Source organism: Panthera leo, chromosome B4, assembly GCF_018350215.1.
Source record: "Panthera leo isolate Ple1 chromosome B4, P.leo_Ple1_pat1.1, whole genome shotgun sequence".
NCBI lineage: Eukaryota > Metazoa > Chordata > Mammalia > Carnivora > Felidae > Panthera > Panthera leo.
The window spans coordinates 133763408-133824355 of record NC_056685.1 but is presented as its reverse complement, the minus strand read 5'-3'; the positions used below and the strand labels follow the sequence as shown (position 1 = coordinate 133824355).

Genomic DNA, 60948 nt, shown 5'->3' with positions numbered 1-60948 from the left:
TAAACATTAAGAAAAAAAAAAAGGTGGAGGTGAGAATCCTCCGCCTAAGCAGGGAGGAATATTTTAGCATTGGCGTTGTTTAGAATCGTCAGCCAGCACGTGATGACAATAAAAAGCAAACCAGTGGGTCTCCTGCATTGAAGTTCCCTACGGACAGCACACCCCCTTATTGCCTGCATCTGGGGCAGATGGCTCTCCTACCTCTGCCCCCATGCCACTGCTGTGGACTATTTATGGAATGGAGTGCTGAAATGGTATATAAAGATGAAAATAAACACATTCTTAAAATATGCATCACAGATGAAGCCCACAGACATAATGTCGAATGGAAAAAAAAACACCTAGAGGAGTTCACACTCAGTGATGCCACTGGCATGAGATCTGCTGAGTGAAATAAAGCACATGCAGAAGTCTGTGTGGTGTGGCGCCATTTCTGGTTCAAAACCAAACCAAACCCAAGCAAACTGAATAATGACAGAAGCAAATGCACCAGAAACATGGATCTGAACAATCCCAGGATATGTAGAAGTTTGCTATGATTTAGATGAACTTTGCAAGTGTGTCCAGGAAGGTAAGCATTTGGACATTGTTTTTGCAGTATCGCTTGTAACAAAGTTGGAGGCGACCAAAATCTCCAAGATTAACGGATAAGCGGAGTTGCCACCTGTATACAATGGAATATTAGACAACAGTTAAAACACGACTAAGAAAAATCAACCAGGATCACTCCTGATAATTTGATGTTAGGTGAAAAAAAATTGCAGAATATTGTCCGTACGGTGTTAAACAATGTATGTAAATGTGTGAAACAGAAAGGACTGAGGTGACCATTCTTGAGCACCTACTATGTGCCAGGTACCTTCCTGGACCCCCACGGCAACCCTGTGAGCTACTTACTAATATTGTTTTTCACAGAGCAGGGAACTGAGGCTAGTGAGGGGCAGCCCGACGGGACAGCCCACAGCTGGGAGGGAGCCCAGGGCCGGGACCCACAGGCTGGCCGCTAGAAGCTCCCTGCCAGCCAGCCCGGGACCAGCTTGCCCAGGCTGGGCTCTCAGGCCCGGGCCACCATCCGGAGCCCTGAGCCAGCGCCGGGCAGGAGGCCCTGTAACTCCAGCCGCCGCTCCCGCCCCTGCCCGCCCCTCCTTCACCTCAGCCTCTGGCTGGACTGCCCACAATGCCTCCCATTCAGCCCTGTCCCTGCTGCCAGGCCTGCGGGCCAGAGAGGGGGGCTCCCGCGGCATCCAGGCCGACTGGCAGTGTGAGCCGGACGGCATGGAGGGGTGAGTGTTTGGGCCCTGGGGGCAGAAGGGGGTGTTTAGAGAAGCTGAGGGGCTGCGGGCAAGCTCCTGGCCCTCTCTGGGCCTCTGAGGGCTTGGGGGACAGGGGCTCTGGGATCTGCTCGGGGGAGAGATCCCCCGAGGGTGTCCCCGTGGGCTAGTCCTCCAGGGCTTGTCTGAGAGCTCAGCAGGCCTCTGAGCCCTGGACACTTGTCCCTGAGGGATCTGCCCCCACGGGCCCCGTCCCCTGTCCACCCGGAGCCTCGGCCTCACCCCGGGCTCTGGAGGATGTCACCGGCCCCGGCCTTCTAGAAGACTGAACAACAGATGGTGACCATCGGTGAGCAGAGCTGGGGAGGCTGAGGGTGGAGGCCCGGCCCAGAGGCTGTGATGTGAGCTGAGAACAGAAGGAAGAGCTGGGCGAGTTAGGTGTCGGGTGGCGAGGAGAGGAGGAAGGTCTGTCGTGTGTTTATGGTCAGGGAGCCGAGGGTGACACCGGACAATTTGAGCACATTCCAGGTGGGATCAGGAGTCAGGGCTTTCCACCAAAGGCCGTGCAGAGATGCTGGAAGGTTCTCAGCTGGTGGCGTCAGGGCCCATCTGCATTTTGGAAAGTTCCCTCTGGTTGGTGGTGGGCAAAGCACGGGGTGGGGGAGCCAGGAGAGCCCTGGGGCACAGTCATCCCTAAGAAGTGACAAGCGGTGGGTGTAGTTGTGAGGCCAAGGGGCCCACTTGGGTAATGGGTGGAGAAGCTGGGGGACGATGGACAGGTAAGGGGACAGAGCTGCCCAAAGCACAGCCCAAGCCCGTCTGTCTGCTCAGCTCCCCCACCCCAGTCTGAACTGGAGCGGTGGCAAAGATGAAGGGACAACAGGGGCATAAACAGAGGCCCAAGCCTCCTGCTCACCTGCCAATTAAGGCTCCCTGAGGCTCTCAGACCCAATACCTGGTCCCCCAAATCTTGCCTTACAAACTGGGGCCTGGCCTGGTTCCCCCCTGGCTGCCAGGCTGTCTTCTCACTGTGGGTGCCTGTATGCTCCCTGCCACCGTGGAGCTGGCACCACATCTGTCTGAGGCCTGGCTGCCTCTCTCTCTGCCACCCTGACACTGGGAGGCCCCAGCCTTCCCCTGGACCCCGGAGCCTCACCACAGCCCGGCACACCCTCTGAGCCCTTGGCTTATCCTCACATTCAGCAAGTACTCATTGAGCCATGGGGCAGATAGATGGTCGAAGGGACTTGCCAGGTCTCCTTTCTGAGCCTCAGTTTCCTCCAGTGTTAAACCAGGCTAAGAATGGAGCCTCTGCCGCACAGGGCGTCGTGAGGCTCAGGGCGATGACACTTTCCCTGGGGCCAAAGGAGAAAGACGTCCGAGGGGCTCTGGAAACAGGAGCTGGGCTTGGCGAAAGGACAGCGTGGGACATCTGCCCCCGTGAACTGACCCTCCCTCCCCCTCCCAGGACCCAGAGCGTCTCCTTGGTGCTGCTGCTTCCCCTGCTGCTGCCACCGGGCCCAGCTTGGCATGCGGCTGCCCAACGCTGCCCACAGACGTGCGTTTGTGACAATTCCAGGCGGCATGTCGCCTGTCGGCACCAGAACCTCACTGAGGTGCCAAACGCCATCCCCGAGGTCAGCGGGGGGGGGGGGGGGTGGGCAGGGAGGACAGCAGGGGGAACCTGGGTTGGCACCAGTGGATCTGTCACTGCCTAACTGGGAGACCTTGACAAGTCATTTTTCCTCTCCGAGCCTCAGTCTTCACGTCTGTAAAATGGGAATAACAACCAACACTGGGGAGACGACCTAGTTAAAGTTCTATGTGTTTGGAACAAGTAGGTGACCTGTAAGATAAGTCCTGGATGAACTACAAAGCCTGTGGGAGAGAACTGGAGAGAGCAGGGGATATGCTGGAATAAGATACGGTCTCTGCTCTGTGGAGTCAGGAGCTAGTGGAGAGGAGAGAGAGTACGTGGCAGTGACAGCTCAATGTGAAAAGTGCCCAGGTGGCTAAGGAGGAAGGCTTCCTGGAGGAGGTGTCAGGGAGCAGGATGAAGAGAACGAGGGAAAGGTGTGGGGGAGAGGAGCGTCCAGGTGAGGGAACAGTGCGTGCCAAGGCCAAGGGTGGCAAGGCGCGCGGGCCGCTCAGCCTCCCCCCCCCCCCCCCCCCCCCCCCCCCCGCTTCTCCCCGCTCAGCTGACTCAGCGGCTGGACCTCCAAGGCAACGTGCTGAAGGTGATCCCCCCAGCTGCCTTCCAGGAGCTGCCTTACCTGACACATCTGGACCTGCGGCACTGCCAGGTGGAGCTGGTGGCCGAGGGCGCCTTCCGCGGCCTGGGCCGCCTGCTCCTCCTCAACCTGGCCTCCAACCGCCTGAGCTCGCTGCCCCAGGAGGCCCTGGACGGGCTGGGCTCACTGCAGCGGCTGGAGCTGCAGGGGAATATGCTGGAGGAGCTGCGGCCGGGCACGTTCGGGGCGCTGGGTGCGCTGGCCACCCTGAACCTGGCCCACAACGCCCTCGTCTACCTGCCCGCCATGGCCTTCCAGGGGCTGACGCGCGCCCGCTGGCTGCAGCTGTCCCACAACGCGCTCAGCGTGCTGGCCCCCGAGGCCCTGGCCGGCCTGCCCGCCCTGCGCCGGCTCAGCCTGCACCACAACGAGCTGCAGGCCCTGCCGGGGGCGGCCTTGGCCCAGGCCCGCGCCCTGGCCCGGCTCGAGCTGGGCCACAACCCCTTCACCTACGTGGGCGAGGAGGACGGGCTGGCGCTGCCGGGCCTCCGGGAGCTGACGCTGGACCACGGCGCCCTGCAGGCCCTGGAGCCCAGGGCCTTCGCCCGCTGCCCGCGCCTGCACACGCTGGACCTCCGTGGGAACCAGCTGGACACCCTGCCGCCCCTGCAGGGCCCCGGGCAGCTGCGCCGGCTGAGGCTGCAGGGGAACCCTCTGTGGTGCGGCTGCCAGGCCCGGCCGCTGCTCGAGTGGCTGGCGCGCGCGCGCGTGCGCGCGGACGGCGCGTGCAGGGGCCCCCGGCGCCTTCGAGGCGAGGCCCTGGACGCCCTGAGGCCCTCAGACCTGCGCTGCACCGGAGGCAGGGCGGAGGAGGAGGAGGAAGAGCTGCTGCTGGCGGCCGCGCGGCCCCGCGCCCCCGAGGGCGCCTCCAAGGGGGACGACGGGGCGGCCGAGCCCTGCCCGCGGGCCTGCGTGTGCGTGTCCGAGTCCCGGCACAGCGGCTGCGAGGGCCGAGGCCTGCAGGCCGTGCCCCGCGGCTTCCCCGGCGACACCCAGCTCCTGGACCTGAGGCGGAACCGCTTCCCCGTGCTGCCCCGGGCGGCCTTCCCGGGCCTGGGCCGCCTGGTGTCGCTGCACCTGCAGCACTGCGGCATCACGGAGCTGGAGGCGGGCGCCCTGGCGGGGCTGGGCAGCCTGATCTACCTCTACCTCTCTGACAACCGGCTCTCGGGCCTCAGCGCTGCTGCCTTCGAGGGGGCCCCCCGCCTCGGCTACCTGTACCTGGAGCGCAACCGCTTCGGGCGAGTGCCGGGGGCCGCCCTGCGCGCCGTGCCCGGCCTCGTTTCCCTGCACCTGCAGAGCAACGCCGTGGACCGCCTGGAACCCGGGGACCTGGCAGGCACGCAGGCCTTGCGCTGGCTCTACCTGAGCAGCAACCGCATCGCCCGAGTGGCCCCCGGGGCGGTGGGCCCGGCCGGAGAGCTGGAGAAGCTGCACCTCGACAGGAACCAACTGCGAGAGGTGCCCACTGGGGCCTTGGAGGGGCTGCCTGCCCTCCTGGAGCTGCAGCTCTCGGGGAACCCTCTCGAAGCTCTGCCGGATGGGGCCTTCCGGTCTGTGGGCCAGTCACTGCGGCACCTCTTCCTGAACAGCAGTGGCCTGGAGCAGGTGGGCACAGGGCTACAGCGGGGGAAGGGAGGGGGGCGGGCCACAAGAGGCCTCATGCAGCGTTCACTCAACAAACCCTGCTGCCCCCACAGTGCCAGGCCTGAGGCTGGGGCGTGGTGACCCTGAGATAAGCCAGACACTACACCTGCCCCCTGCCCCCCTCCCCCTCCCCCCCCCCCCCCCCCCCCCCCGCCGGCCCAGGTCGCTTAGGGGTGGTGACAGACCAGGCAGATTTCGGTGCCACACAGGCCTGCCAGGGAGGGTACCGCCTAAGCACGGAGGAAGGAGGAATGTGGGTCCATGCGGTTGTTGCACACTTTGAGGGAGGGCCGGAGCCACCAAGAGGATTTGCCTTTAGGGGGGGCGTGTTCGGGCAGAGCAGAAAGAACCATGAACTGGGCCTCCGAGTGGCGTGCAAAGGGCAAGTGCTTTGGGATCAGACCGGCCTGGGTCTCCATCCCAGCACGGCCCTTACTGCCCCGGCCGCCTTGGGCTCTCCGCCTCCCCTCTGCCGGGAGAGCACGGGGCTACCTCCCGGGCCTAGGGGTGAGACGGGCCCGGTAGGAGCTCACGCCAAGGCCTGGCGTCTCCTTGCAGATTTCTCCCAGGGCCTTCTCGGGCCTGGGACCCCGGCTCCAGAGCCTGTACCTTCAGAGGAACCAGCTGCGGGCCGTGCCCGCCCTGCCCCATCTCAGCCAGCTGGAGCTCATTGACCTCAGCGGCAACCCCTTCCACTGCGACTGCCAGCTGCTCCCGCTGCACAGGTGAGCTGCCCAGCTGGACACCCACCCGCTGCTCTCAGTCCAGCCCCCGCCCTCTTCGCAGGGCGCCGTGTCTGCGCCAGCCTGCGGCTTCCGGGGGGAGGGTGCCGCCAGAGCCCCCTGCCCTTCCCGGGGGAGCCAGAAGTGCGTGAGGCTTGGGCTAGACTTGTCCGGGCCCGGATTCCCTCATCAACAAAGCGGGAATGAGATCCACCCAGCCTGGGGGGGTGGAGCCTAACAAATACTTGTGGGCATGTCACTGATTTCATAGGAGAGCAAAAAGATCTCAAGTCCTTCTCTGCGATTGACTTTGGGCCTGGTGACTTCTCTGTGCCATTCCCTCATCTGTGAAGGGGATGACAGGAACTGTGTCCACCTCATAGGCGTTCTTTGTAAGACTTACCCTGTCGGGGTCCCTGGGTGGCTCAGTCGGTGAAGCGTCCAACTTCGGCTCAGGTCATGATCTCACCGTTCCTGAGTTTGAGCCCCACATCGGGCTCTGTGCTGACAGCTCGGAGCTTGGAGTCTGTTTCCGATTCTGTGTCTCCCTCTCTGCCCCTTCCCTGCTTGTGCTCGCCCTCTTTCCCTCTCTCTCTTTCAAAAATAAACATTAAAAAGTTAAAAAAAAAAAAAAAAAAAGGATTACCTTGCCAGCTAGCATATATAGGTTGATTTGAACATTGTCTGGAGTGCCCTAAGCCCTCTGTAACTATTTATTACTATTCCTATCCCCTTTTTACAGAGAAGGGATTTGAGGTTTGAAGTGACTCGCTCTGGGTCCCCTAATCGGTGACGGGCTGGGCCAGGGTTCCCTCCAGAGTGTGCCCTCGCTGCCGGTTCCTGAGGATCTCCTCTCCTCTCCTCAGGTGGCTCACTGGGCTGAACCTGCGTGTGGGGGCCACGTGTGCCAGCCCTCCCAGTGCCCACGGCCAGAGGGTGAAGGCTGCGACGACTGTTTTTGAAACCTGCCCAGGCTGGGCTGCCAGGAAGGCCAAGCGGACGCCGGCCGCCAGGCCCAGTGCCGGGAGCAGCCCCGGGAAGGGGAGACGGTGGAGAGCAGACAAGGTTGGCAGGTTGGTGGGAGGCCTCGGTGGGTGGGTCAGGTTCCAAAGCCCCCGGGGTAGCAGAGGTCTGACTTCTCTTGGTCCCGATTCATGTGGTTCCAGACCTGGGCAATGACTCTGCTGTTTCCATTCGGTCGTATCTGTCCCCGCTCCTCAGCTCCCCCACCTCTGGCTGGGCCCAGATGGGTTTGTGAGGAAATAACTGCACAATTTCATCCTGTGGGACACGGGCCTTTCCGATAAGCCACAGAACACCTGGACCCAACGTGTCCCTAAAAGTAATGCCACCGTCACCGTATTTGCCGGATCATCGTTGATCCCACAGTTTCCCGACCTCAAGGGCCCAGCTCACACCTGGGACAGAGAGAGCAGGAGCGCAGGGGCCGTCGTGGCCTCCCACTGCTCGCCGGCCACGGGCTGGACCCCGCTCCGTGTCGTCCCATCACCCGCCTGACATTTATGCTCACATCCTCGAGCCCCCGGTTGTAGCCAAGTTACGCAGCACGTCAGAGAAGGGGGAGCAGGATCCGGGTGCCCTTGCCCGTGGGAACCGCTGCTGTGTGGTGGGGGGGCAGTGGGGGCTCTAGGGGAGAGGCCGGTCCTAAGAGGGAAAATGAGAACAGAAAAGTGGGCCCTGGGGAGACGAAGGCTCAGCCTGCCTCTGGACCTGCGTGGTGAAGACTTGGGGGGCCTGGGGTCCATTAGAAGGTGTATCAGTTCCCAGGGGCTGCTGTAAAAAAGTACCACACACTGGGCGGCTCAGGACAAGACATTTTTGCCTCACTGTTCTGGAGGTTCGAAGTCTGAGATGAGGGTGTCACCGGTGGGGCTGTGCTCCCTCTGAAGGCTGCAGGGGAGAGCCTTCTGTGCCCCTTCCAGCCTCTGGTAGCCCCAGATGTCTCTCGGCTTGTGGTGGCACCATGCAGTCTCTGTCCGAGTTCCTATGGAACCTCCCCCCGTCCCTTCATGTCTTCCTGCCAGATCCGAGTCCAAATTCCCCCTTTTCTTAAGGGCAGGAGTCATACTGGATAAGGACTCAACCTAATGACCTTGTTTTAACTCGATTACCTCCGTGAAGACCCTATTTCTAAGGTCTCACTCTGAGGTACATCTTCTTTGGGGGGGTTACACCATTCAGTGTTCCTTGTGAGGTAGGCTGGGAGGAAGGAACTGCTACAGCCCCAAGCTGAAGGTGAGCAATTGTGCCTTTGAGATCAGATCTGGAATTGGTGTCAATGACAGTGGCATTAATCTCGGCTGACACCCGTGTGGCAGGGACTTCCGGCTAAGGCTAACGAACAGCATCAGCGTTCCCTCCCGACAGCGGCCCCGGGGGAGGGCGTGTGGAGGCCGAGCTTGGCTCAGGAGCTGAAGCTGACGGGCCCAGCTGCAGGCCAGGGCTTGTTAAAAGGAAAGACCCCGCAATCCTGACTCCCTGTCCCCGCATCCGGGCTGCAGCAGGAATCGGTATGTCTGAGGCTGTCCCCTTCCTCCAACCCCTCGGACATGGAGATAATCCCCTGAACGCTAGCCCTGGCGTTACATAGGTCTTTCATTTTTATTTTGGCGGTTTCCTCCCAGGAATACAAAGGAATTCAAAGATAAGGGGCCCAAGGGTGCTTGGCCAGCTCAGGTGGTAGAGTGTGGGATTCGTTATCTTGTTTCTATGTTGGGTGTGGAGACTACTTAAAAAAAGAGGGGGGGGGGTGGAGTGGGAAGAGAAGGGCCCTGACCTCAAGGGTCACACAGGGCCCTGGGCCCTCTTCTGGGCTGGGCGTGTTCACCTTGCTGATGGCCGTGGCTGGACCACGCCCGCCTTGGTCTCTTTTGAGGCCCCAAACTCTAGCGTGATGTCTGGCATGTGGAAGATGCTTCAGAAAGGAGAATAAATGAATGACTGAATGAATGAATACCAGTTGTAACACACAGCAGACCACCCTGGATTTAATCCCACTGCTGTCATTTTACTGTTGTGAATTTAAGAAACGAAGTTAGTATGATAAGCCTTCTCCTCATCCGTAAAATGGAGTTGACACGCACCTCAGGGCTCCTGTGAAGACGAACTAAGCTGTGTAAACGTGTCTGACTTAGCACCTGAGGCTGTTACGAATGACCGTTCCCTTGCTGCCCCCATCCCTGGAGTAGAGCCAAGTGTCTAGACTGGGTGACGGGGGTGTGTGCGTTTGCACCCGGTCCAGTCCGCACCAGGGAGCCACTGCAGATCAGGCAGCAGTGGCACGGGGCGGGGAAGGGGTGCTTTAGGAGGATCTCCCAGCCAGCAGCCCCCCTGCCCCCAGGACTCCAGACCAGTTCCCTCCAAGGGCAACTGAGGTGCAAAGCTGGTCCCGTGCCTGGAGTGTAAGCATCTCCGAAGCCAACAGACACCTCCACCCAGGATGGATGAGGTAGATCTTTAGGCCCCAGCAACACAAGTTACGCACATTTTCGTGTCACGCGCTCACACTCACTGGGGTAACTTAGGACCAGGCCACTGGGGCAGACGAGGCACAGGCCCAGCCTCTGGGGAACTCAGGGTTTTGCAGGAGAGGAATGGCAGAAATGTAAAGAAGGATCATCCAGCATGTGGTTGCTATGGAGATGGGGCACTCAAAAGATGACAGGCAGCATTTATTCAATGTCCTCCTGTGTGAAGCCAGCCTTCGTAACAGATCCTGGGAGGTGCCCGATCACAATACACTCTGCTCTAAGAAACGGAAATCGGACAAACGACTTCAGGAAGTCCTGGGAGGCCAGTTGAGGGCTGGAATGGCAGCCAGACTTGTCCTCCGCCCCTGCCGTCCTTATTGGGGCACGTGCAGGCATCACTTCTTCATCCAGGAAGGAGCTAAAGGTTACGATCCTATATGGTCCAGTTTCCCCAGAAGCCCCGGAGCTGGCCCTCCAAACTGCAGGGGCTTTGGGGGCGATGAGCTAGCTTCAGCTGGGAACATGACCCTGCAAGCCCTCCGTGGGTGCACAGCAGAGCCAAAGTGCATACCCAGGCTGTTTTCCTCCTGGAGGTGGGGTGGAGGGGTCTAAGGCCACTGACCCATCACCGCCCAGGTCTGGGGTGTGAGTAATAGCAGGGGAGGGCATGGCCCCTCTGTCCTTGATCTTCACAGGTTCCAAATCTAGTCACGTTCTGGGGAATGCAGGTTGCAGGGACAGGCCACTTTCTGGGCCTGGTTTCTACAGCAGGCAGGGTTTCCTAGTGCCTTTAGCAAAGGAGTCAGGATCAAATTCTCTCTGGAAGAAATGACTGGAAATCAGCTTCGCTTAGGCGGGTCACCCCATCTCTGGGGAAGCCCAGACAGCCCAGGTCCTGAGCAAATGCACAGCCAGCACCCTACCCAGCAAGCACAGGCGGTGGCAGCCTGACCAGCTCAGAGGCAGCTGGACGCCCACAGTAACCCACCTGGCAGCGCCTCTCCACCCAAAGACAGGAAATAAAGGTCAGCTGCCCCACCTTAACATTTGCGAAGAGTTACTGGAGAGACAGAGGGAGGGGACAGTTTCCAAGGAGGTTAACGGGGAAAAATGAAAGCAACTGAAATTTGGGCAGACACTAGGTGAACTTCTAAAATGTAGTATCAGAGAGGGGCATGGACAGGAAAGGACAGGGAGCCAGGAAGCGTGTCCCGTTACCCTCATCTGCCTTCCTCCAGGGGCTCCCTTAGGGCCCCCTCAGCCAGCAGAGCTGACCACTGCCCCTCACTGAGGCCCAGCGACTCTCTCCCTGTCAACCAGGAGGAGAGAAGTGGGGTGGAAAGGGCAGGTCCCAGCCGAGCTGGGCTCCGAGCAGGTGAAGCACAGCTCTGGCGGCCATCTCCCTTCCGGCCCTGCTGCCTCTGCAGCCCCCTCCTCCAGCTCCCCAAGTGGCACAGGGGCCTGTGTGGTCCTCGCCTCCCCAGGTCCCCGCTAGCCCCCTGGGGAGCAGACTCCACTTCTACACCGTTCTGTTTAAGAAATGGGGGTCAGTACTCATGTCAACAGCAAAAACAGGGTCAAGGTCATCCCACAAGTCACCGAAACCTGTATCCCGGTCACTGCTTCTTAGATGCCAGGGCTGGGTGCCTGCACGGCCCCCTGATCTCCCTAGGGTGTGAGAAGCAGGGTGCCAACCCCAGAGGCGAGAGGCTGCTCCACGTGGCTGCTTTCAGACACCCACGCCCCCCACCACCAGCCCGCAACGGCCTCCCCCTCAGAGCTGCTCCAGGCCTTTATTACGGGACTCGCTCAGACACACACACCCTTCACGGACTTGTCTTGCAGTGTGATGGGGGGCAGCCCCCGACCCCGGCGGCCGAGGGGTGTGGTGGGTGTGGAGGGAGGTTGCTGTAGAAAGAGCTTTGGGAACTCTAGCTGGAGGAGACACTCAGAGACCAACGCGGAGGCCTCAGGCAGTGCCAGTCAGTCAGGCCTCGCCAGGGAGGAGGACAGAGGTCCTCGGGGGCCTGGCCTTCACAGCACCCGGCAGAACTTAGGCAAAAAAGGCTCGTTCTCCCAACTAAGGTGGGGTGAGGGGCGGTAGCAACAGAGAAGCCCCGGGCTGGCTGTGGGGAAGGCTCAGTCGTCTGTCTCCTGTTTGATGTTCTCGATGGGAACAGGCAGCTCTGGACTCGGGGCTTTGTCAGCTGTGGCCATGTCTAGATGCTCTTCCTTCACACGCACAGCAATGACTAAAGAGGAAGGGAGGTGGGGAGGGCGGGGAGAACAGAGTGAGTGTGCGTGAAACCCCGGAAGGGCAGGGGGCTCAGGCTCTGGCTCCCTATGAAGGGGGGCCCTCAGGAAGTGGCGGGGAGGCGGGAATGGCGCCTTGCCCCCGCGGGGCGGGCCGCAGAGACGGAGAGGGCCCGGCTGGAGGCGTGCGGCTCCGTTCAGAGTCAGGGGTGGGTGTTTGGGAAGCTCTCCAGGCCCAGTGGTCCAACAAGGACTGCTGGGTGCCCAGAGAAGTCCCTTCACACTTGACTCTCCTCTTCTGTGCCCAGGTGGGGAAGGAGAAGGGCCGCCTCTGAGCACTGGCGCGGGCCGGCCCTGCCTTGGTCCCGCCCGGGAGGCTCTTACTCTCTTCAGGAACAGGCTCCGATGAGATCTTCTCGGCGGCCTGCAGGTCGTCCTCCAGCAGGGGCTTCTTGGACCCCTGTCTGAGGGGCCGGGTCTTGCTCGGTGGTATTCTTTTCCCTTTGAATAAAAACAGAATTAAACCCAGCACGAGGCGGTATCCACGTGCGGCTTGAAGGCCGGGTCTCAGCCAGAGGCGAGCAGGGGCGGTGACACCAGAAGAGCCAATCTGGGGGAACCAAGGGCCTGAACGCTGACGCTGCCCCTCAGAGCTGTGTGCCCAAGGCTCAGAGAGGCTCTCTCCAGTAGGGGGTTACCACCACCCCGTCCTGCTTGCGGAGCTTCCTTCCCTCTTCCGGTCTTTCCTTCTTTCACCTGTGAAGTGACTTTCGCAGCCCCACTACTGTGAACGGTACAGGGTCTTCCCATGTGATCAAACCCAAACCCTCATACGACCTTAATCCCACCCAGGGACCCCGTCTGTTTCCTCCTTATTTCTGGACAACCTCTTCTGTGTATAGTGCCACATCGTGGAGACGACCTCACGGCCACACGCCAGCGGCTCTGAAGGATGGCTTTACCTTCTCTCCTCCCTACCCCGCCCCACCTGCTGTCCCCTCAAGCTGAGCCCACACAGGGCTCAGGATCTGTTAAGAGTGGGGCCTCGCCTAAGGAGATGACACCAAAGTTCAGTGGCTGCCCTCTCATCCCTGAGTGTCACAAGGGAAGAATGACAGGCTTGGGGAGAAACCGCCACCCCCTCCATACCTCATACTCTCAAACAGCCGACGGGGTTGCAGCGACTCTGACCACAGGGCAGCAGAGATGGGGATCCCTCCCCCCTTTCTCGCTTATAATTACAATCTCTTGCCTTTTTTCCTCGCCATCCTGACCAGTGCCAGAGACTGAAGACTCCCTGTGTGTCCTCGGGTCCCTTAAGACATAGGCTGACAGGTATGTTGGGGCCAAAGGGCAAGGAAGAGGAGACGGAGGGATCGAGAAGGGTGCTACCTAAGTGGTGACTCCTGCTCTACGTCCAGGGACACAGGCCCAGCTGGTCCCAGGCCCCACACCAGCACTGCTTTAGTGCATCACTTACTTTTCTTCCCAAACTGTTTCTTTTTCTTCTTCGTGGCCTCTTTGGCCTTCAGAGGTGTGGTCGGCTCTGTTAAAAGATGAGAGTAAGAGGTAAGAAGAGAGTTCTAAGAGAACAAGGTATAGGCACGTCCCAAGACCCCCTGCCCACCCCTCACTTGCCTCCCCTACACACGGGACACCCCGAGAAGGAAAGCCAAAGTTGGGCAATGAGAATGGGGGAGGGACTGGAGAGCAGCTGTCCCTTCTTCCCACCCTCGTCACCAGGGCTGCTCCGAGGGACCTGGGAGGTTTACCTGTGTGCACAAGGGCACGAGCATATGACAGAGTGGGCAAGATCAAGGAAGGCGCTCTGCAGGCCAGAGGGAGAGGGAGACAGAGAAGTCAGGAGCGGGAGGTGGGGACACGAGGGCCACTCTAGTTAGAAGTGGTCCAGGAGACCTCTCGATCTCATGCCAAAGAATGAGGTAGGCCTGGGGCAGCGGGAGTGGTCGGCAGGAAGGAAAAAGGAAAGCAACGTCAAGAGCTTCTTGGGGCCGCGAGCGCCCAGACCTGCGGCCACGGGTGGCTGGAGCTGGTAGCCGGTGAGCTCACACCAGCCGACGGGGTAGATGTCCGGAGACTCGCAGTCCACCCACTGGTCGTACTCGCTGTCCCAGCCGTCAAAGTGGATGCTGAGGAGCCTATGCACCACCCGCTTCACCGTGGCCACGCAGATGAGCCGGGGCTCCATCAGGTCCACGGCCTCCAGCTTCATGCCCACTTTGAAGCCGTGGTTGGGGCAGTCCTAGGGACGGGAGGAAGCAGCAGTGACCACGGCCAGCTCCCTGCCCCGGTGGGGCACAACTGGGGAGAGGCGATGGGCTGGGAGCGCCTGGGGGAAGGGTCCCTTGACAGCGATCCCGCTGCCCTCTGCTCCCAAGCACCAGTCCCTCCGGGAAAGGGACCGGCTCGACTGTTAGGTAGAATGCCTATGGCAGAGTTTGGGACTTCTCCCCAGGAGTGGCTGGTCTCCGCAGTACTGACTCGAGGGAAGAGAAGGGGGTTGGAATTAACACCCCTGAGAGCAGGCAGGGCCACCCAGGCCCCGTGCTTCGTCAATTTCCTTACCATGTTAAAGAGTCTCGACGGAGCTGCTTTTGACTTGGTCTTCTCCAAGTAGGTGTCCCAGCTGAAAGTGTGTGATTCGTAGCCTGGAGAAGCAGAAAGTATAAACGTGGAGGGAAAGGAGGGGAGGCAGGAGGGAATCCAAGAAAGGAGCACATGCCGAAGGGGCACCTGCAACTGGATCAGGACCCAGCCTGGAGTCTCCCCAGCAGCCTTCTCTCCTCCCCGGGCTGGTACCTGCTCGAGGACCATGGTCCTGTTGTACAGGTTGTTCACTGCCCAAAGGAACAGCTGGAGCTCTGCTCACCAAGCCACACGCTAGTCATAGAGCCCGGTCAGCCCAGTGTAAGGGCTGGTAGTGTTGGCCTTGGGTGGCTCAGACACCTTTCCAATCCACTCTGAGACTCCAAGCCCCAGGGTCTGGCTTGGCCAGGAATCTGGGCCTGTGGCCACACTCTACCCTTTCTGACTGTAAGGCCGGTCTTACCTTTAGGTGGTGTGAGCTCAATGTCATTCTTTTGGCAGAAGGTAGCTGGGAAGATAGCGTGGGAGGAGGCATGGTAACAGAACCAGTCTGAGCCATCTGTGGAAGGCCCCCCGTCCACACAGATCATGAGGTAGCCGTCCAGGAGAACCTAGCGGGTGGCGAGAAGGCAGACACCATGGTATCATGAGCTATACCCCCATCCAAGGGGCAGGTGGCTAGAGAGCCGGCAGATTACCAGTGTGCGGAGAGCTAGATCTCGGCCTTCCCCGAGCCTCTGCTTTGGAGCACTCAGCGCCCCTGTAAACCGTACATGTGACCTTATTTACCTTCCTCACTGGACAGCAAATGCTGTTCCTGCAGGGACTACATCTTTTTGCCAGTGTTTTCAGTGATGAGCACCCGGGCCCAGCCTGGAGAAGTCTGGCTGGATGGACAAATCAGCATGTCCCCCAGGGGCCATTTGCTCCTCAGGTTGCAGCAATAACATATAGTATGCAGCAAAGTCAGCATGGCTGTGGCTCCAGCCCTCAGAGGAGAGGACACGAGGCAGCGGAAAAGCCTCCAAGGAGGCTGACGGCGCAGGGCCTACACCTGACACAGGACCAAGCTCAGGCCAGGTGTTCGATAAGCACCTGTCCATTGTGCCTCGGACCCAACAAGAAAGCAGATGTTGAGCAAGGAGCAGATGAGCCCTCTCCTCACAAAAGTCCGGTACTCCAGGAGCAGCCGGAGTGGGGAAGGTGTGCAGAGCTCGGAGCCACCTCAGAGGCTTCAGAAAACCGCACTAGAGGCTGTAGAGTCGGGCCCAGGCTCACCTTGCAGATGGTTGCCACGCAGATGTTGCCCAGATTCAGGGGGTCAATGGCTTCCAGTTTCATCCCCTCCTCAAACCAACCACCTTCCGTGTAGACAGCTCGAACCTGAAAGGAACGGGGCAGCTGGGGAATCTCTGGGTGGCCCAGGTGGAGGGTGGGGGAGCAGGCCTCACCTGCCATAGGCTTGGGAAGGAGACGGGGGAAGGAAAGGAACATCCCAGGGTCCCAAGGTCTGGAATGGACCTACGGACAAGACGAAAAGTCTCCAAGGGCCGTGCCTCACCTTCTTGAACAGATAAGGAACAGCATCACAGTAGATTTTCCGGAAGGTGGGATGGTGGGCCATGTCACTGCGCCTCTCTTTTGGGAGCAAGGGAGAGAAGGGAGTTGAAGGCTGCCAACAGGGCCACCTCCATACTATCCCCAGAAATGTGGAGCTTGCCCTGCATATGCTCTAACCTGTATCTCAGCACCCCCTACCTGCCTATCCCCCCAGACCGGAAGACAGGAAACATCAGGAGCTCTCTGTAGGGACTACTGAACCCTTCAGATCCAGATGCTTCCCACATCACATGGGAGAGGATGGGGTCTGCAGCCTCTGGGTTCAGATCAGTCATACCACTTACAAGCTGAGTGACCTTGGTCAAATCACCCAACCTCTCTGGACCTTGTTATCACCAACTACATGATGGAAATGCTCACCTCTACCACAGAGGACTGTTGTGGGGTATGGAGATGCTCCTACCTAGGCCCTGGGGCAGCAGAACCCGTGTCGCGCTGGCCTGGGGCTCTGCTAACCTGAAAGCTTGATGCCATGGCCAACGCGCCGTGACCAACCCACTGGGTGGATCAGGGGGCTCCACATGTGGCACCAGAAGTCGTCATCGCTGTCGCCATCCTCATAGAGGAGCCGAAGGCGACCCCCAATTACTGTGTCCACGACGGCCATGCGGGTCCGTGACACCTGGGCCTTGTCCACCACCTCCAGCCGCATGCCTTGCCGGAAAGGGTACTTCATGCTCTCCACCATCTGCAACATCGGAACACAGGCCTGCTGTGGTCTTGGAGACCCTCCCCCCCGCCCCACCTTCCCGTTCTGTCTCTTAAAAGTAACCAGAGATCAGGGAAGGTGTGTGAAAACCATACTCAACGCTAAGTCCAGGAAGTGAGCAGATGAGCCTTCCCTTCCCACCAAGTTCACCCTTGTGGGACGGGAACGCCAATTGGAGCCCTAATTCCCCAGAATGATACAAAGGAGCAGCACACAGCTTACAACATACGCACCAAGAGGCCAGTCAGTCAATATGATGGCAATTACGAGATCCGTTTCAGACTAAGGCAACGGGTACCCCAGAGAGCTCAGGTGACTTAGCCGCACTTACCCAGAGCCATTGGTGCCATAGCTGAGCCTTGCAACTGTCCTAGGGTCCAGAGTTGTGCTCTTTCCCACTTCCTGCCACCTCTGGGCAGATGGCACATACCACCCTCGTGTCCAGAGCCCTGTGTCTCCAAATGTCAAATTATAGCTCTGAACTCCCTGGGCTGCTGCTCTGACCCAGCAAGGGATGGGGACCAAAATACCCACAAGCTGTCCTTAGTGCCCTGATGGCAGGCCACAGATAAGGGGTAGGAGATTCTCTTGGTTCACTGTGACTTTGATGCTGGCCTGCCTGGGGCAGGGAAATGGGACCAGTGAGCTCCATAGGGCTTTTCCAGCCCCACCCAGCCTAGCCCTGGAGCGGGCTGAGCAGTGCGATTTCAAAGCCCACCAGGAGGGGGAGCGCCTCAGTGATCACAAAGCAGCCACCAGGAAAAGCGGACAGAGTCCTACACCACAGACCCTTAACCCCTCCGCTCAAGGCCTGGAACACTCCCAGACGGACTGCCTGACTGGCTCATTTAGGAGACTCAGGTGAGGCCTGGGTTGGGGTCCTCTGGGCCACCTCCCCCTCCTAGCCCTTCCCGTCATTCCTTTCTTTTGCACCCACCCAGCGCAGCCCACAGCCCAATACCACCTCGGTGCCCCTTTTGGTTAGTGACACCCAGAACTTGAGCCCAGTAGGGGCAGAAGCCGGGTTTGGTAGGATTCATTTCTACCTCCTCGGCTCCACGCACACAACTGGGCACAGAGTTAGTGCTCAGTTAATGTTTTTTTTCTCGCCTGACAAACACATGTACACACCCTTGGCCTTGGCTGGTGGGTCTTTCATTCAAGACACTGTACTCAGCATTTCATTCAAAACATTGTACTCCGGCCCTTATCATATTGCGGGCATCCACGGAACGGGACTGGATGTGGATCAGGGATTCGTTTACAAACCCACCCCCTTTATCCTCCTTGCTGCCAAACCTCAGAGGCAGCTGCTTCCGTATCCACTGCAGGATTGGGTATGTGACACCTAGTCACTATGTGCTTGCTGACCAGTTCACATGGAACCATGCTCTGCCACCGAAAAATCAAGCTCATTTTAGTTTGAGCAGAGAACAGGCCACCTTGATGACACTAGTGGCCCGCACCACCCACGATCATCTGCCTTGCCTTCAGACAAAGGCCAGCTGAGTGAATTTCAAATGTCGAATCCATCACCCATGCAAGGCATTCTGAGAAGCAGAGGAGACAAAGCTTATGGTTTTGGAAAGGGGATATGAAAAGATAAATTAGCAAAATACAGAGAAATAAAGAGCAAATGGATGGTACCCAACAAGATCAAATAAAGGAAAATTCATTTCTACTTTAGGAAAAAAGCCAGCGAATGCTTCCTTGAGCTGCTGGAACCATTCCTTACCAAAGGCCCACTCCACCAGCCAGGCGGTGGCAACCTCTTCACCAGGCATCCGGTACCTTGGATGAGATGGGCCCAACTTCTATTCCTTCCCTATTTTCAGCTGTTAGCTTCCATACCACCCACACCCTACCCATCAGGGTAGAATTCAAATGCCTTTTCTCCATGAAGACTTCCTTGATACAAGGCCAGTTCAGCCATGTGTCACGGCAGCACCTGCTCTGCGTCCCCCTGCTCACTGCTGTGAAGCTTCCCATGGCAAGGTGGGAAATGCACCTGTGAGCACCGACCAGGAGCCTCAGAGGTAGCCTAAGCCCCTATGCGAGCGAGCCCCACAACAGGAGGTCTGGCATACAGAGGTGGGAGAGACTAAGTCTCCACCATGAATCCTGTACTCCCTTTGAATTTTTACCATGTGTGTGATTTTTTAAGTTAAAGAACTAAATTTTTAAAAATTAAAATCAAAAGCCACAGCGATGATTTGGAGGCACACCTCCGGTTCATAATCAAGGCTATTTATAATTATTTCTGTGCTTAGAGGTGCCTGGCTGGGTCAGTCAACAGAGCATGTGACTTCTGATCTCAGGGTTGTGAGTTCGAGCCTCACGTTGGGTGTAGAGATGACTTAAACTTAAAAAATGTAAAAAATGTATATATAGAAATAGAAATACACACACACACACACACACACACACACACACACACACACACAATTATTCCTGTGCTTGACTTTTTTCCTCTGCCAGACTGGAGAGTCCTAAATACAGGGTCTGTATTCCCACAGTTCCTTGTATCCACGTACTTAAAATCTATGCAACGAATGCTCTTTGAAAATGCTATGAGCAAAGGTAAGGATCTGGAGGAGCAAACAGGAGATAAAGCAACATGACTGACGTGGCTGGATCACAATCGGGATTGGTGAGGAGGCTGACACTAAACTGGGAAGGGAGAGAGCAACCAACATCCTTCCTTGAGAAACAGGAAGCTGGTGGGGCGCTTGGGTGGCTCAGTCAAAGTGTCCGACTTTGGCTCAGGTCACGATCTCATGGTTCATGGGTTCAAGCCCTGCGTCGGATTCTATGCTGACAGCTCAGAGCGTGGAGCCTGCTTCAGATTCTGTGTGTCTCTCTTTGCCCCTCCCCAGCTCACACTCTGTCTCTGTCTTTCTCTCTCCCAAAAGTAAATAAACATTGAAAAAATTAAAACAACAACAACAAAAGAAACATGAAGCTGCTAAAAACTGTCAAGCAAGGGAGTCTTTGGGAAAATACTCCAGTGAGTAGCATGGACAGAGAAAATGGGAGAGGGGCAGGAAGGAGATCAGTTAGGAGACCCCAAGGGCTCACTGCCAGACCTTGATATGGAAATCCACAGGAAGCGTCCTGGAGCCCACCAACCGTTTCATGAGGTACCCCTTCCAGTCGGTGAACTTGGCATGGATGGCTGTGGAGACACAGCAGAATCCTCGTTACAAAGCCTGGCAACACTCCCGCCAACAGGGGGTGCCAGAGCAACTGATTTCTGCCTCTTCAGGCCAGCAATCACATGTTTAAAACCCGCTGTACCACCTGTCTGCCCCGGGGCCTCTGGAACTGGGGAGGACTGGAAGCAGGCTGGCAAGTGAGTTCTGCTCTGGTCTAACCTAAGACAAAAGTGCCCCCTTCTACCATGGGTTCTGCAGGAACCAGGACAGGGAATGTTCTCATCAACTCACTCCGCGGGGGCACCAGGATCTTGCTGTTGATGGCACACCAGCCAATGGGGTGGACATCCACTGTTCCCAGGTTGCACCAGAAGTCATGGCTGGCGTCATTCTCAAAGCCCTCATACCGGAGCAGCACCCGGTACCCTGAAAGAAGGAAAGGGCACCAGTGAGGAAGGGTGGGATGGGGAAAGGTATATTCTCAGGCCTTCCCTCTTTTCCAGCCTAAACTGACTCCTATTCCAAGAACTCCTTCCAGGCAAGTGGGGTCCCTGTTGTCCACAACGGTCACAGCCAAAACAAACCCATGTCATGTCCTGGGAAAGCAGTATGGCACCGCATGAGAGTTAATTTTTTATAGCCTGATTGTTCCTGGGAAAAAACTTAAAAGGGGGAGTTTCTAAACTTGCCATGCTTTGTGGCCTCCTGGAAGCCAAGAAGGGAGGCAGAAACTCCAGTGGGTGGGCTTTGTGTTTGATGCAGCCAACCTCTGCTTGCAACACTGCCCCCCCGCCGTATGGGGATGTCAGTCTTCAAACTCAGACCCTGCCTTGGCCAGAGGAATACCCACCTGCGGCCTGAATGACAGAGGCAATCCAGTACACCCGGCTGGGGAGCACAGCGTCGCTATTGAGCACCTCCACCTTCATCCCCTTCATCACGTCCTCCCACTGGTCATACAGTGGGACCTGTGTGGGCACAAGAGCATTTGGGGGGGGTGGGGACAGTGAGCTGCCTGAGCAAACAGGGAAGAGTGGCTGGCCTCATGAGTCATTGTGGCCTTCTCTGCCTCTCAACTTCTCACATCACTGTCACTCCAAGCCAGGCATGGGACTAGGGATGAAGAGATGAGCAAAACGAGTCCACTGTCCTCAAAGAGCTGATTCAGGGCATGGGGTGGGGGTGGGGGCGATGGGAGGGGAGGGCTGGTGCAGTGGTCACACATCCAGAGTCATCCCCAAGTACTGATCTTTACAGGACCGCCTCCTCACCGTATCATCCTGGGTATAGCACACCTGTGACAGTTTGTGTGCCAGTGATGACACCTCCTAGCGCTCGCCACATCGCAGTGCCAGCGAGGCACTGTCCTTGGCACAAATACCACCTCTTTCAATCCTCACTCAAGCCTGGCCAGTAGTGTCTCAGCAATCACCACGCCGGCTCTCACAGTGGTCTACTCACACACTATTTCTGGCACATTCTTTTTCTACCTCTCCAACTCGTCTTCTCCTCTTCAGATGCTCTCCATCAGCAGCGGACCATTTTTGCTGGCTTTTCCCTGATATCTAAACCTCACTTTGAACCAAGAGCATCTTGATTCTCCTTTGGAGAAATTCACCGTGTTTTCATTCTCAGCCCTGGCTGAAGCTATTCGGGGTATCCCATTCTACCTCTCTGGCCAGAGAATGGGTCTGTCACAGAATCTAGAAACCGTTATGCTACCCAGGCGCAAAGGGGCCGGCCTGGCAGAGCTTATCAAATCCGGTGTGTTGAGTGCAATTGTGACAGAATTCCCCTGCAGTGAAAACTCAGGGCAAAAGAGCTTCCTACTAAGGAAGGTGTGAGCCTTGGACTAGAGTGAGACTAGAGTGACACTTTCCCACTGTCCCATGTCCACGGCACTCCACCGGGAGTCCAGGAGCTGCTAGGATGTGACTCTGGTCAGAGGACTCCACGAGTCAAGAGGCCTCCTCCTTGACTTCCTGGGTGTTAGCAAACTGGTTTGAAAGGCCAAAGGAGAGCGTGGCTCTAGGCGGCTCCCTGGCCCGCAGGCTACCACAGGCTGCACGTGCTGCCTGCGCTTCCACTCCAGGCCTAGCACCCCACCCCTCCTCCTGGCCTCACTCTTCTGGGGCTTCTCTGTGCTGAAATGGGCTCCAAGAGGCATCCACATCTGCCTCCCAGGAACCCGGGGGCTCAGGGCAGTCCAGAAGCACCAAGCTTTCAATGGGAAAACACGAACACAGGGGAAAAAAGAAGGAAAGGATTTCCAGCACGAAGTTCCAGTGCGTAAACAAGCAGAGTGAGGACCTCAGAGAGGAAGCGCAGTGCTAGAAGGCCTCAGTGAGGGTCTGTGGGAGGACTCTGAAAAAAAGGTGGACAGAGAGGGAAACCGGAGCAAGTGGCAAAGTTGGACTGCGCCCACCCAGACCTCATCACTGTTCGCTCTCTGGTGCCAGTGCCCAGCTTGGAACGCTTATGAGGCTGGCGGGTGAGACAGGTGGCGAGCACCCGAGTTCCCGGCTTGCTCCCCTGCCCCCCATCTCCAGGACACTCACATGCTTAAAACAGCTGACAGGAGCAGCTTTGTAACTGTGATCCTTCAGGAACTTCCCCCAGTCGAAACCCAAGACCAGCGCTGCAGAGCAGAAAGAGAAGAGTTGGAACCTGACGCCCAGGAGCCATAGAAGCAGGTCCTTCCCCACCCAGGCAGCCCCATACCTGCCCCACTGGTGGCCATCAGAACAGGCCTGGACCTTATCCAAAGGGTGACAGACTCTCAGGAGTAGAGGAAGCATTCAGGGGGAAATGTCTGATCTTTCTTCCCCGGAAAAGACAAGGAAATTCAAAGGCCTTTGGGCTTAAATTCTTTAGACCTCCCTCAACCTCTCATTGGTCACAGCCCATTGGAATGGATGGGAGGGGCACACACCTAGGCCCCTCCAACCCTTGTGCGTCTAGAGCTCAGCTACAGCCAAAAACAGACCACCTAGAGAGCAGAGTTGCTTATTGCCTGCACGCTTAGAAACTGCTGCGCACACTCAGGTTACTTTCCTTATCCCGCCACCCCTCTCCAAACCAGACAGGGGTCTCCACTGCCCATGGGACACAGAAGCCACAGGGCTAAGAGCAATACAAAAGAAAAGCAGCAAATTCTGGCTTTCTGAACTATCAAGAGTAGGGGTCCTAGTACTTCAGAAGTGACTAAAGGGATTTTCTGGGGTAATTTGCACAATCCCTACCAAATAGGGAAGATGGCAGTCCACAGTGAGCCTGGGGCAGGACACTCTGTAGCTGCCCTTTTTTCCCATTCCCGGCTCCTAGGCAGGGCCAGCCCAGGCCTGGCACCCCATTCCCAACCCCTTGGCAGCTTCTGAGCACCAGTGTTCTGCTGTCTTACCATCTTGCCCAGTCGGCGTCCCATCTGCCAGCTGTCCCGTCCCTTGGGAGTGGAGGAAGGCTCCAATTTTGGCAGACCAGGCCGCCTTGTGGAGGACTTTGGCTTTCTTGGTAGGTGGTTTTCCCTGGAGGGAGGAGAGCACGTGGGTAGCCTAATGGCTGAGAATGGAGCGCTGGATCTGGAAGGTCTGGGTTTAAATCCTGGGATTCAGTCCCTCAACCTCTTCAGTTCCTTCATTTGTAAATCAAGTGCATAACAATAACAATGCTTGGCTGAAAGGGGGGCTGCAAGGATGTGAGTTACTGTCTGATGCCTGGCATTCAGTAAGTGCTTAGCTATTGTTCAAATGCGGAGGGATAGGTCACTTGGAGCTACAGGGCAGGGAGGGACACTTGTATCTTTTCTTTTAAGCCTTTGCTTCCTCCAGGGACTTTTCCCAGTGGCTTCAACTCTCAGCCATCTCCTTCATCAGGTGCTCCCACAGATTTATGGCAGACAGTGGGCTTCAAAGAGGTCTAGGAGGCAACATTTTGTACACATATGGGAATGTTCTAGAGCAGGTCTGTGGCTTTCATCAGATGCTCCACGGGGCCTCCCCAAGAGTGAAAGGCCACTAATCTAGTCTACAACTTGTAACTTAAGCACTGATCAGAAAGGCCCAGAGAATTTATTTTAAAAGATCAGTGAAATAAAAATGTGAGTTTACACAGACCCGGGGAAAAGTCCTGGCTCTTCAGTTTGTAACTTCTTTGAGTAAGTTACTAAAAATTTTTGAGCCTTTAAAAAAATTTTTTTTAACGTTTATTCATTTTTGAGAGACAGAGACAGAGTGCAAGCAGGGGTGGGGCAGAGACAGAGGGAGACACAGAATCCAAATCAGGCTCCAGGCTCTGAGCTGTCAGCACAGGGCCCGACGCAGGGCTTGAACTCACGAACCGCGAGATCATGACCTGAACTCAAGTCGGACACTTAACCGACTGAGCCACCTAAGCGCCCCTTTTGAGCCTTTAAAATAGGAATTTAAGGGGCACCTTTGTGGCTCAGTCGGTTAAGTGTCTGACACTTGATTTCAGCTCAGGTCATGATCTCACGGTTTGTGAGACTGAGCCCCATGCTAGGAGCCTGCTTGGGATTCTCTCTCCCTCTCCCTCTGCCCCTCCCCCTGCTTGCTCAAAATAAATAAACATTAAAAAAAAGATTAATAGGGGCACCTGGGTGGCTCAGTCCATTAAACGTCTGACTTCTACTCTGTGCTGGCAGTGTGGAGCCTGCCTCAGATTCTGTCTCCTTTTCTCTGCCCCTACCCCACTCGCACTCTGTCTCTGTCTCTCAAAAATAAATAAACGTTAAAAAATAATAAAATAGGAATTTTTTAAAAAATAATAAAAAATAAAATAAAATAAAATAAAATAGGAATTTAAGGGGCATCTGGCTGGCTCAGTCAGTACAGCATGCAACTCTTTTTTCTTTTTTTTAACGTTAATTTTATTTTTGAGACAGAGAGAGACAGAGCATGAACAGGGGAGGGGCAGAGAGAGAGGGAGACACAGAATCGGAAGCAGGCTCCAGGCTCTGAGCCATCAGCCCAGAGCCCGACACGGGGCTCGAACTCACGGACCGCGAGATCGTGACCTGAGCTGAAGTCGGACGCTTAACCGACTGAGCCACCCAGGCGCCCCAACAGCATGCAACTCTTGATCTTGGAGTTGTGAGTTCAAGCCCCATGTTTGGTGTAGGGATTTCTCTGGGGAAAAAAATCTTAAAAAAATAAAATAGGAAACTTTAAAAATTCATTTTTAAGAGAGCATTGGTTGGCTGGATTCAGTTAGCAAGTATCCCTGAATTGTAGCTATTAACAATATTATTTATTAGGTCACTGAGGAGAGAGATTTTTCTATGCCCTAAACTAAAATCTACACAGTGAGGGAAACAACGATTATGCACAAAAATGAGAGATAAAGTATACAGAAGCACAAAGCAGGAGACATGGTCTACTGTGACTTTCAATAAATGTCAGAGCAGTGGGTCTCAAGCTTTGCTGCACGTGACAATTACCTGGGTGGGGCTCTTTAAAGCCCCTATGTCCAGGGGGCACCTGGCTGGCTAGGGTGGTAGAGGCAGCGCATGAGACTCTTATCTCAGGGTTAGGAATTAGAGCCCCATGTTGGGTGCAGATTACTTAAAACAATAATAATAATAATAATAATAATAATAATAATAATAAAGCCCATGTGTCCAGGCCACACTCCATCCCAATTAAATGAGAATCTTTGGGAGTAAGACCAAGCATCAATATTTTGTTACTACTTCTTTTAAAGCTTGTTTATTTATTTTTTTTTAGTAATCTCTACACCCAATGTGGGGCTTGAACTCATGACCCCGAGATCAAAAGTTGCACCAAACAGGGGCGCCTGGGTGGCTCTGTCGGTTAAGTGTCTGACTTCGGCTCAGGTCATGATCTTGTGGTTCACGAGTTCGAGCCCCGCATCGGGCTCTGTGCTGACAGCTCGGAGCCTGGAGCCTGCTTCCGATTCTGTGTCTCCTTCTCTCTCTGACCCTCCCCCCATTCATGCTCTGTCTCTCTCTGTCTCAAAAATAAAATTTAAAAAAACGTAAAAAAAAAAAAAGTTGCACCAAACATTAATATTTTAAACACTCTCCAGGTGATCCCAACGTGCAGGCAAGGTGTGAGAACCGGTGTCATGGACGGTGGCCACAGTTACCAGGACACAACACAACGTTAGGCGCCTGAGAGCACATTCCAGTCCCAGTTCTGCTGCTCCCCCAACAGAACCACCTTAGGTAAGTCCCTCTTCCTCTCTGAACCTCAGCACACTTCTCAACTAATGTGTGGGTGAGACAACACATCTCTTTAAGAATCCATTTATAAAACTTCTATGAATGTCAATAATTAACTAAAGATTAGTAAGACTTTCTAGGTGGCTGCCTATGACATGGAGTCAGAGACCAGGCATCAACTTCCTAAACCCACCGTGGCTGGTAAACATATGCCTGTCTCCTAATTTCCTTTCAGAGCGTTTATAAAGGTACGGGGCGGGGGCACCTGCGTAGCTCAGCTGGTTAAGCATCTGACTCTTGATTTTGGCTCAGGTCAGGATCTCACCATTCATGAGGTTAAGCCCGGCGTCAGGCTCTGCGCTGATAGCACAGGGCCTGCTTGGGATTCTCTCTCTCCCTCTCTCTCCCCCTCCCCTGCTCAAGTCCTAGCTTTCTCAAAATAAACAAACTTTAAAAAAAAAAAAAAAAAAGTATGAGGCCAAGACCAAAGGGCACCAGACTCCCCCAAGGCTCTTCTTTTCTTTAAAACTTACTAAAGGCATTAGACTCCTGGGGGCAGGGGAAGGTGGGGATTGAAGGGCACCTCTATTAGTGTGTAATTTACAAATTGATTCCCCTGCAGGCTAAATTTTGAGAGCATAATAAATAGCAGGAAATTTACAACCTCAGACAGCCACAAGCAAACTCCTTCCAAAGCTCTCTTGGCCCCTTTGCCATCAGCCAGGTGGGTGTTCCTGTCTCAGCTCCCAGGGCCCCAGGAAAGGTCTTCCGAGTAACTGCCTCTTACCTGTAATCTGGCCAAGATACTGGCTTTCTTGGAGTTGGAGGAGTAGCTCCTAGAACAGGAGACGCTGCAGAATCTCTTAGTCTTGGAGAAGAAGGCTTCCCTTGTACCCACGATACCACACATCTCACAGACAGCTGGGAAGAGAACTTAGCACGTGACCCACCTGATACGGTCACCCCAGATCAAACAAAATGATGGGCCCTTCAAAACCCGAACAGCACATTGACCAGGTGAATCCAAGCCCCCACTCAGACTGACAGGCCTGGAACAGGAGGACAAGGTTTGTATACAACTGAATCTGCTTTGCCTGAGGTAAGCTGCCTGGCATCCCTCGGTTATATGTCAACAGTGGAGCTAAGGCAAATCCACAGGGCAACAGGTGAGCATTGGAAAGTTTGTAAAGAAGAAAATGAGAAGCTAAAATGCCATTAACTTCTGTGGGTATCTTTTCTTCTCATCTATACAGACACTGAACTAGATCAATGTTTCACGCCTGACATCATAGTAGAATCACCTGAGTAGCTTTAAAAATACCCAGCCTGAGATTGTAATTAACTGGTCTGTGGTTGGGACGAAGACATCTGTAGTCTGTTAAAACCTCCCTAGGTGATCCTAATGTACAGCCAGGCTAGAGAACACCTGAACTCCACAGTCTCTAATGGTTCTTTCTAGTTCCAAAGTTCTAAGATTCTAAGAGAATGGCTGGAAGAAGACAGAAGGGAGAAATAAAAAAAATAAAAATAAATAAATAAATAAATAAATAAATAAATAAATAAATAAATAAGGCAGGGGTGGGGGTGGGAGAAGACTGGTAGAAAAGAAGAGTCAAGTGGCAGAGTATTAGAGTTCAGGCACGAAGGGACAGGACTATCCTCACAGACATCTAGCCTGTCTTCACAGGCAGTCTACACACTGGAGGCCCTGACACAGGGGTCCAGCATCTGTCCGAGCATCACAGCTCAGAAGGTAACTAGCTTCCAGATGATCCATGGGAACTGTCATCAGTAATCCTCTCCCTCGGGGGTCACTGGATTCTGTATTCCCCCCACACCTCACATCCAACCCACAAGCTATTCCCTGACCTTCCCCAGATAGTAATCAGAACATTTTAGGTGTTCTTCTCAACATCCAGGTTTCAAAATCAACCAGCTACTCACCCAAATGTAAAAGCCCCATATTAATGACTGGCATCTAATATGTTCCAAATAAATATAGTTGTAGGAAAGAACAAAGGAAATTGCAATTTGAAATCAGACTGCAGCAGAGGAAATACCCTTTGGGGCTACTTGGGGTACTTGTGTCTCTGTCACAGGCCCTCAGACATCAGAGCAAACGGCTCCTTACACCTGGATGGCTCTGCCCACATGGCCTATATCTCCCCCCGCCCCCCTTCCTCCACAGCCTCCTGAAACCTCCCCATCTTCAGGGGACACTCTCAAAGCACCTGGCTCAGAACCACTGCCATCCAAGGAGCGGGGAGTCCCAGGGCTGAGCAAATGCAGGGGAGAGGTGGGCAGCTCCCCTGCTTCCCGATCCTCATTTTCTGCTTCACTTGACTCCTCCAGATAGGAGCTGCTCTCGCTGCCCGCACTGCTGTTATAGCTCCGGAAACTGTCATAGCCACCAAAGAGCTCCAAATCGTCCTCCTCTTCCTCTTCCTCCTCCATAGGTTCTGAAGATGGAGCTTCCTAATGAAAGATACAAACCAGGCAGGAGAAATCAGGTCTGACTTAGTGTATGCAGAGGGAAGCTGCAGGTGGGCTCTCAGCTCCCTTTTCCAATTCTTGGTCAAGTCAACACCTCTGAGCCAAGTGGGAGGCAGAATCAAGTACCCCTTTAGCAAACACCAGGCTCCTTACTCTTGTTTGTACAATTCTTAACCGCAACTCATCAGAATAGCTTAACGAGACAGAAAGTACGTATTAGGAATTTACCAAGCTCCTCCTGTGGATTCATAAATGATGACCTTTTAACATGATTCAAATAGAATACAATGATGTGAAAATACTCCAAATTATCTCGTAAAGACTTCCTGGGGAAGACGTATATTGGAAAATCATTCTTCCCCCTTCAGCCTATGTACACCAAAATAATCTCAATTCAGAAACCATTTCAGCCATAGAAAAGTTAATCTGGGATGCAGACTGCCTTAAGGAGGAATTGGGAAGCAGATGACAAGCTAGTCTTAGCACAGTGGTATGGACCATAGCTCTGGACTCCGATCCTCACTAGCTGTGGGTCCTTGGGCAAGTCATTTAACCTCTGTGGGCCTCAACTTTCTCATCTATGAAAAAAGAAACATAGTTGGCGGACAGGATGCGAAACCCAAATGAGATCCTGCATATCAACCTGACTGGCATGTAGTAGAAGAGGTCGTAGGGCTCAAATACTGTCTCTACTGCCGACTACTACCTGTATGATCTGCAGCAAGTCAATCCCTCAGTGCGTCAGTTCCCACACCTGTAAATGAGGATAACACCACCTCTCTCAGAAGCTTTGCGGGAGAAATAGGGGGAAGACAGGTACAGCACTCCAAACGGCTTACAAGTAGCAAGTGGTCAATACGTGTTGGCCATCATTACTGGCTAACAGCACGGGCCTTCCAAAACCAGATCTGCCTGGGTTTGGATCCCGTCTCTACCCGTCTCTGTGACTGTGTGCAAGATACTGAACCTCGCTGCTCTCGGTTTCTTCATCAGGGCAACGGCGACAATACGCCTTCTTTAGAGGGCTGGTGTGAAGACTGACATATGCAAAGCCTAGTTCTGTTTCCAGCTGGTAGTGACAGCTCTACAAGCGCGAGCTATTCTTCTTCTTCTCCTTCACCCTTATAGAAGTTTTGGGCTATTCCGTTCTGGGTTTACAACTACACACGCCAACGTACTAGAAAAGAGGCCGCATTTAAATAGGAGGTGACCAGAAGCCAAAGGATTCAAGGGAGCGTGGGTTACAGGTTGGAGGAGAGCGCGGGAAGTTTCGGAGCCGGACAGACGGACTGAGTGCCCATGTCCTTCATTTGCCAGCTGTGTGGTCTTCCTGGGGAGTCACCACCTGTCTATAAGCCTCGGCTACTTTAACCCTAACAACGAAACAGTAACACAGGATTGTTTTGAGTACACTAGGAGATCACGCACGTGAACGCTGCAGGCGCGGAGTTTTTATTAAACTTTCAAGCCCTTCACGTCCCCACAGGAGGTGACGGGCCTCCCAATCCCTAAAGATACGACCCCGAGAGAGGGAGGACGAAGAACATTCAGGAGCTTGGAGATCCTGAACTCAGTTCCCTTTTCCCCCAGGCCGGGGAGGCAGTTCCGCCCTCAACCACTCGCCGGACGTGGGCCCCAGCAGTGTGGGAGCCAAAGGCCACGCCAATCGCCTCTGGCCCTGCTCAGCCTAACCACCTCAGTTTATCCATCCTTCCACTCTCCACCCTCCAGGCGTCGCTAAAAGGCCTAAAGGACGGTCGCCCGTGCGAGGCTCTCGGGGTTCCCTTTCCCAGTCGCGAGAAATCCTCTCCCTCTCACCTCGACGCCCCGGGTCTTCTCCATGAGACCTAACACCGTTTCTTCAACCGTCACCAGGTGCAGGAAGCCATATTGGCCTCGCGGCTCTACCCGAGTGCAGTCATTGGCCGCCTCCCAGAGCCGCGGGCCAATCACGCCCCAGGAAAAAGGATAAGCCGGTTCCGCGCTCACTCTCGCCCCTGCCCCTGGGGGCGGGGAAGCCGCGGGCGCTTGTGGGACTTGTAGTTTCCCCGTGGGTGCGCGGAGAAGGGGGCGTTGCTATAGTGATATGAAAATCCCGGCCCGCTGGCTGTGCCGAAGCTGGGGCAGGCTTCCTTTCTCTACGCCAACCCCCTCCTCTCACCCCTATCTCGTTCTTTATCAAACAGTTACTAAGCACGTAATATAGGTACTGTTCTAGGCACCAGGAATGACATCGCATTCTCCCTGATTAGAACTTTAAGGTGCCCTTGCGCCAGGATGACTAGTGGAGAGACTCATTTCCGAATCAGGCAGAAACTGTGCTATTCTTTTTTTTTTTTTTTTTTTAAATTTTTTTTTTTTCAACGTTTTTATTTATTTTTGGGACAGAGAGAGACAGAGCATGAACGGGGGAGGGACAGAGAGAGAGGGAGACACAGAATCGGAAACAGGCTCCAGGCTCCGAGCCATCAGCCCAGAGCCTGACGCGGGGCTCGAACTCACGGACCGTGAGATCGTGACCTGGCTGAAGTCGGACGCTTAACCGACTGCGCCACCCAGGCGCCCCGAAACTGTGCTATTCTTATGCCCAGTGCTATAAATGCTCAAAATCCTGCAACACTGTCCCTCTATCACCATTTCCTGAATAAACCTCGAATATGAGGCACTCTGCCTCACTCATTTTGGATGTCCCACAACTTCCTTAAACACTCAGAATTCTAGGGGCTGTTAGTATAGCTTTACAAACAGCTCAAATCTGAAGACAGGCCATCACCCTAAGAAAGGTGAAGCAGTGGCTCTTTCGGTATAGACCCTTTCCAGGATTACATAGGATTGGAATTTAAGGTTAGTCCAAATTATTTCCCTGTGCCATGCTGTGCTCTAATTAAGAATCTAAGGGGCATCTGGGTGGCTCCGTCAGTTTAAGCGTCCAACTTTGGCTCAGGTCATGATCTTAACCATTCCCGAGTTTGAGCCCCGCATCGGGCTCTGTGCTGACATTTCAGAGCCTGGAGCCTGCTTCAGATTCTGTGTCTCCATCTCTCGGCCCTTCCCCTGCTCATGCTCTGTGTCTCTCTGTCTCTCAGTAATAAATAAACATTAAAAAAAAAAAAAAAAAAAAAGAATCTAAACGTTGAGGCACCCTGGTTGGTTCAGTCAGAGCTGCATGGGACAGTTGATCTCTGGGTCATGGGCTTGAACGCCACGGTGGCTGTAGAGATTTACTAGTAGAGATTATGAAAAATATGGGGCACATGGATGGCTCAGCCAGTTGAGCATGGACTCTTGATTTCACCTCAGGTCATGATCTCATGGTTCCTGAGATCAGGCTCTGTGCTGACAGTGAGGAGCCTGCTTGGAATTCTCTCTCTCTCTCTCTCTCTCTCTCTGCTGTTCCCCTGCTTGTGCACATGAGCGCTCTCCCTCTCTCTCTCAAAAATAAGTAAATAAACTTAAAAAAAAAAAAGACGGGGGCGCCTGGGTGGCTCAGTCGGTTGAGCGGCCGACTTCGGCTCAGGTCACGATCTCACGGTCCGTGGGTTCGAGCCCCACGTCGGGCCCTGTGCTGACAGCTCAGAGCCTGGAGCCTGTTTCGGATTCTGTGTCTCCCTCTCTCTGACCCTCCCCCGTTCATGCTCTGTCTCTCTCTGTCTCAAAAATAAATAAACGTTAAAAAAAAAAAATTAAAAAAAAAAGACGAAGGAAAAAAGAATCTAAATGTAGTAATTGGAGGCTAAATATATGTTAAAAATATTTCTAAACTGGAGGTCCACCACATTCATGTGAAAGCATTTCTTGATTTTTCCTCCCTTCAACCCCTTCTACCACCAACCCCATATCCCTGCTGTCATCCAGCATTGTTGGTTCTCCATTCAGAATATATCCTGTATCCCTCCACCACTATCCTCTGCAACAGACCTCCAACAGGCCCCTGCTTGAGTTTACACCTTCTTTAACCCACAGGTGATCTTTTAAAATCCTAAACCAGATCAAATTCATCCTCTTGATTACGGGGAAATGCAAGCTTCCCCTTGCACTTTGAATAAAATCCAAACATTCCACAAGACCCTGAATGACCTGGCCACAGCTTTCTCTTTTACTGCTGCCTGTGCGACCCTTTTACTGCACCCATCCACTCACTTCTTGCTCTTGACAGCCAAGCTCAAGTTCCCCTTGGGACCTTTTGCACTTCTCTTCTTTGTGTGGGACATTCTTTCGTGGCTCTTCTCATGGATGGCTCTTTATTTTTCAAATTCCAGCTCCAAGTCACCTCCTCAGGGACCTTATTTACCTATTTTAAATGCTTATTTTTGAGAGAGAGAGAGAGAGAGAGAGAGAGAGAAAGAGGGAGCACTAGCTGGGTAGGGGCAGAGACAGAGGGGGACAGAGGATCTGAAGTGGGCTCTATGCTGACAGCAGAGAGCCCAGTGTGGGGCTCGAACTCACAAACTGTGAGATCATGACCTGAGTCGCCCAGGAGCCCCTTCAGGAACTTTATTGTTATTATTGTTTTTTAAATTTTTTAATGTTTATTTATTTTTGAGAGAGAGAGAGAGAGAAAGAGAGAGAGAGAGCATGAGTGGAGGAGGGCAGAGAGAGAGAGAGGGAGACACAGAATCTAAAGCAGGCTCCAGGCTCTGAGCTGTCAGCACAGAGCCCAACAGTGGGGCTCAAATTCACGAACTGTGAGATCATGACCTGAGCTGAAGTCGGGCACTTAACCAACTGAGCCACCCATGCACCCCAGGGACCCTGTTTAAAGTAGATTTCCCCTGCCCTCATTCTGTATCCTTTCACCCATTTTGTTGTTCTTCATAGTACTCGTCTCTGTCTGAGATTATCTCGTTCACTTGTTTATTTGCTTATTGCTGATCTCCCATCTCTGGAATGTAAGACCCATAAAAGCAGGGACTTTGCCTTGTTCTCTACTGTATTTCCAGAGCCAAGAACAGAGGCTAGCATGCACTAGGTGCTCAGTGACTAAAGAGATAGTAATAAGACTTCAAGGATTGAAACAGGTAGCTTTTTTTTTTTTTTAATTTTACTTTTTTATTCTAGAGAGAGAGAGAAAGAGAGAAAGAAAGAATGCACACAAGCTGGGAAGAAGGGCAGAGGGAGAGAGAATTTAAGCAGGCTCCACGCCCAGTGTGGAGCCCAATGTGGGTCTCAATCCCATGACCCTAGGTTCATGACCTGAGCCCAAATCAAGAGTCAAGAGTCAGACACTCAACTGACTGAGCCACCCAGGCACCCCACAATAGGCTGCTTCTTAAAGGTAGAGCACTGGATTAGGTAGCTTGCTGTTCTGACCCTTGTGAACTGTTTGGTTTTTAACATGAACAGGGTTCTTGGTCCAGCTCCTTCATGAGGAGACTTAGGCTTTCCTTCCCTGAGCCTCACCTTCTTTATCAGGTAAACTGGATTAAGTTGCTCTCATTCAGGGGTGGCTGGGTGGCTTAGTTGGTTAAGCGTCCAACTCTTGATTTGGGCTCAGGTCATGAACTCATGGTTCACGAGTTCGGGCCACAGTACAGCGCCCGCTTGGGATTCACTCTCTCCCCCTCCCCCTGCTGGTGTGCGTGCATGTGCCGTGCGTTCTCTCTCTCTCTCTCTCTCTCTCTCTCTCTCTCTCTCAAAATAAATGAATAAACTTTAAAAAAAAAAGTTACTATCATTCAACCTGAAGACGTCTATGACTTCAAAGTGCAATAAACAAGATCCAACATTGAGCATGATAAACAGAGTCTAAGTTTTGATTTGTGCAGTGGAAATAATAGGTCACCTCACTGGGTTGTTGTAAGAATTAGAACTAAGAAATGTGCAGGGCCTGTCACATACTAGACACAGAAAATCATAGTTATCATCATCCTGTTAGACACCAGAATGGCAGCACCAAGAAGAATAAAGCAGCCAAGAAGTATACCCTTTATGAGTTGCTGAATCTTTTATTAATTTTTGTAAAAGTATAACTATAGGGGCACCTGCCTGGCTCAGTTGGTAGAGCAGGCAACTTTTGATCTTGGGGTCATCAGTTCAAGCCCCACGTTGGGCATAGAGCTTCTTAAAAAAAAGGAAAAAAAAGTACAACCATAAATCTCACAGGCAGGGAATCTGCTCATAGTAAATCATCCTATTCATCAAATATTTAGTGTCTACTGCATGCCAGGCACAGTGCTGGACTCTGGGAAACATGGGTGAACATCTCTGTCCATCCACATGGAATTCACTGCCTCCTTCCTGCAGAGAGACAGTGAAAACAGCATATGGTTCCACTGAGAAGGAACTTGGCAGGGTGCTGTGATGTAGAGTAGGGAAGGGAGCGCCTAGAAAGGTATATGACTCTCAGGATGAGAAGTAGCCAGTTAGGATGAGAAGGTTGTTAGGGGAAGGGCATTCCAGGCCGAGACACAGAAGTTAGGGAGGGTGGTGAACAGCTCTAGTTGTCAGGAGAATGTAATGGGAAACCTTTGTAGGTTTTAAATGAGGAAGTGAATTGATGTGATTATGCTTTTTAAAAAAAATTTTAAATTCATTTTGAGAGAGAGAGAGAGAGAGAGCTCATGTATTCAGGCGGGGGAAGAGCAAAGAGAGAGCAAACCCTAAGCAGGCTCCCTGATGCCAGCTCAGAGCCCTACGTGGGGCTCCATCCCAAGAACCATGAGATCATGACCTGAGCCGAAATCAAGAGTCAGATGCTTAACCGACTGAGCCACCCAGGCACCCCAATTTGGTTTTGCCCTGAAAGACCACTCTTTGGCTGCAGTGTGGAGAACGGATTAGAGGTGGGTTGAGAGAAGCAGCAGGAAAACCAGTTAGAAGGCTTTTGTAATGATCCTGATGAAGGATGATGTTTACTTGGAATGGGGCAGACTCAGAGGGCATGCAGAAAAGTAGATTTTTTTTTAAGTTTATTTATTTATTTATTTAGAGAGAGGGAGAGAGAACGTGCATGCGAGTGCGTGTGCACACATGCGCACAAGTGGGGGAGGGGCAGAGAGCGAGTGAGAGAGAGAACCCCAAGCAGGCTCCACACCAGCAGGGCAGAGCCTCACACAGGGCTCCAACCCCCAAACCGCAAGATCGTGACTTGAGCCAAAACCAAGAGTTGGACGCTTAACCAACTGAGCCACCGAGGCATGCTGAAAAGTAGACTTTTTGAGAAATGTGATGGAGGCAGTAATTCATTGTATGGAGGGGGTAGAGTGAGGAATCCAGAAGGACTCTGGGAAGACATGTCAAATGGGTAGATGCTGGGAGTATGTTTTCTAATAGTTAAAAATTGGAAGATGAATGAGTGAGGTTGGGTGGCTGAATAGTGGGCATTAAGGATTCTGCTTAGTCTGAGATGCCTATGGAGAAGAGGGCAAGAGGGCAATTGGAGTTCATTGGAGGGCTCTGATCTTTAACCTGCAGTCTTTGGCATCCTCCATTTAAAATTGAGAGTCCCGGGGCGCCTGGGTGGCTCAGTCGGTTGAGCATCTGACTTCGGCTCAGGTCATGATCTCACGGGTTCGTGAGTTCGGGCCCCGCGTCAGGCTCTGTGCTGACAGCTCAGAGCCTGGAGCCTGTTTCAGATTCTGTGTCTCCCTCTCTCTACCCCTTCCCCGTTCATGCTCTGTCTCTCAAAAATGAATAAACGTTAAAAAAAATAATAAAAAAAATAAATAGAATTGAGAGTCCCTAGGGGCGCCTGGGTGGCTCAGTCGGTTAAGCCTCAGACTTCAGCTCAGGTCATGATCTCACCGTTTGTGAGTTCAAGCCCCGCCTCAGGCTCTGTGCTGACAGCTCGGAGCCCGGAGCTTGCTTCTGATTCCGTGTCTCCTTCTCTCTCTGCCCCTCCCCCACTTGTGCTCTCTCTCTCTCTCTCTCTCTCTCTCTCTCTCTCTCTCTCTATCAAAAATAAATAAATGTAAAATAAATAAATAAAGTTGAGAGTCCCTAAATCCATCTGCTCTGTGATGTATTAATTTTTGTATCTTGATGCATACATATATCAACAGTACAAGAAAGTAGACGTTTGAGCTTTCCAGTTTCAGAGCATTTCAACAAAAGTACCAGACTTTCAGAAAGGGAAGGAAGCAGAGTGGGGACCCCAGTGGCAGGAACCGTTAGCATAAGTTGAAATGACTGTTAATTAGGAATTCAGTTGAAACATCTTGTTCAACACAGGTTGCTAAGCAACAGTGGCCACCGAAACATGTGGCCATTCCTTTGCCACAGAGCTCCTGGGCCTGGGTCTCATGCTGTATGTACGGCAGGTACCCTTTCTGGTTGGTCTGAATCATGCCTTCGGGGACCCCTGGGTGGCTCAGTTGGTTAGGTGTCCAGCTTCAGCCCAGGTCATGATCTCACAGTTCATGGGGCTGAGCCCCTCGTTGGGCTCTGAGCTGACAGCACAGAGCCTAGAGCCTGCTTCAGATTCTGTGTCTCCCTCTCTCTCTCTGCCCCTCCCTTGCTGATGCTTTGTCTCTGTCTCTGTCTCTCTCTCTCTTGCTCTCAAAAAATCAATAAACATTACGAGAAACCTGAATCATGCCTTTACACATGGACCTCCTACACCCCTCTCTTTTCAGGGTCTCCCTTTTGTGAGTCACTGCTCCTCTCTCGGGGGGTCATTGATCTCTTGTTTGCTACTGGATCATTCTCAGTAGCAACACGAATGTGCTCTTGTGTCACCCAAACTATACAAATAAATCCCTGGAACCCACCTTCTCCATCCCTTGTATTGTGCTAGTCCACCCCCAATCTTTTGGAAGACTCGTCTGCACGCACTACCTCTACTTCTGCCTCTCCTTCTTCACCTGTCCCCACACTCCACCAAAAATGATTTTGTTAAGTTCACACACAGCTTCTCTGATGTACAGCCACACCTTTCTTCCCTCAGCAGCATTTGACATAAGTGATCATTCCATCCTTCCTGAAATGCTGTCCTTTCTTGGGTCCCCTTTGGTCTTCCTCCTGCCTCTCTGGCCAGCCTTCTCTCCTTTCTAGGGCTTTTCTCCTCTGCCCGAACCCTAAATATTGGCGTTCTCCAGGGCCCTGTCCTGGGCCTGCATTTTTCTCTTTACTTCTCACCATGAGTGACGTCTTTTATTTTTAGTGCTCTAAATATCATTTATATGCCCCAAATTCACATCTCCAGCCCATGTGTTTGTCATCTGAGCTCCAGACTCCTATACCCATCTTTATAGATGACAAGTGGAAATTGCATCATAAGCCACAAAACAGAACAATTTATTCCCTTACTGCATACCTATTTCTCTTCTAGTTTTCCCCATCTCATTACACAGCTCTACTATGCACTCAAGAACTTTGAACCCATCAGCAAATCCATCCCCCCTTTCAATCTATCAACAAATCCCATTAATTCTCCAAAACCTGCCTCAAATATTTCCATTTCTTTCTATCCCTACTGGCACTGCTTAAATCCAGACCACCATCATCCCTCCCCTGGATGCCACCGGAGCCTCCTAGCTGGTCTCCTGTTTTACCCTAACCCATAAATTGGATCGATTGATTCCCCCCAATCACTGATTTGCAGGTTGGGTGCTCTTTTCTATACCAAATCCCCCACGTCTGCTGGGCTTCCCCCAATTATTTTACAAGACCTCTTGGAGAAGGGGCAAGGAGGGTGGCACAGTTTCTGTCCTCATGGAGCTTCCATTCCAATGTGATCTAAAGGAAAGGAGCCTAACTCTTTCTGGTCGTGACCTCGGGCCCACAAGGTGCTAACAGCTTTGACGCTGCCCTGACACCTGTGACTCTGGGCAGGCCTCAGTTTGCCTCCTCTGCAAAATGGGACGACAACGGGCAGCTCCAGCCCCTGGCGCTCCACTGGTACGTTGTGGAGGTAAAAGCGGAGGGGTGAGGTGGTGGTCTCCCAGGCCCCGCCAATTCCAAGCCCGGAAAGGCGGGGGGGGGGGGGGGGGGGGGGGGGGGAAAGAAGGCGGGGGGGCGGGGCCCGCGGCCACGTGGCTTGGGGCGCGCGCAGGTTCCGAGCGCCAACCGCCGGCAGCCCCGCCTGCCCCGCCCCCGCCCCCGGCGCGCGGCCGGCCCCTCCCCGGGGCTGGAAGGCTGAAGCCCTTTGTGGAGCGAGTCCGGCCGGAGCGCGAAGGAGCGCGGCGCGGGCTCGCCTGGGCACCGGGGCCCAGGCCAGGGGGGGCGGTCAGTGCCGGCCGTGTAGGTGGGAGGCGCCGGGGGTGTAGCGGGCCACCAGGCCCTGGAGAACCACTGAGCTGGGGGCCGGCAGAGCTGGGACACCGCCCCCGGGTTTCGCCGTGGGGGCGGGGGCGACGAGACCCCTCCCCCTTTTGTCTTAGGTACTCGGAGGTGGGGGGGGCTGCGCCCGGCCAGAGCAATTAGCCCAGCGCCGGGCCTGGAGCGACTGGGACTTGCAGTGTCCCGGCCTTGATTGCAATCACTGTGCGGGGGTGGGGGGAGGGGAAACAGAAAGGGAGTGGTAACTGGGCTGACGGAGGATAACTGCCATTATTAAGCACCGCGGGTTGGCCAGGAGCAGTCACCGCCTCTTCCTTCCCGAGGGGGCAGCCGAGGCACACGGGATACAAGCATGTGTCCTGGAATTGTGGAAGAGGCAGAGCTGGGATACGAACCTGGGACATGTGGCTCCTGGCCCGCACTGCGCCAGGATGAGGAAAACGTGTACGTGAAACAGGATTTGAAAACCTGGAAGGGTTTGATGAGTGGCAATAACCGGGCGAGCTCAGCCCTAATCGCCCGTGGGAAGACTTTTATCTTTTTTTTTTCTTAATAGGCAACACTTTCCTCCACCGTAAAAATGGTTGGACTTAGGAAAACTAATGACTAATATGTAAGTAGTGCTTTGCAACGCATAAAAAAGCACTTTCAATTACGTTGTCGTAGGTAATGCCTCACAATTAACTCCCCTAGTAAGCTTTTTTATTAGCCTCCTTGGAAGATGAAGACATTGTGTCCTAGAGAGTTTTGTTAGATCAGGGAGCAGTGATAGAGCATTACATTGAATAAGTCAAAGGTTTTTCAGGATAACTGCCTTGGATGAGCATAAAACTCAAGAACTCGAACATCCTGGGACCTCATCATCTGCTAGTTTAAAATACTTTTGCTGAATCTGCTTGCCCTTCCCGACTGTCAACAAACTGTACCTAAGCAACCCAAACTGCTACGACACAGCTATTATTTTTAATATTTCTTTCGGGTCTTGGCTGTGCTGCGATGAGTCCTTCAGGCAAAGTCACAACTGAGAGGGAGCCAGATGGGGAGTTGGTTGCATTCTGAATATTCCAACTGTTTTGGGTCTTCTAAGTAACAATTATTTTGAGGGCATTGGTGATAAATAATAATAATAATTTTGTCCTTCCTATTGACAGGTCCACCTCCTAGCAAATGTTTGGAATGAACATGAGAAATGTAAGTAGGGATTTTGAAGTATCAGTTAAAGGAACCTAAACTGTTTATTTAGGAAATACTGGCGGTTAATGTGGTGATAACCATTTCAGGATGTATAAAGTTAATTGGTAGACGCTTCTCAAATGCCCATTTTTGAGGACTGTATTTCATAATACACGGGGAGAGGTCTACACAGGTGGCAGGCAGTCTGTCATCACAAACACGACAGACACCCCGAGAGATGCGATTTTTTTCAGTCCCTATGGGTCTGTTAAAGGGAAGGTGGGCACTCTGTTTCCTAATGTCTGTGATGGGTACCAGGTGTTGTCTGGGCTAAATGTTTTCATTTATCCTGTAACCAGTTTTATCCTCACAACACACTTAAAAGGCAGGAGGAGTTCTTATCTTTTTTAGAAATGAGACTTAAGCTTAGGAAGGCTAAGTAAACCAGCCCTCTTGGAGCCAGAACAACTTTTCACTAAACCACACTTTTCACATTGTTGATCCGGGTTCAGAGACAACAAGTATTTCACGAACATCTACTTACGCCAGGTGCTTTTGAGTATTTTACTGAATCCTCATGACAGGCAGTCGTGCCTTTTGCTCATTTCAGCCGATCACTTTAGCAATCTATTAGCAATCTACTGATTGCTTGCAATCTATTAGCCAGCATTCAAAGGAAATAGTCGACTCCCTCATGTAGGACAGGAGATAAGCATGTGGAAGTCCACGGGAATGTTATGCCCCCCCTTTCTAAATATGATGGGTGTTGTGGGGATAGCAACAGCAGCAATTCCTTGAATATCGTCCTGACCTCTTCAAAAGGTTGGCTGCAGAGCACAAAATGTGGGACTTGTATGACAAATTGAGTTGCAAGAGCATTTTTTCCCACTGGTGACAATTGAGTCTGAAAATGCCATTGGTTTCCTGTGATAGATGCACACATAGTGATAAATGGCACTAACCATTGATCCGACACTTGGACCAATTAGCTGTTACTTATAAAAAAACATCAGGTGGAAATTCTGACATGGCTATAAGCCAGGCTGCGGGAAGGGGGCTGAATAGGTGGGCAAGGCACAGTTCCGAGTCTGAAGGGCCTCGGATGTTACCCTAAGACATTTGAGTTTTAACCTGTGGGCAGTGGGAGCCACTACAGTGTTTGAAAGGGAAGTGACCGGATGGGTATATACTTTAGGTGAAGTCCTACGGCAGAGTTGAGGATGGATTGGAGCAGGTGGAACTGGAAGCAGGGAGGTCAGGAAAAGAACTATTGCAGTTAGTTAATTGGAATGAACGTGGAGGTGTCCAGTAACTGATAAAAATGCTAACAGCTCTCATCCGTTGAGCTCTTCCTGTGTGGGGGGCTGTGTGTGCATTATCTTTGAGCTAAATCTCATTATCCCCATTTTACGGGGTAGGAGGCTATGCAGGTGACTTGTGTAAGGTCACACAGTGACTAAGTGATAGAGCCAGAGTTCAAATCCACGTCTGTCTGAATCTAAAGCCTTAAGGCTGCAAATCTAAATCTATGTTGCAAACATAAACACCTGTGACTAGTATTAGGCAGACTATCCAGATCTTTGTACAGCGGAAATTGCCGTATAAAGTACCAGTCTGGTTGATTTGTATCTCAGACACATCCCAAATCTGCCCTCTTACCTCCTTACCCTACTACCCCGGATGAGTCACCATCATTTCCTGCCTGTGGTCCTCCAGTAGATGCCTATTTTCCCAGTGTCTTCACTTGCCAACTGAAAACCTATTCTTCACCTAACAGCCTGAATGATCTCTTTAAAATATAAATCAGGGACACCTGGCTGGCTCAATGGGTAGAGCATGAGACTATTGACCTTGGGGTCCTGAGTTTGAGCCCCACGTCGGGCGTAGAGATTACTTACAAAAAATAAAAATGAAAATGCATAGAAGCTGCAAAAATAAAATATAAATCAAACTATGCCCTCCTCCTTCTTAAAACACGTGCCTGGTTCCTTCATCACTCTTAAAATCTGATTCCTTACCTTGAGTTATAGGGGCCTATATGATCTGTCAGCTACCTGCCTAGCCCATTTCATTTTGTTCCTTTCTCATTGAATTTCAGCCCTACTGCCTTTCTTTCTGTCGCTGGAACATGCCAAGCTTGTTCTTGCCTTGGGGAATTTGCACTTGTAGTTTCTTTCTAGAATGTTCTTTTCCTAGATACTCTCATGTCTGGCTGCTTCTTGCCATTTAGGTTTCAGTTCAAATGTTGTCTCCTCAGAAAGGCCTTTCCTGAGCACCCAATGTAGTTTGTGAAGCTCTCTACCATATCACCTCTTAAAGTTTTCTTCATTGAATCTATGGCCACACCACCCTGAACACGCCCGATCTTGTCTGATCTCAGAAGCTAAGCAGGGTCGGGTCTGGTTTGTACTGGGGCGCCTGGGTGGCTCAGTCGGTTAAGCGGCCGACTTCGGCTCAGGTCACGATCTCACAGTCCGTGAGTTTGAGCCCCGCGTCAGGCTCTGTGCTGACAGCTCAGAGACTGGGGCCTGCTTCAGATTCTGTGTCTCCCTCTCTCTCTGACCCTCCCTCATTCATGCTCTGTCTCTCTCTGTCTCAAAAATAAATAAACAAAAAATTTTTAAAGCATCCGACTTCAGCTCAGGTCATACTTTCGTAGCTTGTGGGTTCCAGCCCCGCAAGGGGCTCTGTGCTGACAGCTCAGAGCCTGGAACCTGCTTTGGATTCTGTGTCTCCCTCTCTCTCTGTGACTCCCCCACCCGTGCTCTGTCTTTCTCTCTCCTTCTCAAAAATAAATAATAAAAAACATTAAGATTAAAAAAAAAACTTAAAGTTTCTTCATTGAACTTATCACAATATACTATTTAGTGTTTATTTATTTTCTGCTTCCCTGAATTGTAATAGCTAAGACTTATCGAATGCTTACTCTTGTTAGCCACTATTCCAAGTGCTTTAATACGTATGTATGTATATATACATATGTATTTTATATACATACATATCTATTTTAATATGTATGTATATATGTATATATATACACACACATACATATTAAAGTTTATTTATCTATTTTGAGAGAGTGCAAGTGGGGAAGGGGCAGAGAGAGAATCCCGAGCAGGCTCTGCACAACTAACGTAGGGCCCCATCTCGCAAACCAAGAGATCATGCATGACCTGAGCTGAAGTCAGACGCTTAACCAACTGAGCCACCCAGGTGCCCCTATTTTTTGTATTAAAAAAAAAAATGTTTATTTATTTATTTTGAGAAAGAGAGGCAGAGAGAGTGCATGCACATGAGCAGGGGAGGGGCAAAGAGAGAAGGAGAGAGACTGTTCAGCAGGCTCCATGCTATCTGCACAGAGCCTGATGTGGGCTCAATCTCACAAACTGTGAGATCATGATCTGAGCCAAAATCAAGAGCTGGATGCTTAACTAACTGAGCCACCCAGGTGCCCCTTCTTGTCTTTTTTATGCTAGCTACTCTGACAGGTGTAAGGTGATAGCTCATTGTGGTTTTGTTTTGCATTTCCCTATGATGAGTGATATTGAGCATCTTTCCATTTGTCTGTTGGCCATCTGTATGTTTTCTTTGGAAAAATGTCTATTCCGGTCCTCTGCCCATTTTTTTTAATTTTAATTTTCTTAATCTGTAAATCCAACGTGGGGTTCTAACTCACAACCCCAAGGTCAAGAGTTGAGCATGCTCTACCAACGGAGCTAGCCAGGCACCCCTGCCCAGTTTTTAAATGTTTGTTTGTTTGTTTGAAAGAGAGAGAGGGAGGGAGGGAGGGAGAGAGCAAGCCAGGGAGGGGCAGAAAGAGAAGGAAAGAGAAATCCCAAGCAGGCTTTGCACTGTCAGCTCAGTGCCTGATAAGGGGCTTGAACTCACGAACTCTGAGATCATGACCTGAGTTAAAACCAAGTTAAAACCAAGAGCTGGACTGATCCACGCAGGCATCCCTCCCCTGATCATTTTTAATTGGATTTTTGGGATTTTTGTTTTGTTTTAGCTTTGAGTTATATTCTTTATATATTTTGGGTATTAATCCCTTATGGGATATATCATTTGCAAATATCTTCTCCCATTCAGTAGGTTGCCTTTTCCTTTTGTTGATGGTTTCCCTCTCTGTGCAACAATAGCTTTTTATTTTGGTGTAATCCCAATAGTTTATTTTTGCTTTTGTTTCCCTTGCCTGAGGAGTCGTATCCAGAAAAATGTTGCTAGTGTCATTATCAAAGAAATTAACTGCTTCTGCTTTCTTCTAAGAGTTTTATGGTTTCAGGTCTCACATTTGGATCTCTAATTCATTTTGAGTTTATTTTTGTGTATTGTGTAAGAAAGTGGTCCAGTTTCATTCTTTTGCGTGTAGATATCCAGTTTTCCCAGTACATTTAATGAAGAGATCATCTTTTGTCCATTGAATATCCTTGCCTCTTTTGTTGTAGATTAATTAAGCATATGTGTGGATTTTGTTCCAGGTTCTCTATTCCTTTTTTTTTTTTTTCTTAATTTACTTAATTTATTTATTATTTTTTTTTAATTTTTTTTTTAATGTTTATTTATTTTTGAGACAGAGAGAGACAGAGCATGAACGGGGGAGGGTCAGAGAGAGAGGGAGACACAGAATCTGAAACAGGCTCCAGGCTCTGAGCCGTCAGCACAGAGCCCAACGTGGGGCTCGAACTCACGGACCGTGAGATCATGACCTGAGCCGAAGTCGGCCGCTTAACCGACTGAGCCACCCAGGCGCCCCAACTTAATTTATTTTTAAATGTTTGTTTATTTTTGAGAGAGAGAGAATGAGCAGGGGAGGGGCAGAGAGAGAGGGGGACAGAGAGAGTCTGAAGTGGACTCTGTGCTGACAGCAGACAGCCCCATGCAGGGCTTGAACTCACGAGCCATGATGTCATGACCTGAGCCAAAGTTGGATGGTTAACTGACTAAACCACCCAGGTGCCCCCTGCCCAAGATTTTATTTTTAAGTAATCTCTATACCCAGTGTGGAGCTCAGACTCACAACCACAAGATCAAGAGTCGCATGCTCTACCTACCAAGCCATCCAGGCGCCCCGTGTGCTCATAACTCTTTACCGTTGATCTGTGTGTCCATTTTTTGTGTCCACACCGTACTGTTTTAATTACCACAGCTTTGTAGTAATCTGGGATTGTGATAGTGCCAGCCTGCTCTTCTTTTTCAAGATTTGCTTGGCTATTCAGGATCTTTTGTGGTTCCAAACAAAATTTTAACTATGTGTTCTAGTTCTGGGGAAACCTGTACCCACACTCTTAATTAAGTGAGAGCAGACACCTTCTCTTTCCCACCTCTGCGTCCCAGCACCTTGGACATTGCACGGTGTTTTGCAGGCTCTTAATTACAATCGTGGAATGAAAGATTATAGTCACAATAGAAATAGAACTACATTATTAACCAAAAGTTAGGAATTAGCCTTGATTTTGCTCTCTGCCACTCACAATTCCTTCTGCAAATTCTGCAAAGAAGCAGAACTTCTCACCTGTAATATATATCTCCATATGTCCACTTGCTGCGTTCCCACTGCTACCACCCTTCTCCAGCTCTTGGTTGACTTCGTCCTAGATGTCACTGCTACCTCCCAGTGGTTACCTAAATCACTGGCCTCAGGCACCTCTTCTGACTGCTTATTGGTATCTGCTGAAGCAAAGAATCAGGTGCACTATTAGGGCAGAAATATATTTTTTTAAGCTTGTTTATTTTGAGAGAGAGAGAGAGAGAGAGAGAACTGGCAGGGGAGGGGCAGAGAGAGAGAGAGAGGGAGAGAGAGAATCCTAACCAGGATCCCGTGTTGTCAGTGCAGAGCCCAGCGTGGGGCTTCATCTTGCAAACCATGAGATCGTGACCTAAAGGGCAGAAATGTGTATTTCTGTTGAATGAAAATTTCCTGGCTGACCCTAGCGTGTTAGTTCGCTGTAACAAAGTGCCACAGACTGTGTGGCGTAAACAGCAGAAGTTTACTTTTTCTGGAGGCCGGAAGTCCAAGATCAAAGTGTCGGCAGGTTTTCTTTCTTCGGAGGCCTCTCTCCTGGGCGTGCAGATGCCAGCTTCTCGCTGTGTCCTCCCATGGTCATTCATTTGTGTGCACGTGTTTGTGTCCTAATCTCTTCTTACAAGGATACCAGTCATAGGGCCCACCTACATGACCTCATTTTACCTTGATTATATCTTTTTTTTTTAATGTTTATTATTTTTTGAGAGAGAGAGAAAGAGAGAGCAGGAGAGGGGCAGAGAGAGAGGGAGAGAGAGAATCCTCAGCAGGTTCTGTGTTGTCAACTCAGAGTCCGACACGGGGCTTGAACTCACAAACTGTGAGATCATGACCTGAGCCAAAATCATATGCTCAACCAACTGAGTCACCCAGGTGCCCCTACCTTGATTATATCTTGGCCCTGTCTCCAAACACAGTCACAGTCACAGTCACAGATTTAAAGAGGTTGGGATGCAGTTGAGCCCATAACACAAGTGACATCTGTCCGGTGCTGCACAAAGCTGCCGGCTTGAGGTAGTTTCAGCAGGAGCTCACACTACATTCCTTTAGGTGCCATCCTGTGTCTGCAAAGCTGTTTGTTAGATGTTGTTGTGATAAAAAGTATTGTGCGTGATGTGGAACCAGAAATGATTCCTGATTCCGAGGTTTGAGGAGGTGTGCGGTGCTAAACAGGCATTCAGTTCTTGGGACAGAAATACTGAGTTTGTTTGGGCTTATCTGCTTAATGAACAGAACTGTTAGGTATTTCTGGAGACCTAGGGAGTCATGAAACAATTACTGAAACACTGGCTGCCCCATGAATTGTGAAAAGTTGGGAGCCTTTACTCCAAACAAGTCAGCAACACCAGGGAAGATTTTAATTATACAGGTTTCCCCACGTCCCACCCGAGACCCTATTGAAAAAAGTATCTGGGAGTTGAGCCCTGGGTCAGTTTCGGGATCCACTGGTCTAGCCTAACCCCTTCGTTAAGTCCTAGAAAGGGAAATCTTTTGCCAGAGGTCATACAGCAAGTTAGTGGCTGAGCTGGGACTAGAATCCAGATTCTAAAGGAATCCATCAGATTCTCTTCCTCTTCATCAGCATTTCCCATACCCACACCTGCAGATGTTGTCATGACCGTCTGCTGCTTGAAAACAGACATGGCTCAGGGGCGCCTGGGTGGCTTAGTCGGTTCAGTGTCCCAACTTCTGCTTGGGTTGTGATCTCGCGGTTTGTGAGTTTGAGCCCTGCGTTGGGCTCTGTGCTGACAGCTCGGAGCCTGGAGCCTGCTTCAGATTCTGTGTCTCCCTCTCTCTCTGCCCCTCCCCTGTTCACGCTCTGCCTCTCTCTCTCTCTCAATAATAAATAAACTTTAAAAAACAAAACAAAACAAAACTAAACAGACATGGCCCTGACCTCAAAGACAGCAATTACATGGACAAACTCCATATTGAATACATCAGTTGCATTTTAAAAATTTATATCGTATAAGATCTGTATGAGGAAAACTGTGAAACTCATGAAAGAATTTAAAGATAAAGGGAGAGATATTTCATGTTTATGGATGGAAAGACTCCATATTGTCAAGATGTCCGTTCTTTTCAACTTGATCTATAGATTCAGTTCAATCTCAAGATCCCACAAGTTCTTTTGTGGATTCTAAAGTTTGTATGTAGAGGCAAAAAGAATAACTAAGCACTGAGAACAAAGTCAGGGGCGCCCAGGTGGCTCAGTCGGTTAAGCGTCCGAGTTCAGTTCAGGTTGTGGTCTCGTGGTTCATGAGTTCGAGCCCTGCGTCAGGCTCTGTGCTGACAGCTCAGAGCCTGGAGCCAGCTTCTGATTCTGTGTCTCCCTCTCTCTGCCCACCCCCCCTCTCAAAAATAAATACACATGAAAAAGAAAAAAAAAAAAAAAAAAGAAAAAGGAAAGTCTGAGCGATGTGGGCAGACCAGGTCCAAGGATCCAGAGGGGTTCCTACAGGACCAGCCGAGAGGATCCCTAGCTGCACGCAGGGTAGAGATCCAATGCAGGCCAGCAGGAGGTGAGAGGAGAGTTTACTGAAGGTGCAAAGAGAGTGCAGGTACAGAGTGTCTGGGAGACTGAGAGAGGAAAGGAGAGGGTCTCATCTTTGCTCAGGATCTGGGGTTTTGACTGAGGCTTATAGTCTGGTGTATGTGCCCTCTCAGGCATCAAGGAACCTGTTAGAACAAAGACAAAGGCTCAAGTGTTACTTCTTGGCGCCAGAGGGTTTTGGCATTGAGATGTCTAGCACCAGTGGTCTGGAATACGCATATGATGGTTCTGTTGGTCGTTCTCAACTGGTCCTCCTTTAGATGTTGTCTATTCTAAAGAAATCATCAACTCCTTGTCCCTTACAAGGAAGGTGTGCACTATGTGCATTATGAGGCTTGTGTGAAGTGAGGTGTGCAGGTCCTAGCAAGATTGGAAGTGGGAAAAGGAGCAAAAAGCAGATTAAAAAATTTTTTTTTAATGTTTGTTTATTTTTGAGAGAGAATGAATGGGGAAGGGGCAGAGAGAGAGGGAGACACAGAATCCGAAGCAGGTTCCAGGCTCCGAGCTGTCAGCACAGAGCCCGACACGGGGCTCGAACCCACAAACCGCGAGATCATGACCTGAGCCGAGGTGAGATGCGTAACTGACTGAGCCACCCAGGCGCCTGGCAAAGAGCAGAGTTTCATGGAGTCTTTTGGTTTCTCCATCTCCAGAGGACTGATACCACCCAACTTCAAGGCTTCCTATAAAGCTACAGTAATCAAGCCAATGTGGTATTGGTGAGGAATAGACAAATAGGTTAATGGAACAGAATGGAAAGCCCAGAAATAGACCCACATAAAAACAGTTGACTCCTTGACCAAGGAGAAAAGGCAATGCAATAGAGCAAAGGTAGCCTTTCAACAAATGGTGTAGAACAATTGGGCATCCAAATGCAAAAAAAAAAAAAAGAATCCAGACATAGACCATACATCCTTGACAACTTATTTTTTTTTAATTTTTCTTGAGTTTATTTATTTATTTATTTTATGAGAGAGCGAGAGCACAAACAGGGGAGGGGCAGAGAGAAGGAGAGACAGAATCCTAAGCAGGCTCTGGACCATTAGCCCAGAGCCCTATGGGGGGCTCGAACCCATGAACCTTGAGATCATGACCTGAGCTGAGATCAAGAGTTGGATGCTTAACTGGCTGAGCCACCCAGGCACCTCAATCCTTGACAAAATTTAACTTGAAATGAATCATAGACCTAAATGTAAAATGCAAAGCTACAAAACCCCTAGGAGATAACATAGGGTAAAAATATGGATGATCATGGAGATGGTGATGACTTTTTTAACTTTTTTCTTCTTGAGAGACAGTGAGAGAAGGTAAGAGCACATGAGCAGGGGAGGGGCAGAAAGAGAAGGAGAAGAGAGAATCCTAAGCAGGCTCTGCACTGATAGCAGAGGGGATCAATCTCACAACTGTGACATGTTCACTTGAGCCGAAATCAAGAGTCAGACACTTAACCAACTAAGCCACCTAGGCGCCCCAAGATTTTTATTTATTTATTAAAAGTAATCTCCACCCATTGTGGGGCTTGAACTTACAAGCCTGAGATTGAGTCCCACGCTCTACCCACTGAGCCAGGCAGGCGCCCCATGGTGATGACTTTCTAGATACAACAAAGGCGTGATCCATGAAAGAAAGAATTGAGAAACTGGACTTCATTAAAATTAAACATTTTTGCTCTACAAAGGACACTGTCAAGAGAACGAAGAGCCAGACTGGGAGAAAATATTTGCAAAGGACATCTCTGATAAAGGACCAAGATCCACAACATAAAAAGAACTCTTAAAATGCAATGATAAGAAACTAACCTGATTTTTAAAATGGGCCAGAGATCTTAATAGACACAACAGATGGCAAGTAAGCATATGAAAAGATGCCCTACATCATGTAACACCAATGAACTGCAAAAAAACGAGGTGCCAGTATACACCTATTGGAATCGCCAAAATGCTGGCAGGGATATGGAACAGCAGGAACTTTCATTCACTGCTAGTGGGAATGCAAAATGGTACATTCAATTTGGAAGACAGTTTGATGGTTTCTAACAAAACTAAGCATAACCTAACCCTACCATCCGGCAATTGTACTTCTTGGTCTCTACTCAAAGGAGTCGAAAGCTTGTGTCCACACAAGAACTTGCATATGGACGTTCATAAGTGTCTTTCTTCGTAGTTGCCAAAAGACAAATGGAGAGATAAACTGTGGTCCATCCAGACAATGGGATATTATTCAGTGCTAAAAAGAAACGATCTAGCAAGCCATGAAAAGACAATGGAGGAACCTTGAATGTGTATAACTAAGTGAAAGAAGCCAATCTGAAAAGACTACATGCTGTATGAGTCCACTTATATGACATTCTAGAATAGGTAAAACCATGGAGACCATAAAAGATCAGTGGTTGTTAGGGGGAGGGAGAGATGAAGAGACAAGGGCACAGAGGATTTTTAGGGCAGTGAAAGTATTCCATGTGATGCTGTAATGGTGGATGCGTGTCATACGTTTGCCTAAACTCACAGAACGTACAACACCAAGGGTAAGCCCTAAGTAAACTGTGGAGTTAGGGTGATAACGATGTGTCCATGTAGGTTCATCAGTTATAACAAATGTACTGCTCTGGTGGGACATGTTCACAATGGGGGAGGCCATGAATGTATGCAGGCCAGGGGCGTATAGGAAATCTCTGTACTTTCCACTCAATGTATTTATTTTTTATTAAATTTTTTTTTCACATTTATTTTTGAGAGACCGAGCGAGATAGAGTATGAGCGGGATAGGGGCAGAGAGAGAGGGGGGGGACACAGAGTCTGAAGCAGGCTCCAGGCTCTGAGCTAGCTGTCAACACAGAGCCTGACACGGGGCTCAAACTCGTGGACCATGAGATCATGATCTGAGCTGAAGTCGGATTCTTAACTGACTGAACCACCCAGGCGCCCCTCTTTCCACTCAATTTAGCTTTGAACCTAAAACTCTAAAAATTAGAAGTCTAATAAAAAATTTTTGTAGATCCTTTTGTGGGTCATAGATGTGATGATTGAGAGTTCATGCTGTTATTGTGTGAGAAGTGCTTTCCTCAAACCTTATTGTGGCACTGGCACATTACCTGTCTGATGTGGAAACAAATGTATCTAGAAGTTCATAAACAAGTTTAAGTGTCCCCATTAGAGCTACCCATGTAGTGAAGTAAAAAGAGGGCTGTGGGAATTATACAACTCGAAGCAATCAAAAAATATTTTAATGAGTATTTACCATGTGCCTTTTGAAAGACACAGGGAACTATAAAAGAAATATAAAAGGTTGTTGCTGGGATATCTGGCTGTCTCCGTTGGTAGAGCATGCGACTCTTGATCTCAGGGTCGTGAGTTCAAGCCCCACATTGAACGTAGAGCCTATGAAAAAAGATAATAGAGGCACCTGGGTGATTGAGTTAGTTAAGTTTCTGACTCTTGATTTCTGTTCAGGCCATGATCTTGAGGTCATGGGGTCAAGCCCCACATGGGGCTCTGCACTAACAATAGAAAGCCTGTTTGGGATTCTCTCTCTCTCTCTCTCTCTGCCCCTCCCCCCCTCAAAATAAATAAACTTAGAAGAAATAAAATAAAAAATAAAATAAGAAATAAAATCTTGGAGCACCTGGATGGCCCAGTTAAGTGCCAAATCTTGATTTCGGCTCAGGTCATGATCTTATGGTCGTGGGATTGAGCCTCACTCTGGGCTCTGCTATGAGCATGGAATCTGCCTGATCTCTCTCCCTTTCTTTCTATCCCTTCCCCCTCTCTCTCTCTCTCTCTCTCTCTCTGTAAATAAATAAATAAACATTAAAATTGTCCTGAATTGTGATAAATCAATAATACAAATGAACTTTAAAACTACTGCCCCCACCCCCTGCCCCCACCGCTCTGTTCCAACTCTGTATCTGTAATTCAGAGGTCGAGAAAAAGTGTTCATTGTTAATGGTGTGTTCTCTAGCAGATGTGTGACATCTTGTTTGCCTCAAGTGACAGAAGGAATATAAAAAAAAAATACTCTGTAAACTATAAAGTGCTTTACAGAAACAGATTATTAGCGTTGCTTTGTGAGATGAACAGCTTAGTTCCAGTACCTGTTGAAATAATACAGTGAGGGGCGCCTGGGTGATTCAGCCGGTTAAGCGTCTGACTTCAGCTCAGGTCATGACCTCACAGTTCGAGGGTTCAAGCCCCGTGTCGGGCTCTGTGCTGACAGCTGAGCCTGGAGCCTGCTGCAGATTCTGTGTCTCCCTTGCTCTTTGCCTCTCCCCTGCTTGTGGTCTCTCTCTCTCCTTCTCTCTCTCTCTCTCTCTCTCAAAAATACGTAAGTATCAAAAAAAAAAAAAGCATACAGTGAAATAAAAGATGGCATAGAATTTGAACAAAGATTAGAAAGGAACCATGAGGGTTTTCACTTCTGGTCACTTGAGAATTCCACTACTAACCAGATCTGAGGAGGCGGATGGGAGCCTTTAAGCCCCGTGGAGAAGAACAGAGATTAAAATGTTTTTGGAACATGGAACCCAAGAAGAAAGGTGAAGGGATTAGGACTGTGAAGCCCAAAGAAGATAAGGTGTCGTTATTTATTGGGAAGATAAAAGTAAGGGGTGTCTTGTGTTGAAATAGGTCTGGGGGATCTGGAAGATTTCTCTGCCGCCACCGCTGGGAACACTGGGAATCGTATTTGGGTTCTGGGGATAAGCCCAAGGCCCTCTGAGTTCTCCCGGGCACTTCTCTGATGTGTCTTCTGCTTGAGAATATGCTCAGACGGCCGTTCTGAATACAGAACTGCTCTGAGAGCCAGGCTTTTAAGGTGGGTTGTGTGGGGAGGAAGGTAGCCAGCTATGCCCCTGAGGCTTTTCACTAATAGTGGTCTCAGAAAGTGTTAAGAGTTGCTCCCTTGGCTAAGAATTCTTCAGGAAGGTTAACTCAAGAGGCACGAGATTCCCTGATTCCCCGTCACCAGGCACTCCTGGCCCCTTAGGAAGCTGTGACATTGGTAGTTACACCCTCTTTTCGGTGGCAGATGAAAACATACAGCTTTGTTTGGAGCAGTTCCTAGTGGTTAGCGTTCCACAGAGATGCCACCGGGACTTGGGCAGGTGGCTGGTGACTATTTCACAAACACGCAGGGTTTCAGTGAAGGAGCCGCGCAGGGGTTGGGGTGGAGAAGGGCAGAAATAAAATGGTTTTGGCACATGGGAACCCAGGAGGAAAGCTGAAGGGCTCAGAACCGTCCCTGCCACCTAGTGAGTCCTGTGTGTTTGTGGGAGCTCTTAAGAGGGGGCGGATTCCATGTTTAAATTGGGTGGTGAGATTGGAATCCACTTGAAGAAGGTGAGGGAATCTGCTCAACTGGTCTCTGAGGAAAGAGTATTCCAGGCAAGATAAACGGCCGTAGGAAAAAGTCTGGCAAGTTCCACAGCATCACAGACACCCTGGGGCTGGGTTGGGTGAGAGACTAGAAAGGAAGTGTTCCTGCTTACATGAGGCCCGTGAGGCCCTGGTGAGGATTTGGGCTTGCACTATCAGTGAGGTGGAACCACATGGGTGGGTGGTTCACAGAGGAACAGCAAGATTCGGTCTTTCTCTCTGGCGTACTAGGAATAACCGGGGAGTAGTGAGGGGGCAAGGGTTGGAGTAGGAAGACCTGGCAAGAGGTTCTGGCAAAATTGGACAGGATGTCGTGAGGCCAGAGTAGTCAGAGGAGGTGTGAGGAGAGTCTGATTCTGGAAATGTTGAGAAGCCAGCATTCACTCCTGAGGGACTGGTACAGGGCCGTGAGAGTGTGCCCAGCAAAGTTTGCGGTCTGTCTTTATATGCGTGGTGACCCCGTGTTGTTTAGTCTGAGTTGGAGGGATGTGGTTGCCATCGAGTGGTTGTGGGAAATAACAGATTGTTCTCTCATTCAGAGTATTTGTTGAGCACCCACTACATGTTAGGCATACGATGATGAAAAAGACAAGCTAAGGTCATTATCCACATGGAGCAGCCATTCCAGTCAGTAGAATTAGACAGTAAATGTGTAAACAGTGCCAACCAGGGGTAAGGGCTATGCGGAAAATAAAATGGGGTAATGTGACGACATCTTGGGTTGCTCAATGTCAGGGGCTGGAAGAGCCCTCTGTGGAGGTGACATCTGCCCTGATGCCATTCATCCCTGAATATCAAATGCTTGCCTTTAGAATGATCTAGACCATTAGAGATGTGTCACGACCTCTCATGGAACGGCTTGAACCGAATTTCATTTTGTTGTTACCTCACAAGACCTTTTAAACTATAGCCTAGGGGCGCCTGGGTGGCTCAGTCGGTTAAGCGGCCGACTTTGGCTCGGGTCATGATCTCTCGGTCCGTGAGTTCAAGCCCCGCATCGGGCTCTGTGCTGATAGCTCAGAGCCTGGAGCCTGTTTCAGATTCTGTGTCTCCCTCTCTCTGACCCTCCCCCATTCATGCTCAGTCTCTCTCTGTCTCAAAAATAAATAAACGTTAAAAAAATTAAAAAAAAAAAAACAAAAAAAAACTATAGCCTAATGAAACTCCATGTGTAAACTCAGGGTATTGTTGAGAATTTTGTCCACCGTGAGGATCAGTGAGTGAATTTTTCTCATATCCCTGTTCCAAAAATTGTGGAAATACTTTTTTTCTGATCTTTTGGCTGCAGTCATGTAACCAATTGTTTTCTATTCTTTGCTTCTGTGGCTAACAAGCTAAAAATCAAATCTGTAACCCCTCCTCTTGCAAGCATATAGGAGTAATGGCATACGTTCATATACTAGCTTAATCCCTGTTTCAACTTACTTTATTTTACTCATTCATCCAATATATTTTTATTATTTTTTTAAACATACCATCTCTTTTTTGTTGTTGTTAATGTTGTATTTTATTTTTGAGAGAGAGGGCGCAAGCAGGGGAGGGGCAGAGAGAGAGGGAGACACAGAATCCCAAGCAGGCTCCAGGCTCTGAGCTGTCAGCACAGAGCCCCACGCAGGGCTCCAACCCACGAACTGTGAGATCATGACCTGAGCTGAAGTCAGACGCTTAACCAACTGAGCCACCCAGGTGCCCCCATCTTCTTTTTTTTAATGGTTGTTTATTTTTTGAGAGAGAGAGAGAGACAGAGAGTGAAAGAGAATCCTCAGCAGGCTCCATGATTTTAGCACAGAGCCCGAATTGGAGCTTGAACTCACGAACCATGAGATCATGATCTGAGCTGAGATCAAGAGTCGGCCACTTAACCAACTGAGCCACACACATGCCCCGACAGTATATTCACGTTTATTGTGTAGTATTCCATTGTATCAGTTTATTTATCCATTTACCTGTTGATGGACAATTGAATGGTTTCCAGGTTTGGCTACTATGAATAAAGCTCTGTGAACATTCTTTCTGTGGACAAATATTTTCATTTTCTTAAATAAATACCAGAGGTAGAGTTGCTGGGTCAGAAGAAAAGTATATGATTGACTTTATAAGAAATGGCCAGGGGCACCTGGCTTTCTCAGTTGGTGGAGCATGTGACTCTTGATCTTGGAATTGTGAGTTCAAGCCCCACGTTGGGTGTAGAGATTACTTAAAAATAAAATCTTTGGGGCGCCTGGGTGGCTCAGTCGGTTGAGCGTCCAACTTCAGCTCAGGTCACGATCTTGTGGTCCATGAGTTCGAGCCCTGCGTCAGGCTCTGGGCCATCGGCGTCGAGCCTGCTTCCGATTCTGTGTCTCCCTCTCTCTCTGCCCCTCCCCCGTTCATGCTCTGTCTCTCTCTGTCTCAAAAATAAATAAATGTTAAAAAAAAAATAAAAAAAAATAAAATAAAAAAAAATAAAATCTTTAGGGGCACCTGGGTGTCTCAGTTAATTGTCTGATTCTGATTTCAGCTCAGGTCATGGTCTCACAGTTTGTGAGTTCGAGTTCTACATCAGGCCAGTATATTGGAATTCTCTCTCTCTTCCTCTTTCTCTGCCTGTGCTCTCCCTGTGCTAGCTCTCTCTCAAAATAAATAAACTTAAAAAAAAAAAAAAAGATAAAAAATAAAATCTTAAAAAAGCAAAGCAAGAAATGGCCAAGTTTTTTCAGGACGGTTTTACTCTGTGCCAGCATGGTATGAGAGTTTCCATTGCTTTATTTTCTTTATGTTCTTTTCTAGAATTTCATCCAGTATTTAGTCTTTTGCATCTGGCTTTTTCCACTTAGCATAACGATTTTGAGATTTGGTCATGTCATGTTTATCAGTAGTTTGTTTTTAACCTGCCCTACCTCTACCCCTCAGTAGTGTGTTTCTTTTTCTTTCTTTCTTTTTTTTTTTTTTTTTAAGTTTATTTATCTTGATAGAGAGAGTGCACACCCGAGCAGGGGAGGGGCGGGGAGAGAGAGAGAGAGAGAGAGAGAGAGAGAGAGAGAGAATGAATGAATGAATGAATGAATATCCCAAGCAGGCTCTGTGCTGTCAGTGCATAGCCCAACTCTAGGCTCAAACTCACGAACCATGAGATCATGACCTGAGCCGAAATCAAGAGTCAGATGCTTAACTGACTGAGCCACCCAGGTGCTCCAGTAATGTACCATGTGCCTATGTCACAGATTGGTTATACACTCACCATTTGTTGGGCTATTTCCATGGTTTGGCTGTTATCAATAAAGCACATGAAGGTCTTTGTGCCAACATGGAGTTTTTTTTTTTTCCTCTTGGGTAAATACAAGTGGGACTGCTGAGTGGTGTGTTAGGTACATTTTAGCTTTAGAAGAAACTGCCAAAGTGTTTATGCCATTTTGCACTCCCACCAGCAGCGGGTGGCGGTTCCCGTTCTCCGTGTCCTTGACAAAAACGTGGTCTTGTCAGTCTTTTTTATGTCAGCCACTCTAATAGGTATGTAGTGAGACCTCACAGTGGTTTTGATCCGCATTTTCATAATGTTAACCTTAAAAATAAAGCAGTTATTTTCCCAGCGAAAATGGGTTTATTCAGGAATGGGGAGACTTGCAATCTGGAACACGCAAGCTAGAGCAAAACTGTAGGCACATCCACCAAACAAAGGAGAGGAATGTTATTTTCTGGAGAAGGAGGTGGTTTGAAGGGGCTGTTTTGAATGAAAGTCCATTGGAGACAACAGTTTATCATTGGCTGAGTCGAAAGGGTAGTTGATTTCTTGTAGGAGACGCACTGTGCATCTTTCCCTGTTGGGGCCTGCAATTGACAGTTCTTTCCTGTTGACATTCTTCTGTTGGGTCTGTGATTGACAGTTTTTCCTATAATTGATTTTGAGTGGTAGGTTCTTCTAGCCTCCCCTCCTAGCCTCCGAGACTACTGTAGTGAGATTTCTCTATTAATTTTCGCAATAATTACTAATGATGTTTAGTATCTTTTTTTTTTTTTTTTCTGTTTTTACTTTTATTTGCATGTATTTCATGCAGAATTTACTCCCGGGCCATAAGTTTTTGTTTCTTCAGTTTCTTCTGGGATATCTTTTTCTTCTGTGCAACCTCCTCTTCTGGTTTGGGAACAGTCTGCTCTTTTTCAGTAAGGATCATCTCAGTGTGGCAGGGAGAGCTCATGTATGGGTTAATCCGACCATGAGCCCTGTAAGTTCTACGCCGCATTTTGGGGGCTCTGTTCACCTGGATGTGCTCAATGACCAGAGAATCTACATCTAAACCCTTTAAGTTCAGCATTACTCTCTGCATTTTTAAGCATGTGCAGTAAAAATTCAGCACTCTTTTTGGGCCACCGACCCTGTGTCCAGCCCCACTGTTTGTCCTGGGCCCACCTACCAGCTCCACCATTGTAGCGTCGGAATGGCACACATTGCTTCTGCAAAGTGACATCTTTCAGATACTTGGTGGCTTTTCGGATATGCATACCCTTGATGGCCTGGGCAGTTTCCCGTGTGTTCCTAAAGTGAACACGAAGATTTGAACTTCTTTATTTGCATGATTTTGTCGGGTTTTCCGGGTCAAGTGAATAGCAAACCATTTTCACAGATCACCTCAGGCCGCTTACGGGAAGAGGCTAATGATGTTTAGTATCTTTTAATGTGGTCATTAGCCAGTTTTATACCTTCATTTGTGAAATGTCCACAACTTTTGCCCATTTTTATAAATTGGATTGAAAAAAAAAATTGGGGTGGTCTTTTTTTTTTTCCTTAATTGAGTTTTAGGAGTTTTTAAAAAATATAACCTGATTGTAAGTCCTTTGTCATCATGAATATCTTCTCACAATCTAAGACTTACATTTTCGGTTTTTGATGAGCAGAAAATTTTAATTACAAATTTTTTTTTTAGTTTATTTTTGAGACAGGGAGAAAGCACGAGCTGGGGAGGGGCAGAGAGAGAGGGAGACAGGAACTGAAGCAGGCTCCATGCTGATAGCAGAGATCCCGATGTGGGGCTTAACCCACAAGCAATGAGGTCATGACCTGATCCAAAGTCAGATGCTCAGCCAACTGAGCCACCCAGATGCTTCGGAAAAATTTAATTTTGATGAAGTCCAATTTATCAGCCTTTTTTTTTTTTTCCAGCTTTTTCTTTTATGATTAGTGTTTTTGTGTTCTAAGACATTGTTGGCCATTCTAAGGTTGCAAAGATTTTCTCCTGTGTTGTCTTCTAGAAATTGTATGGTTTTAGATATTACATTTAGATATATGACCCATCCCAAAATAATTTTTATATTTGGTGTAAGGTAGGGATCAAGATTAATTCTTCATAATGTGTATATCCAGTTGTTCCAACAATACATATTGAAAAGAATGTTCTTTATTCATAGAATTAATTTGATGCTTTTATTGAAAATCAATTGATTGTATATGTGAGAATTTTCGACCTTTTTGTTCCATTGATTTAACTTTACGTCAATACTATACTGTCTTGAGTATTTACTTTGTATCCTGCCACTTTGTTAAACTCATCTATCCCAGTAGCTTTTTTGTATATTCTTTAGGATTTCCTATTTACATAATCATGTAGTCTACAAATAAAGACAGCTTTAGTTATTTATATCCAATCTTTATGCCTTTTATTTCTTTTCTTACATTATATAGACTGAGACCATCGCTACAATGTTGACTAGACTGTGTTTAGAGTGGACATCTTTGCATTGTTTTTAATCTTAGGGGGAGAGCACTGACTGTTTCACCAATTAGTATGATGTTGTTACTATAGATTCTTCATAGATGCTCTTTATTAGTTTGAAGTAATCACCTACCATTTTTACTTTGTGAGGAGTTTGATCTTGAATAAGTTTTATCTTAAAGTTTGTCAAATACTTTTCTGTATTTATTGAAATGGTATCTGATTTTTCTCATTTATTACATTAATATGGTGGAGTACATTGATTTTTCTTTCCTTTCTTTCTTTTTTTTTTTTTTTTAGATTTTATTTTTACATAATATCTACACCCAATGTGGGACTCAAACTCACAACCGTGAGATCAAGAGTTGCACGCTCTACCAACTGAACCAGCCAGGTGCCCGTGATTTTTCAAATGTTGAACCAACCTTGTATTACTAGTATAAACTCCACTTGGATATGACTATCATTTTTATATGTTGCTGGATTTAATTTGCTAATATTTTGTTTTACGACTTGGTAGTGATATTTTTCAATTTGTGAATTTTTTAAATTTTTTTTTTTTTTTAACCTTTATTTATTTTTGAGACAGAGAGAGACAGAGCATGAACGGGGGAGGGTCAGAGAGAGGGAGACATAGAATCGGAAACAGGCTCCAGGCTCCGAGCTGTCAGCACAGAGCCCGACGCGGGGCTCGAACTCACGGACCGTGAGATCACGACCTGAGCCGAAGTCGGCCGCTTAACCGACTGAGCCACCCAGGTGCCCCAAATTTGTGAATTTTTTGGTCTAAGTTCATGAATGATATTATCTGCAATTTCCTTTTACACAGTAGCAGACTTTGGTATCAGAGTTACGCTGCCTCATAAGACAAGCTGGGAAGTATTCCCTTCTCTTCCTCTTTCTGAAGGAGTTTGTGTAAGTACATTCCCATTGTTGTGCTACCATCACCACCATCCATCTCCAGAATTTTTTCGTCTTCCCAAACTGAAACTTTGTACTCATTAAACACTAACACTCAATAGAATAGGGAGCTCGGGGCGCCTGGGTGGCTCAGTCAGTTAAGTGTCCGACTTTGGCTCAAGTCATGATCTTGAGGTTTGTGAGTTCCAGCCCTGGGTCGGGCTCTGTGCTGACAGCTTGTAGCTTGGAGCCTGGAGCCTACTTTGGATTTTGTGTCTCCCTCTCTCTCTGCCCCTCCCCTACTCTCCTTCTGTCTCTTTCTCAAAAATTGATAAATAAATGTTAAAAAATATTAAAAAAAATAGAGAGCTCAAATGATTTTCAACAAGGGTGCTAAGACCATTTAATGGGGAAAGGAGTCATTTCAACAAGTAGTCCTGGGGAGCACCTGGGTGGCTCAGTCAGTTGAGCATCTGATTTTGGCTCAGATCATGATCTCACAGTTTGTGGGTTCGAGCCCCACATCTGGTTTTGTGCTGACAGTGCGGAGCCTGCTTTGGATTCTCTGTCTCCCTCTTTCTCTGTCCCTACCCCACTCACTCACTCTCTCAAAAATAAATAAACATTAAAAATTTTTTTGAAGAAGGGGCACCTGGGTAGCTCAGTAGGTTAAGCATCTGACTTTGGCTCAGGTCATGATTTCACGGTTTGTGAGCTTGAGTCCCACTTCGGGTGAGCCCTACTTCTCTCTCTCCCTCTCTCTCTCTCTCTGCCCCTCATGGGATTCAATCTCCCTCTCCCTCTCTCTCTGCCCCTTGCTCACTTGTGCTCTTTCTCTCTCAAAAAATTAAAAAAAATAAAATGTAAAAACACTATAAGTAGTCCTGGGAAAACTAGATTATTCACATGTAAAAGAATTGCCTTATATGATGTACAAAATTTAACACAAAATGGATCAAAGACTTAAGAGACCCCAGAGACTGAACTTTAGAGACCTGTGAGCTAGGGGCACCTGGGTGGTGCAGTTGGTTGTGTCCAACTCTTGATTTTGGCTCAGGTCGTGATCTC

General features: G+C 50.1%; 2 protein-coding genes, 1 non-coding gene and 1 pseudogene across 3 annotated transcripts; 2 read left to right on the top strand and 2 right to left on the bottom strand.

Annotated features, from left to right (window-relative positions):
• The first annotated feature begins 1240 nt into the window (after positions 1-1240).
• CHADL (chondroadherin like) lies at positions 1241-12067 on the top strand. Its single transcript, XM_042947927.1, has 6 exons — positions 1241-1283; positions 2740-2908; positions 3470-5170; positions 5768-5934; positions 6798-6996; positions 11984-12067. The coding sequence occupies exons 1-6, from the start codon at positions 1276-1278 to the stop codon at positions 12008-12010; spliced, it is 2271 nt and encodes a 756-aa protein (XP_042803861.1). The 5' UTR covers positions 1241-1275; the 3' UTR covers positions 12011-12067.
• Positions 11197-30410, bottom strand: L3MBTL2 (L3MBTL histone methyl-lysine binding protein 2). The gene is made up of 17 exons (XM_042947928.1): positions 30277-30410; positions 28197-28440; positions 26753-26886; positions 23167-23290; positions 22325-22404; positions 20617-20734; positions 20058-20192; positions 19698-19786; positions 16359-16590; positions 15844-15920; positions 15561-15665; positions 14746-14893; positions 14262-14344; positions 13704-13938; positions 13156-13221; positions 12060-12176; positions 11197-11674 (listed from the first exon to the last, which is right to left on the bottom strand). The coding sequence occupies exons 1-17, from the start codon at positions 30298-30300 to the stop codon at positions 11562-11564; spliced, it is 2124 nt and encodes a 707-aa protein (XP_042803862.1). The 5' UTR covers positions 30301-30410; the 3' UTR covers positions 11197-11561.
• A 20508-nt stretch (positions 30411-50918) lies between these two features.
• LOC122225752 lies at positions 50919-51025 on the top strand. The gene has a single exon (XR_006205354.1). It is a non-coding gene; the product is annotated as a small nucleolar RNA U13 (small nucleolar RNA).
• A 6251-nt stretch (positions 51026-57276) lies between these two features.
• LOC122225171 lies at positions 57277-57886 on the bottom strand (annotated as a pseudogene).
• Positions 57887-60948: the final 3062 nt, after the last annotated feature.

Bases quoted from the DNA above. Each gene is read 5' to 3' on its own strand.
- CHADL (XM_042947927.1), top strand. The intron at 2,909-3,469 runs GTCAGCGGGGGG...CTCCCCGCTCAG, and splicing joins TGCCAAACGCCATCCCCGAG to CTGACTCAGCGGCTGGACCT. The intron at 6,997-11,983 runs GTTGGCAGGTTG...TTCTGTGCCCAG, and splicing joins GACGGTGGAGAGCAGACAAG to GTGGGGAAGGAGAAGGGCCG.
- L3MBTL2 (XM_042947928.1), bottom strand. From the start codon at position 30,300: ATGGAGAAGACCCGGGGCGTCGAG. The intron at 20,193-20,616 runs GTGGGTATTCCT...TCCTTCTTTCAG, and splicing joins CTCTGTCATTCAGGCCGCAG to GGTACCGGGTGCTGCTCCGG. The intron at 12,177-13,155 runs GTAAGTGATGCA...TTTTATTCAAAG, and splicing joins GAAACAGTTTGGGAAGAAAA to GGAAAAGAATACCACCGAGC.